Below are 72089 nucleotides of genomic sequence, written 5' to 3'. Positions count from 1 at the left end.
TGTTTTTGTGGTAGTAGTGTATAGTCTGGTGTGGTTGTGTATAGTCTGGTGTGGTAGTGTATAGTCTGGTGTGGTAGTGAATAGTCTGGTGTGGTAGTGTATAGTCTGGTGTGGTAGTAGTGTATAGCCTGGTGTGGTAGTAGTGTATAGTCTGGTGTGGTAGTGCTGTATAGCCTGGTGTGGTAGTACTGTATAGCCTGGTGTGTTAGTAGTGTATAGCCTGGTGTGGTAGTAGTGTATAGCCTGGTGTGGTAGTAGTGTATAGCCTGGTGTGGTAGTAGTGTATAGCCTGGTGTGGTTGTGGTAGTAGTGAATAGCCTGGTGTGGTTGTGGTAGTAGTGTATAGTCTGGTGTGGTTGTGGTAGAAGTGTATAGTCTGGTGTGATTGTGGTAGAAGTGTATAGTCTGGTGTTGTTGTGGTAGTAGTGTATAGTCTGGTGTGGTAGTGTATAGTCTGGTGTGGTTGTGTATAGTCTGGTGTGGTAGTAGTGTATAGTCTGGTGTGGTAGTGGTGTATCGTCTGGTGTGGTAGTAGTGTATAGCCTGGTGTGGTAGTAGTGTATAGCCTGGTGTGGTAGTAGTGTATAGCCTGGTGTGGTAGTAGTGTATAGCCTGGTGTGGTAGTAGTGTATAGCCTGGTGTTGTTGTGGTAGTAGTGTATAGCCTGGTGTGGTAGTAGTGTATAGCCTGGTGAGGTTGTGGTAGTAGTGTATAGTCTGGTGTTGTTGTGGTAGTAGTGTATAGTCTGGTGTGGTAGTAGTGTATAGTCTGGTGTGGTTGTGGTAGTAGTGTATAGTCTGGTGTTGTTGTGGTAGTAGTGTATAGTCTGGTGTGGTAGTAGTGTATAGTCTGGTGTGGTAGTGTATAGCCTGGTGTGCTTGTGGTAGTAGTGTATAGCCTGGTGTTGTTGTGGTAGTAGTGTATAGTCTGGTGTGGTAGTAGTGTATAGTCTGGTGTTGTTGTGGTAGTAGTGTATAGTCTGGTGTGGTAGTAGTGTATAGTCTGGTGTGGTAGTAGTGTATAGTCTGGTGTGGTAGTAGTGTATAGCCTGGTGTGGTAGTAGTGTATAGCCTGGTGTGGTAGTAGTGTATAGCCTGGTGTGGTAGTAGTGTATAGCCTGGTGTGGTAGTAGTGTATAGCCTGGTGTGGTAGTGGTGTATAGCCTGGTGTGGTAGTAGTGTATAGCCTGGTGTGGTAGTAGTGTATAGCCTGGTGTGGTTGTGGTAGTAGTGTATAGCCTGGTGTGGTAGTAGTGTATAGCCTGGTGTGGTTGTGGTAGTAGTGTATAGCCTGGTGTGGTTGTGGTAGTAGTGTATAGTCTGGTGTTGTTGTGGTAGTACTGTATAGCCTGGTGTGGTTGTGGAAGTAGTGTATAGCCTGGTGTGGTTGTGGTAGTAGTGTATAGCCTGGTGTGGTAGTAGTGTATAGTCTGGTGTGGTAGTAGTGTATAGTCTGGTGTGGTTGTGGTAGTAGTGTATAGCCTGGTGTGGTAGTAGTGTATAGCCTGGTGTGGTTGTGGTAGTAGTGTATAGCCTGGTGTGGTTGTGGTAGTAGTGTATAGCCTGGTGTGGTTGTGGTAGTAGTGTATAGTCTGGTGTTGTTGTGGTAGCAGTGTATAGTCTGGTGTGGTATTGTATAGTCTGGTGTGGTAGTGTATAGTCTGGTGTGGTAGTGTATAGTCTGGTGTGGTAGTAGTGTATAGCCTGGTGTGGTAGTAGTGTATAGCCTGGTGTGGTAGTAGTGTATAGCCTGGTGTGGTAGTAGTGTATAGCCTGGTGTGGTAGTAGTGTATAGCCTGGTGTGGTAGTAGTGAATAGCCTGGTGTGGTAGTAGTGTATAGCCTGGTGTGGTAGTAGTGTATAGCCTGGTGTGGTTGTGGTAGTAGTGTATAGCCTGGTGTGGTAGTAGTGTATAGCCTGGTGTGGTAGTAGTGTATAGCCTGGTGTGGTTGTGGTAGTAGTGTATAGTCTGGTGTGGTTGTGGTAGTAGTCTATAGTCTGGTGTTGTTGTGGTAGTAGTGTATAGCCTGGTGTGGTTGTGGTAGTAGTGTATAGCCTGGTGTGGTTGTGGTAGTAGTGTATAGCCTGGTGTGGTTGTGTATAGTCTGGTGTGGTTGTGTATAGTCTGGTGTGGTTGTGTATAGTCTGGTGTGGTTGTGTATAGTCTGGTGTGGTTGTGTATAGTCTGGTGTGGTTGTGTATAGTCTGGTGTGGTAGTGTATAGTCTGGTGTGGTAGTGTATAGTCTGGTGTGGTAGTAGTGTATAGCCTGGTGTGGTAGTAGTGTATAGTCTGGTGTGGTAGTAGTGTATAGCCTGGTGTGGTAGTGGTGTATAGCCTGGTGTGGTAGTAGTGTATAGCCTGGTGTGGTAGTAGTGTATAGCCTGGTGTGGTTGTGGTAGTAGTGTATAGTCTGGTGTGGTAGTAGTGTATAGCCTGTTGTGGTAGTAGTGTATAGCCTGGTGTGGTTGTGGTTGTAGTGTATAGTCTGGTGTTGTTGTGGTAGTAGTGTATAGCCTAGTGTTGTTGTGGTAATAGTGTATAGCCTGGTGTTTTTGTGGTAGTAGTGTATAGCCTGGTGTGGTAGTAGTGTATAGCCTGGTGTGGTTGTGGTAGTAGTGTATAGCCTGGTGTTTTTGTGGTAGTAGTGTATAGCCTGGTGTGGTAGTAGTGTATAGCCCGTTGTGGTTGTGGTAGTAGTGTATAGCCTGGTGTTTTTGTGGTAGTAGTGCATAGCCTGGTGTGGTAGTAGTGTATAGCCTGGTGTGGTTGTGGTAGTAGTGTATCGTCTGGTGTGGTAGTAGTGTATAGTCTGGTGTGGTAGTAGTGTATAGTCTGGTGTGGTAGTTTTGTATAGCCTGGTGTGGTTGTGGTAGTGGTGTATAGTGTGGTGTGGTTGTGGTAGTAGTGTATAGCCTGGTGTTTTTGTGGTAGTAGTGTATAGTCTGGTGTGGTTGTGGTAGTAGTGTATAGCCTGGTGTTTTTGTGGTAGTAGTGTATAGTCTGGTGTTGTTGTGGTAGTAGTGTATAGTCTGGTGTTTTTGTGGTAGTAGTGTATAGCCTGGCGTGGTTGTGGTAGTAGTGTATAGCCTGGTGTGGTATTAGTGTATAGTCTGGTGTGGTAGTAGTGTATAGCCTGGTGTTGTTGTGGTAGTAGTGTATAGCCTGGTGTGGTATTAGTGTATAGTCTGGTGTGGCAGTAGTGTATAGCCTGGTGTTGTTGTGGTAGTAGTGTATAGTCTGGTGTTGTTGTGGTAGTAGTGTATAGTCTGGTGTTTTTGTGGTAGTAGTGTATAGCCTGGCGTGGTATTAGTGTATAGTCTGGTGTGGTAGTAGTGTATAGTCTGGTGTGGTAGTAGTGTATAGCCTGGTGTGGTTGTGGTAGTAGTGTATAGCCTGGTGTGGTATTAGTGTATAGTCTGGTGTGATAGTAATGTATAGCCTGGTGTGGTTGTGGTAGTAGTGTATAGTCTGGTGTGGTATTAGTGTATAGCCTGGTGTGGTTGTGGTAGTAGTGTATAGTCTGGTGTGATAGTAATGTATAGTCTGGTGTGGTAGTAGTGTATAGCCTGGTGTGGTAGTAGTGTATAGCCTGGTGTGGTAGTAGTGTATAGCCTGGTGTGGTAGTAGTGTATAGCCTGGTGTGGTAGTAGTGTATAGCCTGGTGTGGTAGTAGTGTATAGCCTGGTGTGGTTGTGGTAGTAGTGTATAGCCTGGTGTGGTAGTAGTGTATAGCCTGGTGTGGTTGTGGTAGTAGTGTATAGTCTGGTGTGGTTGTGGTAGTAGTGTATAGTCTGGTGTGGTTGTGTAATTAGTGTATAGTCTGGTGTGGTTGTGGTAGTAGTGTATAGTCTGGTGTGGTTGTGGTAGTAGTTTATAGTCTGGTGTGGTTGTGGTAGTAGTGTATAGTGTGGTAGTAGTGTATAGTGTGGTAGTAGTGTATAGTGTGGTTGTGGTAGTAGTGTATAGCCTGGTGTGGTTGTGGTAGTAGTGTATCGTGTGGTAGTAGTGTATAGCCTGGTGTGGTAGTAGTGTATAGCCTGGTGTGGTAGTAGTGTATAGCCTGGTGTGGTAGTAGTGTATAGTGTGGTAGTAGTGTATAGCCTGGTGTGGTAGTAGTGTATAGCCTGGTGGGGGAGTAGTGTATAGCCTGGTGTGGTAGTAGTGTATAGTGTGGTAGCAGTGTATAGCCTGGTGGGGTAGTAGTGTATAGCCTAGTGTGGGGTTATTGTATAGCTCACGGTTTAGGCTGTGGTTTATGAGCCTCGCGGTCAGCCCATTAAACGTGCTGCTCTTTTGTAAAGGTTGTCTGGCTCTTAAATGGTGTCATCTTCATTGATGTTTCTCTCTCCCCCTCTTCTCATGTACAGAAATATGCTGGATGGCCCTGGTTTGAAATCAATTCCCTAACACAAGCCTGAAAGGATACAGCAAATTAATGTCTTCCTTTCACAGATACACACACGCCTCGCTCCACACACACACACACACGCCTCGCTCCACACACACACACACACACACCTCGCTCCACACACACACACACACACACACACCTCGCTCCACACACACACACACACACACACCTCGCTCCACACACACCTCGCCCCACACACACACACCTCGCCCCACACACACACACCTCGCTCTACACACACACACACACACACACACACACACACACACACACACACACACACACACACACACACACACACACACACACACACACACACACACACACACACACACACACACACACACACACACAGACCTCGCTCTACACACACACACACACACACCTCGCTCTACACACACACACACACACACACACACACACACACACACACACACACACCTCGCTCTACACACACACACACACACACACACACCTCGCTCTACACACACACACACACACACCTCGCTCCACATACACACCTCGCTCCACACACCACGTCCCGGTTAGCCCTGACGATATAGCGGCCGTAAATGTGGCTGCCTGCGTGAGCGGGTCCACAAATCACGGCGAGGGAGATGAGATGACCGTGTACCGTCGTCCCCAACGCCAGCGTCAGGAAGGGGCGCGGCAGAGGAGCATTTCCTGTAACTATCTTTTCTGCATCATTGTACTGTTCTACAGGCTCGCTTTTCCACCCAGTCACTTTGCTGCTGTTTACCAATAACCCTGGTATGTTCTTGTTGCTCAGACACTAAAACGCTTCTGTAACAGCCACATACGGCGTCTAGCTTCAACATCTCTCTGTATTACTTGATTTGTACAGTAGAGGCTCTGTTGATAGGGTAGCTCGTTTGGCTTTCATGGAGACTGGAGCTGTGTGTCTGAGCTAAGCTCCCAATCTAAATGTGATGCACAGAGAACTAACAGACAGACAGAGCCTAACTATTGATCTTACATTTACATTACATTTAAGTCATTTAGCAGACGCTCTTATCCAGAGCGACTTACAAATTGGTGCATTCACCTTATGACATCCATCTTCTGAGACTTTCATGCTCTCTTAACTACTGTACCCTCAAATGCTTCTGTCTTTACGTGACACAGTCAGTCTCTCAGTCTGTGGTTGCTTTTATGGTCTGGCTGGTTATCTGTTCTTCAGTATCACACGGGGGATCTGAGGAGTGTGTGCAGTGGATGAGTGGAGCCGGGGGAAGGAAAGAAAGGCGGACCTGATTAGCGCTCTGTGATCTCTCACCATGCTGTCTGAGGCGAGACCCCCCCCCCCCCCCCCCCCCCCCGTGCTGCTAATGACTGCTAATTGTGGCACAGCAGGGGGAGAGATGCTATGAGGTGAATGTTGCACCCTCACTGCCTGGTCTGGTGCTGCTGGGGGCCCTGGAGCAACAAACTTCCATTCAATCAAGTCCATCGATCACTAAGTCCATTAATCAGTAAGGGTATTGACTCCTTCTCTATCCATTTTGGTTTATAGTCACTAGATCATCCCACCTACCGCTCCCTCCTCTCTGTATCCAAACAGCTGAATTACACCCTTGTTTTTTGGGATCAAAGTTTGCCGTTGAAGAAGTATCCCTGGGAGATGCTCCTCTCAGTTCAGCTGAAATTTGGACATGTTTTGCGGTAGAAGGCTGATCTAAACAGTGCAGGGAAGGCCTGTTCCAAAGGAAGGCCTGTGTTCTCTCTATTTCTGGAGGAGTTTTGATCTGAGTGAAGCGAGCTGCTAGTGTCTGGCACTTACCGAATTCTCTCTTATTTATCCTTTGACAGATGAGTTTCTCCATTTGTAAATCTACTCCTAATCTCTCTCAATCCCTCTTCCCCTCTGTTGTAGAAGCTCGCCTTCAACTTTCTCTCAATCTCTTCCTCACCTCTTCTTCCTCACCTCTTGTTCCTCCCTCCTCTACTTTTCTTCCTCCTCTCCTCTTCTTCCTCCCTCGCTCTCCTCTCCTTATTAGCCAAGTAGGAGAATGTTGTCTGACCAGTTGAACTAGACTGAGGAGAGCTTATCCATGATAGACAAGCAGGGATATATCCTCAATGTCCTATAGCTGCTCATTGTATGGATCCGAGCTGCCAACGGTTAAGCCACAGAATGAGAGAACAGGAGCCTAAACTAATGCATCGCAACGCCGCAGTTCTTCCCTGTAATACGTTTCCTTGGCCTGGGCTCCGCTCCGTGTTTCATTTGGAATGGGATTTGTCAGAGGAGAGAAAGTAATGTTCATCTGAAGTGCCTGACCTGTTTCTTTGTCCTGAGCTAACTCTCCCGTATCGCTCCATCTCTCATTTCAGCAAGGAAATGTCCCTCTTGTTTCAAACCCAATTTTCCTAAAACTCCAGACGTCAGCAGGTAGCAGCAGGCCGCCTCTGCCTCTCCGCCCAGGCTAACACACTTTGTGTCCAATTAAACTCTCTCTCACCCTCCATCTTTCACTCTCTCTCGCTCCTTCCCTGCCTCCTTACTTCTCTCTGTCAGTCTATCACTCACTCTACCTTGTTAAACACAACCACACCAGTCCAATTAAAGGTTTATATGCATAACAGAAATAAAGAGCCTGGATTTACACTTTGTTTCCTCTTACTTATTCATTACCTTTCGCTCAATATCAAACTCCTCCCCCTCTCAAACTCCCCCTCCCTCCTTTCTTTCTTTCGTCCGCCTCTCTGTTCCTCCATCTTTTTCTCCCCCCCTCAATCCCTCCCTCTTTCTCCACTCTCTCTCGCTCCACTCTCTCTCCGTCCCTGTAGCAGATGGTGGCTGTCAGAGGTGGACAGGTAACAGACGACCCAGTATCCCTCCCAGGCATACAGGCCCTGCCCTGGCCAGTCCCCTTCCAACCTGCCCACCACCCCCTTCCACCTTTCTCCTCCCAACACCACCCCTGTCCACCTCAAACCCCCTGCAGCCTTCCTACTCCCACAACCAGCCCCCTCCAACCTTCCTCCTCCCACCACCAGCCCCCTCCAACCTTCCTACTCCCACCACCAGCCCCCTCCAACCTTCCTCCTCCCACCACCAGCCCCCTCCAACCTTCCTCCTCCCACCACCAGCCCCTTCCAACCTTCCTCCTCCCACAACAAGCCCCCTCCAACCTTCCTACTTCCACCACCAGCCCCCTCCAACCTTCTCCAACCCCCTGCAACCCACCTCGTTCCCCTCGTCTCCAGTTCCTACTCAGTCTCCTCTCCTCCCTCTCCTCTGGGTTGATATCTGGCGGGCCGTCTCTTCCCCCCCAGTGGCGCGGGCCTTCTGGACAGAGCAGATGGTGAGAGCGGACCGGGAGGAGACGTCCTCTAACCTGGGAGTCTGGCCAGCCCCGGCCCACGGCGAACGCCTGATGCCAGCCTAATGGACCTGGACAGGGCTTGAAGTGTGTGTGCGGGTGTGTGTGTGTTTACGTGGTGTGTGTTTTGTAATTTTCGGTTGTGTTGCTTGGTTGTTTATGTCTCTGTGTTTGTTTCTCTGCAGCTTCAAACTTCAAGATTTTTGTATAATATAAGTATTGTGTGTGTTTGGTGTGTATGCACGTGTGTGACTGATTCTTTTCATTTCTAATTGTGTAAATTCAGCTAAATACATCACATTGTGAGGTCAAAGGTTGGGGGTCAGCAGAGCAGGGTCAAATGGTCACACTGTGGATGGAAACAGGGATGCTGCTGATGTGTGAATGTGAGGTTTGTAAGGATCAGCAGTTCATATTCAGTTTCAACACTGAAGAAACCTTCCATGAACAGGCTTATCACAGGCTTAGAGTAGTCCAGGCTCACTGTTAAATCAGCATAACTCAGACTCACAGAGGCATGGGCTTGAAACTGTCCAAGCAGCACACACTCACAGCGAGCTCTCCAGAGGCTGAGGATTAGAACCCTTTATTGGCTGTGTGTGTTCACTCCATCTGACATGTACTGTATGTACTGTATATTGAGCAAGCCATAGAGTTCAGAAGAAGAGCGTTTGCATGTGTAACGGATGTGAAATGGCTAGCTAGATAGCGGGTACCAGCTATTAGCGTTTCAATCAGTTATGTCACTTGCTCTGAAACCTAGAAGTAGTGTTGCCCCTTGCTCTGCAAGGGCCGCGGCCTTTGTGGAGCGATGGGTAACGATGCTTCGTGGGCGACCGTTGTTGATGTGTGCAGAGGGTCCCTGGTTCGCGCCCGGGTCGGGGCGAGGGGACGGTTTAAAGTTCTACTGTTACACATGTGACAGATAATGAATCCCTCTATTAGATGTACATCAGAGAGTGGATGATAACAGAGGTGTCTGATTAGATTAGCCTCTATCTGTGTGTGTGTTCACCTGCACCGTAGAGGGAGACATTCTGGATGACAACAGTACAAGCAGAGAAACACTTTCCAGTCCGTTGCTGAAGTGTATTCATGGCTATTTCCCAAAATGTATTTTAAATGCATTAATAGCAAAAAGAGCAACTCACTGAGCTCAGCCTAGTTTCCCTCATTTGCCTAGCGAGTCCAAACGGATTGTTCTCCCCTGACACAGTTCCTCTCCAATCCCTTCCTGTTATTAAATATTCAAATCACTGCAATCACTCTGTTTAGCAAACTCTCAGGGGATCAGGCAGCCAACACTATTACAGCACTGATGATTGCAATGCTTTGTTTTGTTTCATTGAGTCTAAATGTTGACCGTCGGTATCCATATCGTGCTGGTTAGATGTTACATGTTCATTAACATGATTACCAACAGATATGTACATGTGTATATGCAGGCATACACACACGCAAATAAATACTTTTGTGCACACACACAAGCATGCATACGCACACATACAGGCATGCAGATTCCAAAAGACTTCACACTCCCACACTTGTCCTCTTCTGATATTTTCTTCTCAGGTCTGCACCTGGCTATCCCAAACAAATGAGTCAGAGGAACATTTTGCACTCTCTTTTTTTAAAAATCATTTCATATTCCCTCATTTTATATTATTGTCGCCCGCAATGAAATTGGGGAGGGGACAGATATCTGACAGCACTGGCCTGATTTTGACGAAGACATGAGTGAATGATGCGTCTTGTATTAGATTTGGCATTTACACAATTACACTGATTGGCCAGATGGTGGCGCTATAACAAGAATGAAAATGCAAGCGTTGAAAGGTCACTCAACTCATCCCGTTTGACCTAAAGTCATGAGATTCGGTACATAAGTCCCTCTCCTCACAAGGAACAAATTTGCCCCGGGACCCATAATGTCAACCATGATGGATTTTCCGCCTTTTACCATTTTGTGGAAAACACTTAAAACGCAACTCTTCTGGCACCGAATGACCGATCTGCACGGAACTTGATATCTCTCTCAACCAATATTTATCAGATAGTACCTAAAACAAAATGGCTGCTGCTGACCAATAAACATTCACGTGGGCGTGGTCTGGCACATAAATGCATATAAATATGTCAAGGATATTCGTTTTGTAACACAATTCGGTACACATGTTGCAAACACTGTCAAGACTCAACATATGCAAGAACATTCATATCGACCACACAGTGGTGCTATAACGAGCACATGTTTATACTGCGCCTTCAGAAAGCATTCACATCCCTTGACTTATTCCACATTTCGTTGTGTTACAACCTGCATTTAAAATTGATGAAACATGTTTTTAGAAAAGTTTGCAAATGTATTAAATTAAATACAAATATCTAATATACATAAGTATTCACACCCCTGAGTCAATACTTTGTAGAAGCACTTTTAGCAGCGATTAAAGCTGTGAGTCTTTCTGGGTAAATCTCTAAGAGCTTTCCACATCTGGATTGTGCAACATTTGTTCTTTTCAAAATGATTCAAGCTCTGTCAAGTCTGTTGTTGATCATTGCTTGTAACCATTTCCAGGTCTTGCAATAGATTTTCAAGTAGATTTAAGTCAAAACTGTAAATCAGCCACTCGGGAACATTCACTGTCTTCTTGGTAAGCAACTCCAGTCCAGTGTAGATTTGGTCTTGTGTTTTAGGTTATTGTTCTCCTGAAAGGTGAATTCATCTCCCAGTGTCAGGTGGAATGCAGCCTGAACCAGGTTTTCCTCTAGGATTTTGCCTGTGCTTAGCTCCATTCCGTTTCTTTTTTATCCTGAAAACCCCCCAGTCCTTAATGATTACGAGCATACCCATAACATGATGCAGCCACCACTATGCTTTAAAATATGGAGGGTGGTACTCAGTAACATGTTTTGGATTTGCCAACAACATAACACTTTGTATTAAGGACAAAAAGTGAATTGCTTTACCACAATTTTTGCGGTATTACTTTAGTGCCTTGTTGCAAACAGGATGCATGTTTTGGAATATTTTTTTTCTGTACAGTCTTACTTCTTTTCACTCTGTCAATTAGGTTAATATTGTGGAGTAACTACAATTTGATCCATCCTCAGTTTTCTCTTATCACAGCCTGGGGCTTCTGAGTGGTGCAGCGGTCTAAGGCACCGCATCTCAGTGCTAGAGGAGTCACTACAGACCCTGGTTTGATTCCAGGCTGTATCACAACCGGCCGTGATTGGGTGTCCCATAGGGCGGCGTACAATTGGCCCAGCGTCGTCTGGGTTTGGCCGGGGTAGGATGTCATTGTAAATAAGAATTTGCTCTTAACTGACTTGCCTAATTAAATAAAGGGTAAATGAAAATAAATAAACAGCCCATAAACTCTGTAATTGTTTTATAGTCACCATTGGCCTTATGGTGAAATCCCTGAGTGGTTTCCTTCCTCTCCGGCAACTGAGTTAGGAGGGATGCCTGTATCTTTGTAGTGACTGGGTGTATTGATGCACCATCCAAAGTGTAATTAATAACTTCACCATGCTCAAAGGGATATTCAATGTCTGCTTTTTATTTTCACCCATCTATCAATCGGTGCTCTTCTTTGCGAGGCATTGGAAAACCTCACTGGTCTTTGTTGTTGAATCTGTGTTTGAAATGTACTGCTCGACTGAGGGACCTTACAGATAATTGTCTGTGCGGTACAGAGATGAGGTAGTCATTAAAAAATCATGTTAAAGGGATACTTCGGGATTTTGGAAATGGGTTCATCTGACTCTGGGAAAGTAGATAAAGGGCCACATTGTCAAAATCCTCAAAGTATCCCTTTAAAAACGATTATTGCACACAGTGAGTCCATACAACTTATTATGTGACTTATGTGATTTTTTACTCCTGAACTTATTTTTCAATACATGGGTGAATGATGCGTCTTGCCATAGAGATCCATTATGTTACAAAATCACACTGATTGGCCCAAGGGAGGTGCTGCATCATTCGTGGGGGACGATATGTTTACTGTTGCCTCCGTTTTGAGGAGGCTCCAATTCTGGTTCCTGGCAGGTTGTCTCATCTCATTTACTGTTACTTGCTGTTTTCTAATAAGCGCTGTTGTAATTCTGTGTGTTATTAATGGCGGAGCGCACTGCACCCTGGGAGCCCTGGCTAGGCTGAGGCGAGGGCGTGCATCTGACACCCCGTGCCACCCGCCTTAGACCAACCCCTGTCCAGAGAGGGGGCTTGCTCGCCAAGGAGGTGACGCTAATGGGAGATTTTAACCACGTCTCTTCCCCTTCCTCTCTTTTTCTCTCCCTCTTTCCCTCCCTCGTTCTCTCTCCCTCCTGCTGATCTGTGGATATGAGCTCAAAGCAAACACAGGCAGCTCTCATTAAAGGACTAGTGCTGGTATTAAATTTGCTGTTATTAGAGAGGCCTCCTTTTAATTTCACTGGCACAACAAACCACACACACCCACGAAGACTGCATTACATTTAGATGCTCTGTGTGTGTGCGCGAGCATGTGTGTGTGCGTTTGCGCATACTTGCGTTGGTGGGTGTGTGTCACGCCCTGACCTTAGAGATCCTTTTTATGTCTCTATTTTGGTTTGGTCAGGGCGTGAGTTGGGGTGGGCATTCTATGTTTTGTGTTCTATGTTTTCTATTTCTGTGTGTTTGGCCGGGTGTGGTTCTCAATCAGAGGCAGCTGTCTATTGTTGTCTCTGATTGAGAACCATACTTAGGTAGCCTTTTCCCACCTGTGTTTTGTGGGTAGTTGTTTTCTGTCTTTGTGTCTGTTCCAGACAGGACTGTTTCGCTTTCGTTCTCCTGTTTGTTGTTTTTGTTCGATTTGTTTTTGTTGATTAAATCATGAACACTTTAAACGCTGCACCTTGGTCCACTCTTCCTTCAGCCCACGAGAAGCGTTACAGTGTGTGTACCTCAGAGGGGTGATGGGGGTGGTAATGGCAGCATCCATTATGGAGTGGGTTCTACTGTGTTCAGGTGTCAGCCCCTCTGAAAGTGATAGCCTGTAATAAGGCTGGGCAGAGGTTGGGTTTTGATGTGGGGTTCTCCGGCTGTGTATTTGGCTCTGCCTCACTGGGCCTCAGACAGATAGGACGTCATTTTTCACATTACTGCTCACACCCCCCCTGCCTGACACGACCAAGACGAACAAGATCCATACTCATGCACCATGACAAAGACTCTGTCCCACAAAATCAATGGCAATTATTTGATCCGAGTCTATTTCCACTATACAGAATGTACAGAATGTGTGTGTGTGTCAGTCTCTCAACAAGTGAGTTGACATAGAAATTCTTGCATATGGTACATTTGTCAAGCAGCGACTAGAGATCCCTCAAGGACATTTAATCACCTTCATCTGGATCCAGCTCCAGCCGCCTGTGCTGTGCCTCTGTCATTGGGCATTCAGAACACGCCACGCTGAGTGACAGGGAGGAGGTAAAGTGACTGTGACAGGGGAACTGGCATCACGCTCTGTGACAGACAACCTCGCCATGATATCACCATGACAGGTGCGTAAGAAGATGACTGAATGGGGAGACTGCGTGACAATACTAGAATATAATAGTGTTTTCTCTTGCTGAGCCAAAGGGGTCTGTTAGGGGGTCTACTAGAAGATTCTGTTTTCTACCGTGACCATTTGGTGTTCTGTTGGAACAGGTGGTTAAGAGGCGACGCTGAGAACAAACCACAGGTGTCCGGTTCGCCTGTGATGACAAAGTGCCGGCACAACATTCACACAAACAAACATGATACATGAAACATGACATACCATAGTGGGACTTTCTAGGACTATGTTCTCTTCTTGTTGGTGTGTTTGCGATTCACCAAGGCAGGCAGCCATTCATCCCGGCCCTTCTGTCTGTCTGTCTGTGGGAGCTGTAAAGTACCACGGTGTGTTCAGCTGTGACAGACTCATTAAAGGGGGAGAGTGTCCGTCGTGTCGGCCGGCTGTCCTGTGGTTGACTTACTGGGGGGGCTCAGAGCTTCTCCTAACTGAACCCAACCTGCCGCTATTCCATCACCCAGCTGGGGCTGGTCTCCTGTGATTCACTATACCCCCCCGCCGCCATGCATCACACACCAGCCCCACTCTCCAACTTGCCTCCCCTGCTTCTTAGCAGACAGACCTTTTATCAAGCACCTCCAGGGCATAGCTTAGTGATAGATGCTTATCAATGAGGACATTGTTGTGGATCTCTGCAGTGTCCTCTGTCATGTTGTAATTGTCCTTCAAGTCCCATACTGCCTCTTTAGTAATTGTCAGCCATCTACTGCATGTTTACTGCTGTGGCATTGCGACTTGAGATGTTTGAGTGGACTTATGTGCACCTCTCAATCTCTCCCTGTCCATCCATATTGATGTCTATTTATTTCTTTATATGCATATTCCCATCCATCCATTGGTGTAGTGTGGTGTGAGAAATGCCTGGTTGATGTGTTATTTCCCTAGAAGAGCTGTATTGTGTTCTGTGCTCTCAGCAGCAGACAGCAGTGCTGGAAGGCCAACAGGACCACACTGCTGCTGGGCTCTCTGTCGGTCTGTGTCAGATCTCCCCTGATGTGTTCAGCCGTTCAGACACACTGGCTCAATATCTGCCTCCATCCTCATCCCCGCCCTCTATTACTTCTCTCTCGTTCTCTCTCTTTCTTCCTCTCTCTTTCCCTCTCGCTCACTCCACCTCTCTATCTCATCTCTTGTCCTCCCGTCTCTCCTGTCTTTCCCCATGGGGGAGATTACCCCTACTCCACAGGCCATTCCAGATATTTAATTTCCACCCCCTCCTCTCACTCTCTCTCCATCCCTCTCTTTCTCTCTTCATTGTGGTAAGAGACAAACACAACAGAGGAAACCAAACACAATGGGGGCTGTTGATATATTAGAGGAGGTGGCATCTGTGAGGCTGGGGGTCACGGTGGTGCTCAAATGAGAAAGGACATCGCTCATTTCCAACCTCAAATTGCCTTGCTCTCATCTCTGACCTTCTCTAAACAGCCTCACTCAAGCAATCCCCCAGCTTTTCCTTGACACGCACGCACAAGTACCAAGCTAGATCGCATGAACACGTGCACACATTCAATCACACCCACACAAGTGCATTAAACACACACACACACCCTTACCATACGCATTTGACATGATATGTACCCTTTCTACCAAAAAAGATACATAATAATAATAATAATTCCCCTTTAATTGCGCATCTAACGAGAGAGGAATCTGTTGGTCTAGCGACGTTTCTGCTGTTAGGACAACTGCTGCAGCATGTCATGGCACAGTTTGTAAAACAATGGCCACTCAATTTATACAAATAATCAAATAGTATGTACTGACCAAAAATATAAACGCACCATGTAAAGTGTTGGTCCCATGTTTCATGAGATGAAATAAAAGATCCCAGAAATGTTCCATACTCACAAAAAGCTAATTTCTCTCAAATTGTGTGCACAAATCTGTTTACATCCCTGTTCCAGTTCCCGCCAAAATATCCAGCAACTTTGCACAGCCATTGAAGAGGAGTGAGACAACATTCCACAGGCCACAATCAACAGCCTGACCAACTCTATGTGAAGGAAATGTTGTGCTTTTTTTTAATGATATCTAAATTATATATATCTAGATTAGGGCCTAATGAATTTATTTCAATTGACTGATTTCCTTATATTTGTATTTATTATGGATCCCCATTAGCTGCTGCCAAGGCAGGTCTGGCAGATATAAGGCAGTTATACAATTTAAAAAACATTACAGTACATTCATTACAGAATTCACAACACACTGTGTTCCCTCAGGCCCCTACTCCACTACCACATATCTACAACACACTGTGTGCCCTCAGGCCCCTACTCCACTACCACATATCTACAACACACTGTGTGCCCTAAGGCCCATACTCCACTACCACATATCTACAACACACTGTGTGCCCTCAGGCCCATACTCCACTACCACACATCTACAACACAAAATACATGTGTACATGTGTGTAGTGCGCATGTTATCATGTGTGTCTATGCATGTGTCTGTGCCTGTGTTTGTGTTACTGCAAAAAAAATTCCTGCTTTTTAAATCTGATTCTACTGCTTTGCATCTGTTACCTGATGTGGAATAGAGTTCCATGTAGTCATGGCTCTATGTAGTACTGTGCGCCTCCCATAGTCTGTTCTGGACTTGGGGACTGTGAAGAGACCTCTGGTGGCTTGTCTTGTGGGGTTTACATGGGCGTTCGAACTGTGTGATAGTATTTTAAACAGACAGCTCGGTACCTTCAGCTTGTCAACACCTCTTACAAAAATAAGTTATGAGGATGTCAATCTCTCTTCCACTTTGAGCCATGAGAGATTGACCAGCGTGTCATTAATATTAGCTCCGTGTACTTTTAAGGGCCAGCCGTGCTGTCTTGTTCTGAGCCAACTGCAATTTTCCCAAGTCTCTCTTTGTTGCACCTGACCAGGTGTGTCAAAACCAGGGCCTGTAGGACCTGCCTTGTTGATAGTGTTGTTAAGAAGGTAGAAACTAGGGCCTGTAGGACCTGCCTTGTTGATAGTGTTGTTAAGAAGGTAGAAACTAGAGCCTGTAGGACCTGCCTTGTTGATAGTGTTGTTAAGAAGGTAGAAACTAGGGCCTGTAGGACCTGCCTTGTTGATAGTGTTGTTAAGAAGGTAGAAACTAGGGCCTGTAGGACCTGCCTTGTTGATAGTGTTGTTAAGAAGGTAGAAACTAGGGCCTGTAGGACCTGCCTTGTTGATAGTGTTGTTAAGAAGGTAGAAACTAGGGCCTGTAGGACATGCCTTGTTGATAGTGTTGTTAAGAAGGTAGAAACTAGGGCCTGTAGGACCTGCCTTGTTGATAGTGTTGTTAAGAAGGTAGAAACTAGGGCCTGTAGGACCTGCCTTGTTGATAGTGTTGTTAAGAAGGTAGAAACTAGGGCCTGTAGGACATGCCTTGTTGATAGTGTTGTTAAGAAGGTAGAAACTAGGGCCTGTAGGACCTGCCTTGTTGATAGTGTTGTTAAGAAGGTAGAAACTAGGGCCTGTAGGACCTGCCTTGTTGATAGTGTTGTTAAGAAGGTAGAAACTAGAGCCTGTAGGACCTGCCTTGTTGATAGTGTTGTTAAGAAGGTAGAAACTAGGGCCTGTAGGACCTGCCTTGTTGATAGTGTTGTTAAGAAGGTAGAAACTAGGGCCTGTAGGACCTGCCTTGTTGATAGTGTTGTTAAGAAGGTAGAAACTAGAGCCTGTAGGACCTGCCTTGTTGATAGTGTTGTTAAGAAGGTAGAAACTAGAGCCTGTAGGACCTGCCTTGTTGATAGTGTTGTTAAGAAGGTAGAAACTAGGGCCTGTAGGACATGCCTTGTTGATAGTGTTGTTAAGAAGGTAGAAACTAGGGCCTGTAGGACCTGCCTTGTTGATAGTGTTGTTAAGAAGGCAGAGCAGTGCTTTATTATGGACACTTCTCCTCATCTAAGCTACTGTTGTATCAGTATGGTTTAACCATGACAGTTTACAATCCAGGGTTACTCCAAGCAGTTTAGCCACCTCAACTTGCTCAATTTCCACATTATTCATTCTGAAATGTAGTTGAGGTTTAGGGTTTAGTGAATGATTTGTCCCAAATACAATGCTTTTAGTTTTAGAAATATTTAGAACTAACTTATTCATTGCTACCCATTCCGAAACTAACTGCATCTCTTTGTTAAGTGTTGCAGTCATTTCAGTCGCTGTAGTAGGTTGACGTGTGTTGAGTTATCCGCATACATAGACACGCTGCCTTACTCAAAGCCAGTGACTTTGAGTAACTCAGTAAAATCTTTGAAATTGTTGCATGTTGCATTTATATTTTTGTTCAGTGTAGTTCTGTCAGGTAACCTACTTTGTAGTTAACATTTCATTGAGTATATTTTTGTTCAGTGTAGTTCTGTCAGGTAACCTACTTTGTAGTTAACATTTCATTGAGTATATTTTTGTTCAGTGTAGTTCTGTCAGGTAACCTACTTTGTAGTTAACATTTCATTGAGTATATTTTTGTTCAGTGTAGTTCTGTCAGGTAACCTACTTTGTAGTTAACATTTCATTGAGCATATTTTTGGGGAAGACTGTCTACCCACAAGACGGTTATCATGAGCTTCACTAACTTGCTACATACAGAGTGATAAGCAAACTCGTGCCCCAAATAGACAGATATTTCTGGAAATGTATAGGCAGATGTTGTGTTTGGCCTTCTAAGCCAATAGAGGCTAACCAGGGGTGGGATAATTCAATGTGGCTTTGATTTGATAGTAGTTGGGAGCTTTATGTTTTTCACAGTTTGCGATGGAACAAATAAAAAAATGCAAACTCACAGAATTGCTTGGCGAGCTACTGGTAGTTCGGGATCTACCTGTTGGAGAACCCTGGTGTAAAGTAACTACGTAAAAATACTTTGAAGTACTACTTAAGACGTTTTTGTAGGTATCTGTACTTCACTGAGAAATGCCTATTTTTTTTACAACTTTTACTTTCACTACATTCCTGAAGAAAATATTTACTTTTTACTCCCATATATTTTTCCTGACACCCAAAAGTACTCCTTACATTTGGAATGTTTAGCAGGACAGGAGAAAGAGAACATGATCTTGTAGACTCACTAAACACTATTGCTTTGTTTGTCTAGTGTTTGAGTGCGTCCCTGGCTATCCGTAAATAAAAATAAGTAAAATGTGGCCGTGTGGTTTTAATATAAGGAATTTTAAATTATTTATACTTTTACTTTTGATACTTTTGACTTTTATTCAAGTAGTTTGTTACAGGGTGACTTTTCATTGAGTCATTTTCTATTAAGGTATCTTTATTTTTACTCAAGTATGACAATTGGGTACTTTTGCCACCACTGCACTTTCCCCATGAGTGTATATGGTCCAGAATGTTGTATTTGTCATTTCACCACTAGATGAGCAGACGAGCCATAGTGTAGATTAGCCCCGCTACCTTCTGTCAGTGATGCAGCCCTGTTCAGATAACAGCATCACGTTTTAATGCAGACATAAACACAGCACTGTGTTCTAATTGGCCAGAGATATGACAACATTAAAGGGTGTCAGCACAGGGAACAGTGTTTTAATTCTGGGTTAATGATGATGTTTATTTCCCCCGGTACTCGTTCCTAAGAGCTATGGCTTTATGCTGTAGTGGCTAGCTGTAGCTGTGGGGTCTCTATGGGGAGAATGCTGAGTTCTGTCTCAAGGTAGTTTAGCTAAGAATCTCTCCTTCCCTCTGTAAGTTCTTTATCAGGAAGTAGCAGCACATTAACCTCAGAGTGGATTATGGCGTGTAACAGACCCGGGCTGCCGGGACGCAGTGTGACTGGGCTCCTCTGGGCTCAGATTAGAGCCGACCTCTGACCTCTGTGTAAGTCACTGATAGTGAACTGTGCTTCCTCAACCTCCTCTCTCTCCACTCCCCGGTCGTCTGAGGCTGCTGTGTGGTTCTGGAGTAAATCCATACAGCAGGGCCAGGGTAGTACTGCTGCTCTGATAGAAACCACACAGATTTATCTGGCCTCACAGACAACAACCCCTAATCACAGTAGAAGTGATCTGAATACCTGTGGAGAAAAGACAGTACACCATGAGCAGAGATGAAATGAAAAAATAGCTTTCTGTTAAGGACACAATTTACTGTACAGGAATGAAAGGCAGTCTATTTCTGACACTGAGGAACAACTTAAATGTCACATTATAAATTGCCAATAACTGTAATATTGTGCTGACATAAAGGTTAAAGGGTATAGACGGACGAGTTTCTGCAGATATTTCTGTAATGAATTTCTGTGTTGTGAGAGCGATATAAATACATTAAGAAAGAAAGGTCAAAAGAAAGAAAGAAAGAAAGAAAGAAGGAGCAAAGAAACAGTGAAAGAAAAGGTGAATGAGGGAGGGAGGGGGTTAGAATATTCTACTTCACTGACTGTGATCTTCTTGTAACTGCCGTGCGCATATGTTGGTGATGACGAGACAGGGATTAGCATGGAGAGGAGTGCTGATGAGGAGATGAGTGAGGTGATAGATTTATATCCTGCCATGACAGCCCAGGGAGAGATTAATTCCCTCTTTACGACTGTTTAAAAAGACGCTTGCACCATGAGAGACCGACTGAGAGAGAGACCGACTGAGAGAGAGACCGACTGAGAGAGAGACTGACTGAGAGAGAGACTGATTACTGCCAGGCTATGCCACAGAGTTGGTACTCGACTATTCCTGTGTGTGTGTGTGTGTGTGTGTGTGTGTGTGTGTGTGTGTGTGTGTGTGTGGAGGAACTGTGATTGATTGCGTTTCAGAGTGCTTGTGCCGTTTGAGAGAGAAAGAGAGTGTGTGTGAGAAAGAGAGAGTTAGAACCAGTGGGCTGTTTGCGTGGTATGGCTTTGGGGACTTTCGTTTGATTAAGTGAGAGTGCTGTCGCTGTGACCAATGAGAGCGATGATTTTATACCCTTTTATGCAATATTAAACTGAAGAAGAAAATGATGACATTTTTAGATCTCTTAAATGTCCCTTGTCTTGTTGAATCTGGAGGAACTAGAAAAGACTGGGACATTGCTCTAGGCCTAATCAGAAACTGCTTTAAAGTAATTGGAGAGAATTTCTTCATTTTTTTAATTCCCTATTTTCTTCAAATTAAGAAATATTTAATTTCATTATCACCATAATATCTCCTTTACATTTACAGTTTTTTATCATAAAAATAGGGTTCAGAAATCTTCTTGCTGTTCAAAGTCACACACACACACACTTACTGATTATATTATTATTCTGCTAGAGCCTATAGGTGAAGACCAACAGGTGGTAATACAGTCACTCTACAGTAAAGACGTACAGTAATATGACCACTGATTGGTCTTTCCTGTCTCATCTACCTTCCTCCAATGAACATGTGAGTGTCAGTATAGCTGACAGTGAAGAGGCTCTCCATCATGACACTGCAGGGATCCCCTGGGGTGATGACGCTGCTCAAATGTCAAGCTAAATGAGCAGGCCAACGTGCCTCTCTGCATGTTGTTCTATCTGCCCCTGTTTATTACTGTAATGTTGTCACCCCCTGCTCTCTCTGCCAATAGCCCCGTTGTCCTCCAGCCCCCACCACACCCACCACACCCTGTGGCTCTCTCAGACGACCAGGGGTCAGTTGCTCATTTATAGGTTTAATTAAAGCCTTGTTAATTATTTAGTCACCTCCGGGGCAGAGTCCATCTCTGCCCCCTGAGTTTGATCAGTATCTGACTGCATGTTTAAGAGAAGGCCCTGAGCTAAACGGCTCTCTCTCTCGCACTCTCTTTCTCTCTCTCTCTATTGGTCTCTCTCTATCACTCTCTCCCTCTTTCTTTATCGCTGTCTCTCTCAATTCAACATGGTAAACATACATTGCCAAAGCAAGTGAAGTAGATAATAAACAAAAGTGAAAAACAGTTCGCATTTTTTTTACAGGACATGACACTAACAAAAGTTTCAAAAGAATAAAAACATTTCAAATATCATATTATGTGCAAATAGTTAAAGTACAAAAGGGAAAATAAATAAACATAAATATGGGTTGTATTTACAATGGTGTTTGGTCTTCACTGGTTGCCCTTTTCTTGTGGCAACAGGTCACAAATCTTGCTGCTTTGATGGCACACTGTGATATTTCACCTAAAAGATATGGGAGTTATTCAAAATTGGGTTTATTTTCGAATTCTTTGTGGGTCTGTGTAATCTGAGGAAAATATGTGTCTCTAATATGGTCATACATTTGGCAGGAGGTTAGGAAGTGCAGCTCAGTTTCCACCTAATTTTGTGGGCAGTGTGCACATAGCCTGTCTTCCCTTGGGAGCCAGGTCTGCCTACGATGGCATTTGTCAACATTAAGGCTATGCTCACTGAGTCTGTACATAGTCAAAGCTTCCTTAAGTTTGGGTCAGACACAGTGGTCAGGTATTCTGCCACTGTATTCTCTCTGTTTAGGGCCAAATAGCATTCTAGTTTGCTCCGTTTTTTGTTAATTCTTTCCAATGTGTCAAGTAATTATCTTTTTGTTTTCTCATGATTTGGTTGGGTCTAATTGTGTTGCTGTCCTGGGTCTCTGTGGGGTGTTTTGTGTTTGTGAACAGAGCCCCAGCACCAGCTTGCTTAAGTGACTCATCTCTAGGTTCATCTCTCTGTAGGTGATGGCTTTGTTATGGAAGTTTGGGAATCACTTGCTTTTAGGTGGTTATTGAATTTAATGGCTCTTTTCTGGATTTTGACCATTAGTGGGTATCGGCCTAATTCTGCTCTGCATGCATTATTTTGTGTTTTACATTGTACAAAGAGGATCTTTTTGCAGAATTCTGCATGCGGAGTCTCAATTTGGTGTTTGTCCGATTTAGTGAATTCTTGGTTGGTGAGCGGACCCCAGACCTTACAACCATAAAGGGCAATGGGTTCTATAACTGATTCAGCCAGATCCTAATTGGTATGTTGAATTTTATGTTCCCTTTGATGGCATAGAAGGCACTTCTTGCCTTGCCTCTCAGAAGTTACCTGTGGTGCTGATGTTTAGGCCAAGGTCTGTATAGTTTTCTGTGTGCTCTCGGGCAACGCTGTCTAGATGGAATTTGTATTTGTGGTCCTGGCAAATGGATATTTTTTGCCACACCATTATTCTTACTGAGATTTACTGAGGGTCCAGGTCTGACAGAATCTGTGCAGAAGATCTAGGTGCTGCTGTAGGCCCTCCTTGTTTGGGGACAGAAGCACCAGATCTTCAGTAGACATTTGACTTCAGATTCCAGTAGTGTGAGGCCAGGTGCTGCAGACTGTTCTAGTGCCTCGCAAATTCGTTGACATGTATGTTGAAGACGGTGGGGCTTAAGCTGCATCCCTGTCTCACCCCCTAGCCCTGTGGAAAGAAATGTATGTTGATGGCATAGAATGCCCTTCTTGCCTTGTCTCTCAGATCGTTCACAGCTTTGTGGAAGTTACCTGTGGTGCAGATGTTTAGGCCGAGGTATGTATAGTTTTTTTGTGTGCTCTAGGGCAACGGTGTCTAGATGGAATTTGTGGTCCTGGCGACTGGACCTTTTTTGGAAAACCATTATTTTGGTCTTACTGAGATTTACTGTCAGGGCCCAGGTCTGACAGAATCTGTGCAGAAGATCTAGGTGCTGCTGTAGGCCCTCCTTGGTTGGTGACAGAAGCACCAGATTATCAGCAAACAGTAGACATTTGACTTCGGATTCTAGTAGGGTGAGACCGGGTGCTGCAGACTGTTCTAGTGCCCGCGCCAATTCGTTGATATATATGTTGAAGAGGGTGGGGCTTAAGCTGCATCCCTTTCTCACCCCACGACCCTGTGTGAAGAAATGTGTGTGTTTTTTGCCAATTTTAACCGCACACTTGTTGTTTGTGTACATGGATTTTATAATGTCGTATGTTTTTTCCCTAACATCACTTTCCATCAATTTGTATAGCAGGCCTTCAGAAGCTTTTTAGAAATCAACAAAGCATGAGAAGCCTTTGCCTTTGTTTTGGTTTGTTTGCTTGTCATTTAGGGTGTGCAGGGTGAATATGTGGTCTTTCGTATGGTAATTTGGTAAAAAGCCAATTTGACATTTGCTCAGTACATTGTTTTTGCATGAGGAAATGTACAAGTCTGCTGTTAATGATGATGCAGAGGATATTCCCAAGGTTGCTGTTGACGCATATCCCACGGTAGTAATTGGAGTTAAATTTGTCTTTGATCCCGTAAAACTCCTGCTGGAATTGCTTGAGGTTGACCTGCACCATTACTGTCACAGACTTTTACATGTTGACAGAGGTAGTTTCAATTTCCTCAATGTCTAGTATTCTGAGTTTCCACCCTGGGCCAATACCCTCTTGACATAGGGGTAATGTGCTCTTATAGCACTGTGCCATGACAGGGTATTCGTCTGTGTGGATAATTAAGTTGCTTATGTTCCCCTCAGAAAATAGTGTCTCTGGATTGTCCTTGAGGAGCTTTTTGTTGTTCTTATTCCGTGCAGTGTTATTTTTTATAGCCATGGGGTACTGTATGGTAATGACCTCTGCATAGGGAAAGGCCATGGGGGCTTCAAAGGCCTCTGCATTTGGTGGGGGGGGGGGGGGGGGGGGGGGGGGGGGGGGGTGGAATTCTATTCTCCTGCCATTGTTATGCCTAGGAGTTTTCACACCTCTAACTTCACACTTCAGTGCTAACTGAAGTTGCAGCCAGGTCAGTTCTGTTCTAGCAGCTTGGTAGATTAGTAGCGTTATTTATTAAGCTTTATATAACAAGATTGTCTTTTACTTTTTTACTTCAGAAGTGGGTTCAGACTGAACATTACTTACTCAGTTATGTGTTGGGTGGTATTTCCAGGTTCCGCTGTGTTTTCTGTAGGTTTTAGTTTGTTAGTTTTTTCTTCGTAGTAATGGTCCATTCAGGTAATTTTGTCCAAAATTATGGCTTTAGGTATGGAATTTGGATTTGGATTGAAGGTTTTGATGTTGAGGTTAATATCCTGTATTCGTCCCTACGAATAAATGTAAGTTTATCTAAATGTATCTAACTCTAATTCTATCTTTTTGCAGAAGAACTCAGAAGCCCATGAGCTCACTACCTCTATCTCTCTCTCTCTTCCCCAGCTATCCAGGCTGTGAATCAATTCTCTCTGTGTCGCTCTCTATCTCTCTCTTCCCCAGCTTTCGAGGCTGTGAATCTATTCTCTCTCTCTCTCTCTCTCTCTCTCTCTCTCTCTCTCTCTCTCTCTCTATGGACCACACTAACATGATATCTGTCTACTCAGCTCTTTCCTCTGTTCTGGTTTGGTTCTACTTCTTATATGGTTGTGGTGATTGTTTTATCTGATCCATCTTTGCCGTCATCTTTGTCTTCTTATGTTATGTGTAATTATGTGTAGTCTGTCAGTCTGTCTCCTTGGTGAAGTTAAACCTCTGATGGATATAGCTTTTATACCTGGTCTTTTCCACAGTTATCTCATTTAGTGAAGTCAGCAATGTGACCGTGGTGCATCCCAGTATCTTCTCAGAGACATAGAAGAGAATAGCAGTGATAGGCCTACATGACTTTGAGATAGCAGGGTAGCAAAGTGTTAGCAAAGAACTGCAGCCTCCAGTATTGCAGCCCTGGCCTGGCCTGCTAACCCCCTGACGGCATGTCACCTCTCTGCTCCCCATGAGGGGGAAATTAAACTAATACCTATAAATGGCCCACCGATGTGTCACCGGCTGGGATGACCAGGTCGATTAAATCAATTCCAGGCCCATCAATTAGACTGGTGATTTGTGTTGGACAGAAATCACTTTGTGTTGGACAGAAATCACTTTGTGTTGGACAGAAATCCCCCTGGAACAGCCACTTGAACAGTCCCCCTCTTCTATCCCATAAACCCCGGAGGACTCAGAGACTCATTGATTGGTTGAGCTGCCCACCCCTCAGACTGATCGATAACCGCCTTGCTCTCTCCCAGCGCTGTGGGAGGGGGAGAAGGGTGGGGCTGGAGGGGGAAGACAGGGGAGATCTCGGGGAGCACGGAGAGTGATTAGCCCGTTCCCATGGGAACTGCTCTATAGGTGCCTGATACAGACTCTTCATAGAGAAAGATACTGTAGTCCACCTCTGTATTGGTTTCACACGTTGGTACTGGGGCTTTTAACTTCCCGCTAAAAGTCACTGGTAAAGACCAGTCAGGGAATAGAACTTCTGGAAACTGTCTTAGTTGGCAGTATTGGACAGAAAACATGGCTTTGTGGCTATCTGGGCTGTCTGGCATTTGTTTTCTGCCTTTCTGCAAGAACTCTTAAATGGTATGTTGCCAAAGTAATGCATTTCTTTGATTGAAAAATTATTTTGGAGAGAGTGCGCTGAAAGTCTATTGATTTCCATTAAAGTGTAATCAAACTTTTCATGATGTTAGATACACGTGGGTATTTCTTCATTGTGAAAAACTCTTTGATTTGTGTTTTTGAAGTGGCCTACACCACGACTCTACTCCAAAATATTTAGTCCTGAAGTGTTTGAGTGATCACCCTCTGCTATCGAGTGCTGTGATCCATGAATCTCCTTCCAATATTGGCTGCTAATGGTCTAAACCATGAATTACTAAAATATTGGTGGAGTATCGTTGAAACAATGAAAACGACCAAAGTTGCGACCTGTATGGTGTGAATTATCAATCTCTATACCAGTATCCCTGAGTTGTCTGAAATATGAATCTCCCCTCAATATCAGCCCTGAAACACTTCAACCATGAATCTCTCTTCTATTAGACCTGCACTGTCTGTCTGCTCCATGGCCACGTCTCCTCCCAGGAGTTATAGGGAGAAAGGGAGGAGGAGGTGGAGAGGAGGAGGGGCTCTGGAACACAGAGGTACAGATGCTCTGTGTTTTTGGCAGAGTGACATGAGGGATGGTTATGTCTGTAAGGCCCTGCACTCCTGTTCCGGCCTAGCGGACCCGACCGATCCGGTGGCTGTGTCTGTGTGGTGGCGGAGCAGGACCCATAAAGAGAGTGGTGAGCCCCATGTTCAGGCCATAAAACTGAATTAAAATATGAAATCTGTCAGGCTCTGTCCTCGTAAATAAAGTAATATATTACTCCATCCATAAAAGTGAAAAAAGGTCTTGAGGTTTAACGAGTGGAAGAGGAGCGGGCCTATTTCAGCTCTGATTGCCAATCCCCCCCCCCCCCCCCCCCCCCCCCGGCCCCCTCTCTCCATCACCCAACCCCTGTAGATGGAGCTAATTTTTCAGAGCAGAGAGGGAGAAAGATAGAAGGTTGAGGGAAACATGCACTGATGGTCATGGTATTCAGGTACAGGATAAAGAAGATGAGCTTGTTCCAGTGGTTCAGCACCGTAGCAGAGGTTTGCACTATAGGAGAAGTGGAACACTGTAAGTTGGCCAGGATCTGGTTTACCCAGGCAGTGTCCTACTATTAGCTCCCCCAGCACCCTCTCCCTCCAGCCCCCCCAGCCCAGCCCCTTGCGCCCTTCAGTCCAGTCCAGTGGTCCCAGTAGTGAGCACAGTGATTAGCATTAGCAGGCGGTGGGTATGTTGGGCATGGTCCTCCACCTGCTCCTGTCCTGGGCAGCTGCTGCTGCTGCCCGCTCTGCTAATTGGCGGGCAGGTGGCCGTTCTCTCTAGGAGAGAAAAAATAGGAGGACATCAAGTTTCCTTTTCTGTTGCTCAAGAATGCAGGCACTGCAGATGTGCAAATAAACACACACACACACACGCGCGTTGTCACAGCCTCTCTCTCTCTCAGTATGGTGGCTAGAATAATGTTGGTGCCAGCATGGTGCCTGCCTCACCAGTCTGAGAGATAGATGGTGTTCTGCAGAGGCTGGCACAGCTCCTCCTTATGTTTCCTTTACAATCCCAGGCCATGTCTGTGTATTCTCTGCTCTCCTCCTTTCACGTCTCCCCTCTGCAATTTTCTCGTCCTCTTCTGTCCTCTCCTCTGTTCTCTCCTCTGTTCTCTTATCACTTCCGCTATTTCCCTCTTTTTTTGCTTCGTTCTTTTTTCACACTGTGTTACATCTCCCTTTTCCTCTCCTCTCTTCTCCTCTCCTGCGCCAGTGTTAATGAGGATGTGTGGGGGAGCTGGTTGTCGGTTGAGTAAGCTCAGTATCAGATGATTAATTGCTGGAGGTGGGCATGGCGGCCCAGGGACAGTCTGGCGCGGGGACACAAGGTTGCAGCACGGTATACCCTCCTTTTTCTCTCACCCGCTTTCTGTCTCCCTCAGCGACTTGCTCTCTATCTCTCTTTGTCTCTGTCTCGTTTACCCTCTCTCGTTCTCTCTCCACTCCCTCTCTTCTCCTTGTTGTTGACGTGTTGTGGAGCAGACTCCCCTGTCTGCTGTCTGACCTACACATGTACTGTGGCCAGTGAGAGCTGGGCTAGGGCCTGTGTTGTGTGGGATTGTGTTCTTGCACATATGTGTGCGGCTGTTAATTAAGATAAAAGGCCTCAGGAAGGTGAGCAGACCCACAACAGCTGTTCATCAACGTAATGCTAATTGCACGGGGGTCTGCAGTAGATGTGTTTATCTGTGTGTGTTCTGTTCTGAGTGGTCAGAATGGGTCCGGCTTTTGGCTGTGGTGGGTCAGCAGTCAGCTGACCTTGGCTCTCAGTGGCTGGAAGGTTGAAGCCTTGCCCCTGATTGGTCAGAAGTTACCAGGGCTTGGCTCCAATTGGCCAGAGAGCAGTGGATACTGTATGTGATTGGTCCGAAGGCAGCAGGGCTCTGTTCTCCCTGTACCCAGCGATCGTGGCATCAGCAGGAGCAGGCGGTCACTGGACTCTGCCTCTAAATTTAGATTAATGGAGGGAGAGCTGGGTACGTTTTGTAATTAATAGCAGTGACCTGGAGGGGCCAGCATATTACCAGAGCCTGAACAGAGCGGGAGCCCTGTCTGGCCCACACACACACACTGCCTGGGGGAACTGAGACCTCATCTATTTCTCAGGGTCTGTTTTTATTTACCGCTTGTTTGACTTCCTTTTCCAACCAGAAGCTTTGTTTCTGCTCCGACTATGGAGTCTGTTTCACTGCTCCTAACTTACCACTACTGTTGGCTATAAAGGAGCCATATTGGGAGTAAAGTCATGATGCTGCTCTGTGAGGAGCTCAGTGTTTCTCCATATTGTTGGGTCTTCTGCCAAATTCTTTCCTTGTTTTCATCTGTAATTGTACACTCTGTAGGCTACCTCTATATGTCTTATTCTCTCTGTCTCGGTTGTTCCATTACTGCTGTACACTCAGACCCACTCCCTCCATCCTCCTCTCTCTCTCTCTGTCATATTGAGCTGTCTGTCAGTGTGGGGTGGCTCTCTGGCGGTGTGATGGATGGGGAACGCGTAAGAGGAGCAGCCATCTTTAATAGACACGCGGATTGAAATGCTGGGGAACTAAATGTTAAGGGCCTCATAAAACATCCACTTCCCCACCCTCACCTTGTTGCCCCCCCATACCAACCCCTTCACCACCACCACAGGCTCCATCAATAAGCACTGTTCCACCGGGCCACAGGGTCAATAACTCAATCCCCACGGAGGAGAGGTCAAAAGCGGTCAAGGACAAAGGCCAGCCAGGGAGAGTGATTTTAGTGGAAGAGGAGTCTCTGTGTCTTATGTGAAGCATTGACCCTGTTCATAATTCCAATTGGCTCGCTTGTTTGATACTGTCCCAAATCCCCTCCGTGTGAGAAGGGATTGGCTTTGTTTGAGCGGCTGGAACTGGCTGTGTGTGCGCGTGTGTGTGCGTGCATTTGATCAGTCATACTGTCTGTGTGTTTTATTGTGCAACTTGTTCTCTTTAGTTGCTCTTTACTGTATCTCTCTCTCTTCAGACCATCTCCCAATTTAACATTGCGTTCCAGAGGGGTACATTTAAGCCAATGGTTTTTGGGTCTAAAAAGGAATCAAGTCAACTCAACCCTGCACATTCAGCCATTAATCATAATAATTCTGTTGGTGTTCAACAGTGAATTGGAATCCTGTGGTCTATGCGACCTCTACAACCCAATACAAAATGCTAGTATTCTAAAATGCTAAAGGTAATGAGCAGATGCACACACTGTAACTGGCCAACTACCACCAGGTCCCCAGTCTTTCAGTATACACAATGGAAGCACTTTAAAGCCAGCATCAAGACTTCGACACCAAGGTACAGTCAAGGGCATGGAGAGGGTTGAGGGCTAAATGATAGTATGTAGACGGTATTAGGGCTATAGGATAGTGTAGACGGTATTAGGGCTATAGGATAGTGTAGATGGTATTAGGGCAATAGGATAGTATATAGACGGTATTAGGGCTATAGGATAGTATATAGACGGTATTAGGGCTATAGGATAGTATATAGACGGTATTAGGGCTATAGGATAGTGTAGACGGTATTAGGGCTATAGGATAGTGTAGACAGTATTAGGGCTATAGGATAGTGTAGACGGTAATAGGGCTATAGGATAGTGTAGACGTTATTAGCGCAATAGGATAGTGTAGACGGTATTAGGGCTATAGGATAGGAGGCCGTCACGGTGTCCGAAGATTGTATGAAGACATAAGCAATTCATTTGAGCTGCAGAGACCTGATGATATATGAAGGTTTGAATGAGAATGGCAATCATGACTAACACCATGGTTATTGTTAGAGATGAGGTCTGTGAGACTGGAGACAAGTCTTAAGTTATGCTCAGGGTAATGAGCAGCAAAACGTTTTGCTGATCAGAGATATCTATCATGAAAATGAGCGGGGTGTCTGCACACTGTAACGCTCAGAAATAAGACACTGACAAAAGTCGTCTTTCTGCCAGGACCGAGATCTAACAAGGATAGAAGCATTGGTCTTTGTTTGAGTGTCTTTTTATTGGGAAACAAAGAGCTACATGGTGCTGGCTAGAGGCTTGGTATGAGCTGCTTGAAGGTAGGCCTGAGCTTTTCTAGAACTAGCTATGATTACAGACAGTAAGTATTATAGTACACAACGATAGGCTTAGAGCAGTGGTATTCAAAGTCGGGGTCATGACCCCACTGTACTGGGTTGGCCCCACATTTTTTAAATCTTCTTTAAATTAAGAGTATAGATTATTGTATGGGACCATATACAAACGTTTTTGAGAAAGATAAAGGTCATTGAGTAAATGTATTTATTGCTTTCTTTTCATTTCGATAAGGTTATTTGTTGATGTAAACATCAACATGTACAGATTTTTAGGTTGTGTCATTAGCTTTGGGTCGCAAGAAATTATTGGGGGAAAAATGGGGGCCCCAGAAATTCTGGTGATAAAAAATGGTCTCCCCTGTGAAAAAGGCCAAGTGTTAGTGTTACGGCCTCAGTTCTACCAGATCTGACTGCAACCTCCTTGGGACCTGCAGGTTTCCTTTCACATACATATAGAGGTCATTCATGTCACAAAGTAAACTATGAAGGACTCAAAAATGAATCCATTCACAGCAATAAAAGAGACAAGTCTGTCAGCAAGCTTTTTATTCAGGCATTTTATAGAGGGAACATGGCCAAACTTCTCATCTTTACATCTAAGGGATTCCAATAATGTCCTAGCGTTGCAAAAAGAAAAACTCCTCTTTCCTAAATTGTAGCTGGTTCTGTGGATGTGGCATTTCATTAGTGTGTAATATTCATAACTTGTAGTTGTAATAGTGCCTGTAGGGGGATATCTATGGATGATATCAGTATTCCTTCACTGCTCAAGGCCTTCTTTCTGTTTAACTAACAGTCATCCTACAGCAGGACACAAGACTCAAACTATTTTTGAAACCTATTTTCTGTTTTAGAATCTGTCCTGGGTGAAAATGTAACACGTTCTATTCTGTTTACTAAGAGTGGAAAACTAAAGGAACTAAGGTTTCTCACTAGAGAAATCTGTCTCCCCAACCAAAAATGAGGAAAAGAGGCAAATGAAGATTGATTGAGAAGTGGCGAAGGGTGTTGCACGTTGACTGCAGCTGACTCTGCACATCGCATGATGAATCCCATTCAGGGCTGCCGATAATGATCCGAGCCCAACACTCACACAGCCAAGGAATGGAGGGGGAGGTACAAAAGGGGGGTGATCAGCCCCAAAAATACAACCCCCAACCACCTGCCTCCCCACATGACTCTTATCAAGAACCCCACAGTAGGCAGTAGACTGTCAGAAGAAACACCTGGAGAGGTGGGAGAGGGAGCTACAGAAAGACAAGAAGAAAGATGATTTTTTTGTTTTTGTTTTGTCAAGCTGCAGCTTTTGAAGGACAGCTTCTCAATAAGAGTCTCATCCCATTAGGCCTTGGGCTGTAGTCTGGGTCTCAACTCGGTGTGAGAGGACGACAGCACCTCCTCAGTAGATCATATCAAATGTTGTTCGCTTGGAGGTAAAAGAGAAAAAAAGATGGAAAGAGAGATGGGGGTCTGGAGAGGCTAAGACAGAGACAGTGATGGAGTGGTAGAAAGCTAACCTTTACCAGTTCATGTCTCTCCCTCCTTCTCTCCCTCCTCCCTCTCTGTCTCTTGCTTGATCTCTCTTTTTCTCACTCTCTCTCCCTCCCTCTCTCGCTTCATCTCTCTTTTTTACTCTCTCTCCCTCCCTCTCTCACTTTCTCTCTCTCTCTCTCTCTCTCTCTCTCTCCCTTTCTCTTTCTCTCTCTCTCTCGCTGTCTAATGTCCTTATCTCACATGTATCAGCCTATTAAAGGCCCTTAGTGTCTGTCGGCATTACCGAGTTAGACACAAACACTTCTTACATCTAGACTGAAAAAACAGATGCTGTTACTTGTATTTCTCAAACACACCGCCTCAAAACTAAAGGCTCAAACTCAGACCCACCCCTCACACATTCACACACACACACCTGATGGTCTTTCAGCAGAGTGAATAATTACCTTGCCAAAGGGCACCATTGTCATCCCTGGCTGGTATTTAAAGGCCTGTCACTGAATTTTAATCACACCTTTCCTCAGCTTCGCTTAGTTAAGTGGAAATGTCCTCTTTGTTGGCTGATCCAGAGATCAGAGACCTGATGCCTTCATCATAACCTACAGATAACACTGTCTTATTGGCTAACGCAGACAGATATTATCCTTAATGTCAACACTGTGATGGACACATATCTCTCTTTGTTGTGCACAGATGAACAGTTGACCCCATTGAGACACACTGGAGTGGGCTCATATTGTTGGCACAGTAACATGATGTATTTATTGATCATTGTGGTTATGGTCATAATAGGTTTGATGGCCTTTAGGTTTGCTGTGACACGTCCATGACCAGAACAGAAAGCCAACTGCATCCCAGAGGACTGAGTGATGTGAAATGTCCAATGGAAACATTAAGCAAATAGCAGCAATCAGAGATTTCAGTACCATGGACAGCAATTCTTTGAAAATGCATCTACAAGGTCAGTTGAAATGTAGCAGGATTATGAAACTAGTGACTAGCCTAGTATGTGACAACTAATTGTAGTTTCACTATATTGTTGATGGTAGTTCATGTTTCTATACTAAAGGCTTTGTTTTTCTCTTCACAAGAATAATAGGATAAAATAATGATTTACAGTGTCTGAAGCCATTGTGAAATGATTCTAATCTAATTAGTTGATTCAGTTTGACTCCACTGTATCCCCCGGGCTGTTCCTGTTCCTTTCCAACAATCTCTCACTGCGTCACATACTCACACACACACGCAGGCACGCACACATACAGTTGGAGTTTTTCTTTATCTTTCCATATCTGCAACTTTCCATTTGCTTTGTGGTCTCATGGCACCATTGGAAAATGAGACCCTGGTCTCAACTGGGCTCCCCTGATTAAATAAAAGTTAATAAATAAAATAAAATGTTAATAAATTAAATACAAAACATTAAGAGCACCTTCCTCAATTCGTCAGGGCATGGACTCTACAAAGTCTCGAAAGCAGACCACCACATACCACCCTACCCCACCCTACCCCACCCTACCCCATACACAAGTCATGTCTCAATTATCTCGAGGCTTAAACATCCTTCTTTAACCTGTCTCCTCCCCTTCATCTACACTAAATGAAGTGGATTTAATAAGTGACAACAATAAGGGATCATAGCTTTCACCTGGATTCACCTGGTCAGTCTGTTATGGAAAGAGCAGGTGTTCCTAATGTTTTGTACACTTAGTGTATACCAACCCCCCTGCCCTTATTATTCAGTATCCCTCTCTCCACCCCTCTTTCAACACAATGTATTTCCATCCCTCTCCCTTCCTCAGTGTTCTTCTGGCCTGGGCTCTCTCCCAGCTCTGTCACTGCCTGTGTAAGTGGTGAATAGTGCATAAGGCCCAGTTAGTGTTCCATCAGGGGCATGGATACAGAGCTGGGGGATCATGGAGGCTCAGGCACAGAATCAGGCTGGCTATCTTGGCCTCTGTTTGTTCTTCCCTCCCACATATGAACCAGCTCTGAGGGCCTCTAATCTAACACACTGGGCTAATAACCTCCAGGCCCTACACACCCACTGCTCTGCATGATTGGAATGGCAGTCCAGAGAGACCATTAGAATGCTGGAACATGAAACCACTTAGAGCATTCGTGTGCAGGGCCGGTCCTAGCTTTTTGTGAGGCCTCAGCGAGATTTGGTTTGGGGGCCCCCCACCTAGTGCGTCAAATGTTTAGAAAGTAGATTTTCTGAAAGTCTGTGCATTTTGCCACGGGCGGAGAAAAAATGTTGCAGTTTTAAAACTCATTTCAAGCAATTCTACTCATTGTGCCATGGGGCAGACAGAACATTTTGCAGTTTTAAAGGTAATTTCCTGGAATTACCGTCTTCTGAACAGGGTTGGTACCCAGGTAACTGTAGCCTAATCAGCTTACATAAGACTGGTGGTCTTAGAAGCCAAGCCACCGTGCCTGGTGTGTGGAAATAGATCCTAGGGACAAATAGTGTCACAGCTCACCGATACAGCTGCTGAATATAGAAAGGATGGTCTTGATATTGGTATTAGTAAAGTGAATGGGATATAGAACCTGTAGATCAAGGAACTTGTGATATATTTAGTATTGTTGGGTAACAGATACCTCTATGGAGGTATGATGTTGCAAATTGAGATATTACAATTGAGGCCATGTTCCCAGGCAGGTGAGGTACAGTATTATGTTGTTGACTCAGACAATAATGGGAAATCAGTAATTAGCCGGTAATATTATGCGTATAAAGGGCATGTTGTGTATAAATAGGAGGTGGGCGACTTATAGTACGCATGCCCTGCAAAGAATCTCTCTCCTCTCTCTCTCTTTCTCTCTATCTCTTTCTCTCTATATCTCTCTCTCTCTCTCTCTCTCTCTCTCTCTCTCTCAAGTCTTGTCTTGCTCTTCGGATACACTTTTTCATAGCTCAAGGTTACTTGTGTGAATGTCTATTTATCACTTTTAGCTTTTCACGCCTCCCCCCACCTTCTCATGCCATCACTAGTTATTTTCTCAATTGACTATGGTCCCGTTCCCTATTATTCCTGCTGAAACGCCACTTCCCCAACCAGATGCTCGCACTCACAAATTGTTTTCTCTCCCAGAGAGCCAAAACGCCTCAGTCTGTGCCAGTACGACAACACTGGTGTCCGTTGTTTCTCTCCCTTTAGACTGTTCCATGTAAACTCTATTCACTCTATTCTCCTTCACCACTACCAGCTTCCTCTCTCCCTGTGTGTCAGCCACAACATTGCTGTTATATAGATTTCACATTCACAAGAACCCTGCCTTCCAAATTAGATTTCTATTCTTCTATCTTGTTGACTTTTTCCCTTTTCTTTCATCATCTCCAGCAAGGTTATCCTGAGGCAGGCGGCGCTTTTATGGAAACAAGGGGGCGTTGGCAGAGGGATGAGGAGATGGAGGAGAGGGGCTTTGCCGCCAGCCATGCCGTAATCGATCTTGTTTAAAGGGATGTAGTGAGCTGAAGGTTTGAACTCATCTCCTCGTTAACAGTTGTCTGGGATTTAATTAAGAAGCCGAACGGATTTAATGTCAATTACATTCCCAAAATAAAGGAGAGAGAAAAGTCACAAAGAAAGAAAGAAAGGAGAGGCTCATTAAAGGAGTTGCATGCATCATCCTAGTTGAAACATTAACCCCTTTTCTCGAGTTTATTTCTCTTTCCTCTTTCTCTCTCTCTTCGTGTTTCTGTAAGGGCCATTAACACACATTGCCACATCTTTTCTTTGCCGTTGGCGCACAATATGAGCATATGCAAATTAGACAAAATAAAGATTTCATCGACATTGACACTTTCTGGCTCACAGTGAATTTGTCAAGCGAAACAAGATATAAGACTGGAGCCTGTTTCTCGACAATTGAAGTGATACGTTCTTTTGTGTACTTTATTGATTTTTTGAATGTCGGAAACCACAATTAATGCCATCATATCATCCTTATGCTATATCATCAACATGACACTGAAACAAAAGAATGTGAAAAGATAAAACAGACCACTCCACGGCATGACCCACATTAAATACAACTTTATTTAGGTCAGAGAACTTGTAGTTTGTATATGTATATATATATATATCTGACGGTCAGTTCTGTTTCTATTGTGTGCTGTGAGGACAAGCATTGCCCTGTGGCCTATGGAAGGCCAACTGTCCACAAGTCTGTTGGCACTCCATTGGACAACAATAAGACTGTCACCATAACAACACTGGCCATCCTACAGCAACATTCTCTCTTCTTCCAACCAGCAGCACCCTATGTTTGAGCAGCCATAGAGGAGCATGCTGGAGTCTCAGTGATATATTGCTGTTCATTTGCGAGGATGGGGTGAGGATTGGAGCGAGGGACTGGGGAAGGTAGAGAGGCGGTACATGTGACCCAGCAGTCATAACAGTCCAGCAGTGTCTCTGTTAGTTTTCTAGTTGTCAGGAGGGGGTGTGGCTCCACCTCAAGGTGTTTTACTCCATGTCTCCTCTGAAAGTCCAGATGTCTTATCCAGATGTTACAGGGCTGGTGGAGGGATGGAGGTGAGTGGGGCGTCAGTAGGTTAGGCAGGTTGGCACACCTCTAGGCCTAAGCCTGTTTTCCAGGAAGTCTTCTTGTCTTTAACCTGACAGATTGGAAGGAGGCTGACGTAAAATACTTTAAATGGAGAGGGGGGGGGGCGGCAATTGTGTGTGATCTCACTGTGAGGGTTCAGTTGGCCTCACTGTTAAGCCGAGAGATTAGCCAGATGAGCTCCGAGCTGGACTCTGGCGGGCGGGGATAGAGGGAGAGAAAGAGAGATGGATGAGGACCTGCCCACAGTGGTTCAGCGCCAGGGCAGGGGAGGTAGCCCCGACACAAGAACATGGGGGCATGGAGGTTAGGGGAGCTGGTCACAGTGAGAGGAGAGACACAGAGAGGATAGGAGGGCATGTTGTGGGTAGGGGAAAAGAGAGCCCAGATGGGCAGAGAGGAGTAGGAAGAGGAGTGGGATGAGTTTAGGCCAATGGCAGACTTCCACACACTAGTTGGTAAATCCCAACATTACAAACTGCGACATGAGGCTATACTTCCCTGCATGCCAACTCTGAGAGGGAGAGGGACAGGGTCTTGCCAGGCAGTACTTGCATCAGTTTACTGTGAGACAGGGAAGGTACTATGCTTACATGCACAATTCTGTTGGAGTATCTGGGTATTCAGATGAACTCTGTGGACCCCAGGAAGAGTAGCTGCTGCTTCTGCAAAAGCTACTGGGGATCATAATAAACAAACAAATCAACTGCACTTGGACTCTAATATGTTCTGAATACTGTCTACTGTTTGCATGCTTACTACTGTATAATGATATTCCATTGATGGTTGCATGAGGCACATTTTCCCAAAAGGTTGCAAGCACCAACAACTAATGCAGAGCATTACATAATTTTTTGTCTTCAATCGCTTCCTTTCATGTTTAATTTGTTCCTAAGAGGTCCAAAACTGCCTCTTAACAATTGCAAATATTCACCAGAAAGCTGTCATGCAAACAACAGTAATCTGAATGTAATGTTTACATGCCAAATACTGACTTAATAAATCCCAAACAAATTGTTTAGGAAAATAGTATTGTACACTCGTTTCACTTGAAATGAGCTCATTCGGATTACTGGACTCTTCTTGTCCAATATGGGTGTTTACTTGTTTAATTCAGACTCATTGAATTCTGACTAATTCCAGATTATTAGTGTGCATTTAAACACAGCAGGTGTGACTATGAGGATTGACTGTGACACTAGTGATAAACCAGACAGATCTATTTTACCAGCATCTCGACAAGGGAGAACCACCACAGACAAACCACTGCATATTGTCTTTTCAAGTAAAACATTTGCTCAGAGGAAAACCAAATCACCAGTAAGCATCAGGGGTCTGAAGTGTAGATTGGGGTTTATGCGTCTGAATAAACAGTAATATCTTAGAAGATAATTTAGTCTTTGTGATGTTAGTGGTTAATGTTCCCTGCTGGACCCTGCAGGGCTGTTGTAGCAGCAGCAGAGACAGGCAGTCTGAGAGAGGCAGCAACGGCAGCAGAGAGAGGCAGTCTGAGAGAGGCAGCAACGGCAGCAGAGAGAGGCAGCCTGAGAGAGGCAGCAACGGCAGCAGAGAGAGGCAGCCTGAGAGAGGCAGCAACGGCAGCAGGGAGAGGCAGCCTGAGAGAGGCAGCAACGGCAGCAGCCTAACAGAGATGTTGTGGTTATGGCCTCATAAAGACAGGGGCTACCCAACTCTTTAACAGTAAATTAAACACCCAGACACTTTGATGTTCAGATCTCACTTACAGTACTTCCCATATATAGCCTTGTGAGTGAGCCTTTCTCTCTTTTATTCTCTCTCTCTTCTATTCTACCTACAGTCAAATTGCTCCATCTCTACCTGATGTGATGCTCCCGTACCCCCCACAGGAGGAGGACTTTATAGTGAGTGGTTCCTGATCCAAGTCACACACTGGCCTCCCAGGCCTCAGTGCTACAGAAACCCCACTAAGCTCCCTCCAGACCAATCAGAGCACAGCAGTGCCAAAGGCCAAAGGCCATGGGGTTCAATCACTTCTGTTATATTGAGGTTTTTCCTTTTTACAAATACATTAGTAATACCATATATTATGCATTCAGTGTTCAAAGTTTGACACCTGCCATTGGAAAATTCATAGTCAGGAAATCATCACGTAGTCTATATAGGTGCTATGAGTCAATTTCCAAACAGCCCATATTGTCAGTACAGAATCAGTTGTCCCTAAATGAGATGTATACAGTATTTTGTCTAGTGTTGTTGTTTGTGAAATGGACATGAGTTCAGCCAGCCAGTGGCTGTTCATCTTGATGAGAGAGCTGTTAACTGAGGGCCAAGCTGCTGGGCCAGGGAGCCATAACACAACTATCCACTATACCCCTCGCTGTGCTCCTCGCTCGCATCCTAATAATCCTAACTTGATTTCCAGGAATACATTTCGCCCTCTCTCGGTGAAGCCTTAATTAGTTTTATTTTAATTTATTCCAGATAATGATCAGACTTTAGTGAACACACAGCGTTTGTCAGGAAAGAGAAATCTCCCACACACAGCCGAAGTTATCAAAGCTTGAAATCAGGAATCCTGACTGCAACAAAATGTAATCTTTTTCATACAGAGGGGACAATAGAAGGAGCTGAATACTCTACATCGCCTTCTCTCTCCACTTTAATTAAAAGAGCTCTCTGAATCTCTCATTTCTCCCCCTCTCCCACTTTCGTGCTCACTCTCGCTCTCTCTCTCTCCCCCTTCCCTCTCTATCATGTGTGGAGAGGCAAGTGCCTATCTCTATGCAGAATCAAGTTATTTCTCTCACGTTGAACTTAAGCCCTGTCCCATATTTTTGTCTGGCGATTGCTTTTGCTTTCTCTCTTTGCTCTCTCTCTCTCTTTCTTTCTTTCTCTTTCTTTTTTTTCTTTCTTTCACACTCTCTCAATCTCTCTTTTCTATGTCATAGAGGTTACATAATTCAGGGAAAGATAGAGATGATGTTTGATAGAATGTCATACCTTTAGAATAAACATTGGGTGGGATAGCCTATCGGGATGACATAGGATAGAGGTGGGGAGAGAGAGGGTTGGCGTGGGATAGCCTATCGGGATGACATAGGATAGGCGTGGGGAGAGAGAGGGTTGGTGTGGGATAGCCTATCGGGATGACATAGGATAGGCGTGGGGAGAGAGAGGGTTGGCGTGGGATAGCCTATCGGGATGACATAGGATAGGCGTGGGGAGAGAGGGTTGGCGTGGGATATGGGAGCATTGGGAAAGAAATGGAAAGTGCCCTTTTGAAAGTAGAGTGCTACCTCACCTGAATGACAGTGTTCACGAAAACATTCATAGATGTTTGTAGGTGTTTTCTGTATTTAGCAAAGTAGGTAGCGAAATTAGAGGTTTGAGTTGAGGTAAACGTGTGTGATGATGTTGGGCGTGCTAGTTACTACTGTTCCTGTCGATGAATGCTTCATGACAGCACTAAATATCAATGCCTCACTGTGTGCATACTGTATTTGTTGCATATATACGTTTTTACAGGGTACAGTAGTCTGGCTACAGCGAGGGGTTGTCTGGTGAGGTGTTGCAGCAAATTACATAAAAAGTTTAATCCAGCTCAATCTGGTGGCCCCTCACCCTACAGAGTCACTCCTGCCCTCGTCCCTCCTCTCCCCCTCCTGTGTGTCCCCCTCTAGCCCGAGGGCAGGTAGGGCATCTCGTTGTGGTAGTTGTAGTCCGGGCAGACCTTCTGGACCAGGCGGTAGTCTGTACTGTAGAAGGAGATGTAGATACAGATGACCTTGAAGGGCTTGGAACAGATCCAGGAGACATGGCTCTGTGTCTGCTCCTGGAAGCAGGTCTTGGACGGGTCGTAGTTGCACAGCGACGTGCGCTTGCTGCGGTCCACCTTCTCATAGTCCACGCGGCAGTTGAAGATCTTAGAGTCTTTGGGGTAGACCACGCTCTGGCGCTCCAGGTCAAACTCCACCGCCTTGACCGGCGGCACCAGGCTGACTGAGATGTTGCCCTGGCCCGTGGAATTGTGGCGGAAGTAGACGCTGAACGTTCCGTTGCCATGGTCTACGATCTTGCCGGTAATCAGCAGGTTGAGACGCACCGTCTTGATATTAGAGTAAAAGTCTCCCCAGCCAAACATCTTCTTGAACTTGCCCGTCTTGACGATGGGCCGGCGTTTGACGCGGGAGGAAGAGGAGGTGTCTGGCTTCATCAGGTCACTACCCAGCATCTCCCAGAACTCCTGCTTGGAGAAGGGAATGGGTGAGCGGTAGGGCAGCTCCAGGGAGGTGGCATTGGCTGCCCGACTTTTACTCTGGAGCATCCAGCGACTCAGGGGGGAAAGGGGAGTCTGACTCCCCAGGAGACCCACCGTCTTAGAGGACGACCCGTCTGCTGAGGAGCTCTTGGGGCTTGGAGAGTCATCTTCTTGACCCAGGGCCAGCTGGAGATAAAGGGGGAAAGGGAAAGAGAGAGAAAAGAGGAGAAAAAAGGGGAGTTATTATGAAGGGAGTAAGAAACAAGGACAGAAAAGGAATGAAAGATGTAATCGATACTTAATTTAGCTCCTGGTGCTATAGATATCAACTGTGACATTCTATCAATGTTGTACTGTTATAAATTAATGTTTGAGTATGCAGGTATATATGTTGTGCTGTTACATTCTGGTGTCTATTCAGGTTGAGAACAGATATACCTTAACGTCTGGTTTTCAGAGAAGCTATATTGCTCCCCAAGCAGCAGATGAAATAGAAATCGACTCCTATACCTTCAGCTACTTGAGAGGCCTGGGGGGATGAAGGCAGAGATTTAAGCCCCATAGTGCAGGCCTGAGTGGAGAAACAATTATTGCTTCGGTGCCTTCGGTGTGGGGTTGGAGGAGGGGCAGGCGAATAAACCTTGATGTGCAATTAAGGTTTTTTATGTTTTAATTTAAAAATCTGTATTGGCACACACACAAAACTGTCAGATGTTAACAGTGAGTGAGGAGAAAGGAGAGAGAGAGATAGGACAGTCGTGCTCGGCTCAGCCGTGGCTTTGTGGAGTGTGTGTGAGAGCAAGCTATAATGGGTAATTATTAGATGGTAATGATCTATTAACAGGTAGGCGCTGTCGCCTGTTGGAGCCCGGAGTGCTCTTCTGTCCTTTTGATCTAACCGTGGAGAGGATAGGAGTCTGTTTGTGTCGCCGTTCCTCTGTTTGTGTTAGTGTCATTATGCAATGGATGGTTGCCGGAATGTGTGTGGACAGTACCCTATTAGCGAGGCATAAGTGTGTGTGTGTGTGTGTTTGTGTGCATGCTCTCTCTCTCTCTTTCTCTCTGCCAGATAGAGCAGGGTTTCTCCCAGTGATCCCACTGTTATACAGTGATTCATAATGCATGCTGCTCTGTCTGTGCTCTGATCCATCCACTGTTTTGAGTGTCAGGGCTTCCTTATACCGGTTTAGTCAGGATTATTAAGTCTTACTCATTCTTACTCCATTTTATACAGATTTCTACAGGCTCACTCAGATTTGTTCTCTTGCATTTCAGACAGTCTTGTAATATTGATTTTCTGTCGCTCTAAAACATGTATTTCCTTTCGTAACAACTTGCATTGCATTGCAGCAGTCTGTAGAGGATTCCCTACTGATGTTGTTGTGTTATGGTCTAGCTATGGACTCAGACTCTGGAGGAGATGAGGAGTCCCCAGACCTCAGCCTTTCTGTCTGGTCCCTCTAGGGCTGTTTGAGTTACCTGGGCTGGGCCACAGTCAATACTACACATCCCTGGTCTGGGTACCTGGGCTGGGCCACAGTCAAGAATACACACCCCTGGTCTGTTGACCTGGGCTGGGCCACAGTCAATACTACACACCCCTGGTCTGGGTACCTGGGCTGGGCCACAGTCAACACTACACACCCCTGGTCTGTTTACCTGGGCTGGGCCACAGTCAACACTACACACCCCTGGTCTGGGTACCTGGGCTGGGCCACAGTCAACACTACACACCCCTGGTCTGTTTACCTGGGCTGGGCCACAGTGAACACTGTCTCCCATGTTTCCCACAGAGAGCTGACCCTCATTCAGACACAAACACATCAGCCTGACAAGGAACCCTGTTGGCTAAAATGTGATATTATTTGACATTTCTGATAGCGTCCCTGAGAATCCCTCCTTGGCTTCATTAATAATGAATAAAATACATGGAGCAGAAGACATATTGATGAATATTCAGAAGCCTTCTCTTGCCTGCGAGTGCGTGCCAGGCGCTGTGACTGTGATTGCAAATACACTATTCCCCCTTGTCCCTGAATGATGTGCCACTTTGGGTTTGACTCCTCTCCCTTCATGGGACGGTGTCTGCTGGGCGAAGAGCAGCACGCTGCCTGTCTGCCAGTCTCCCTAGGTGGCACTGCAGAGTCTCAGTGGTGGCTTATCACAGTGCCCTCCAGGGTTGTGTGGAATGTGCCACTGTATGAATCTTTATGACACTCTGTCTCTTGTGTTTACATTGAGCTCATTTCCCAGACACTCAGTGATTCAGTGACTCGGACAGGCAGTGATTCAGTGACTCGGACAGGCAGTGATTCAGTGACTCGGACAGGCAGTGATTCAGTGACTCGGACAGGCAGTGATTCAGTGACTCGGACAGGCAGTGATTCAGTGACTCGGACAGGCAGTGATTCAGTGACTCGGACAGGCAGTGATTCAGTGACTCGGACAGGCAGTGATTCAGTGACTCGGACAGGCAGTGATTCAGTGACTCGGACAGGCAGTGATTCAGTGACTCGGACAGGCAGTGATTCAGTGACTCGGACAGGCAGTGATTCAGTGACTCGGACAGGCAGTGATTCAGTGACTCGGACAGGCAGTGATTCAGTGACTCGGACAGGCAGTGATTCAGTGACTCGGACAGGCAGTGATTCAGTGACTCGGACAGGCAGTGATTCAGTGACTCAGACAGGCAGTGATTCAGTGACTCAGACAGGCAGTGATTCAGTGACTCAGACAGGCAGTGCCGGCAAGGAGAAGAGCTGAACAACAAACACATATCCCCTCTATAATACAATATCACTGAGCCATAGATGTGGTCGTTTAAGGAGCTGAATATGTAAACAGAGCATTCGGGGTGAGACAGGACGTGTGTGTTAGAGGTTAGGGAAGAGAGAGTGCTTCTGTAGAACAAACGATTGAAGTGCACAGCGTCAGTGTGGGAGACATGTTAGAACGGGCTTCATGGATGATTACTGGGGTAATAAAACAATGAGGATGAGATCCCCCTCGCTTTAGAGCAGATGGTTAACGGCTTGAAGAAACGCTTGTGTAGTGAGTCACCGTGCTGAAGGTTATACACTGGCCTGCTTATGTTGACGGATGTCTGAAGTGAAAGATGGAAACACATGCTATGAGGCTGAATAGTGCTGTATAAGACTGACATAGCATGGCACAGCAGTTTGAAGAAGATGAATAGACCTGTTTAACAGCAGCTGTATTAGGTTGAGTTGTAATCCGAGGAACAATATTGGTGTTAGGTTTCAAAGTACTTTTGAATCTTCATAAAGAGTGCTTATCAGCCGATCTGAGCTACACAAAGCTGAAATGAGGGCGAAGGTGCAATCAGGTCAGAGTCTGGGGTTGTTGGCGGGGGGTGATTTTGTCGTCTGTCTGCCATGTGTGAGTCAGTGAAATGGTTGGAGGGAATGTGGGGGGTCTGCAGGCTCCATCACTGTGGTAATTGTGACGCATTAAGCGTTAGTGAGTACAGGCCTGGGGCCTCTCTCGCGGCAGGGGGTAGAGGAACGGGAGAGGATGAGAGGGAGGAAATGATCAACAAGAGCCCACCAGCTCCACAGGAAATATTCAGACTATTAAAGTGACAGTTACACCATTTTACCCTCCTGTTCCCCTGGCATCACGGCACACAGTTGCTAAAAGCCAGAACAGAGATTATGGAGAAAGTTAGCTTAAATCTCTGAACTAACTCTTCTGTTCTGTCACAGTGCTCAGGTGGTGATGAGAGGCCATGGTGTCAACTAGAGAAATACTGCTACTGAAAATAGAGAGTTTTACCTATTCAGATGTGTCTTCTCATCAATATCCAAATGTATAGAGATGGTGTATATGGTATTTGATCATATAGAGGCACACAGCAGGTGTTTTTGCAGCACATCCTTCTCCTGGGCAGCAGATGGCTTCAATAAGCTCTCAATTTTCCTCTGGCTGTTGAGTTAAAATCTTCATCTCTAATATGACATCCATTTTTAATTAACGGCTCAAGCGCCTGCTCAAATTTCCAGAGTGTTCTCCGACGCTTTGTGGGGGTTTTTCCCTCCCACCAAACTCCAGACCTAATGTGTTCACTGTAGGAATATTCTCCTTCTGTTACATGATTAAAATCGGAGAGCGGCTGTGCCCTTATAACTAATTATTCCACTGGCTAGCGTGGACGGGAGGGCCGGGGGAGGGAAAGGTAATTTCACAAGAAACAAGGCGTTTGACTCTTAATTAATAATTTACGTCAGCTTCAAGGGGATCACCGGAGCTTAGCTCTGCGCTGGGTGGATGAACTCACTAAATTCAGCTCTATGCTGGGTGGATGAACTCACTAAATTCAGCTCTATGCTGGGTGGATGAACTCACTACATTCTGCGCTGGGTGGATGAACTCACTAAATTCAGCTCTGCGCTGGGTGGATGAACTCACTAAATTCAGCTCTGCGCTGGGTGGATGAACTCACTACATTCAGCTCTATGCTGGGTGGATGAACTCACTAAATTCAGCTCTGCGCTGGGTGGATGAACTCACTACATTCAGCTCTATGCTGGGTGGATGAACTAACTACATTCAGCTCTATGCTGGGTGGATGAACTCACTAAATTCAGCTCCGCGCTGGGTGGATGAACTCACCACATTCAGCTCTATGCTGGGTGGATGAACTCACTAAATTCAGCTCTGCGCTGGGTGGATGAACTAACTACATTCAGCTCTATGCTGGGTGGATGAACTCACTACATTCAGCTCTATGCTGGGTGGATGAACTCACTAAATTCAGCTCTGCGCTGGGTGGATGAACTCACTACATTCAGCTCTATGCTGGGTGGATGAACTAACTACATTCAGCTCTATGCTGGGTGGATGAACTCACTACATTCTGCGCTGGGTGGATGAACTCACTAAATTCAGCTCTGCGCTGGGTGGATGAACTCACTACATTCAGCTCTATGCTGGGTGGATGAACTCACTAAATTCAGCTCTGCGCTGTGTGGATGAACTCACTACATTCAGCTCTATGCTGGGTGGATGAACTAATTACATTCAGCTCTATGCTGGGTGGATGAACTCACTACATTCAGCTCTATGCTGGGTGGATGAACTCACTACATTCAGCTCTATGCTGGGTGGATGAACTCACTAAATTCAGCTCTGCGCTGGGTGGATGAACTCACTACATTCAGCTCTATGCTGGGTGGATGAACTCACTACATTCAGCTCTATGCTGGGTGGATGAACTCACTACATTCTGCGCTGGGTGGATGAACTCACTAAATTCAGCTCTGCGCTGGGTGGATGAACTCACTAAATTCAGCTCTATGCTGGGTGGATGAACTCACTAAATTCAGCTCTTCGCTGGGTGGATGAACTAACTACATTCAGCTCTATGCTGGGTGGATGAACTCACTACATTCAGCTCTATGCTGGGTGGATGAACTCACTAAATTCAGCTCTGCGCTGGGTGGACGAACTCACTACATTCAGCTCTATGCTGGGTGGATGAACTCACTACATTCAGCTCTATGCTGGGTGGATGAACTCACTACATTCAGCTCTATGCTGGGTGGATGAACTAACTACATTCAGCTCTATGCTGGGTGGATGAACTCACTACATTCAGCTCTATGCTGGGTGGATGAACTCACTACATTCAGCTCTATGCTGGGTGGATGAACTCACTAAATTCAGCTCTGCGCTGGGTGGATGAACTAACTACATTCAGCTCTATGCTGGGTGGATGAACTCACTACATTCAGCTCTATGCTGGGTGGATGAACTCACTAAATTCAGCTCTGCGCTGGGTGGATGAACTCACTACATTCAGCTCTATGCTGGGTGGATGAACTAACTACATTCAGTTCTATGCTGGGTGGATGAACTCACTAAATTCAGTTCTGCGCTGGGTGGATGAACTCACCACATTCAGCTCTATGCTGGGTGGATGAACTCACTAAATTCAGCTCTGCGCTGGGTGGATGAACTAACTACATTCAGCTCTATGCTGGGTGGATGAACTCACTACATTCAGCTCTATGCTGGGTGGATGAACTCACTAAATTCAGCTCTGCGCTGGGTGGATGAACTCACTACATTCAGCTCTATGCTGGGTGGATGAACTAACTACATTCAGCTCTATGCTGGGTGGATGAACTCACTACATTCTGCGCTGGGTGGATGAACTCACTAAATTCAGCTCTATGCTGGGTGGATGAACTCACTAAATTCAGCTCTGCGCTGGGTGGATGAACTAACTACATTCAGTTCTATGCTGGGTGGATGAACTCACTACATTCAGCTCTATGCTGGGTGGATGAACTCACTACATTCAGCTCTATGCTGGGTGGATGAACTCACTACATTCAGCTCTATGCTGGGTGGATGAACTCACTAAATTCAGCTCTGCGCTGTGTGGATGAACTCACTACATTCAGCTCTATGCTGGGTGGATGAACACACCACATTCAGCTCTATGCTGGGTGGATGAACTCACTAAATTCAGCTCTGCGCTGGGTGGATGAACTAACTACATTCAGCTCTATGCTGGGTGGATGAACTCACTACATTCAGCTCTATGCTGGGTGGATGAACTCACTAAATTCAGCTCTGCGCTGGGTGGATGAACTCACTACATTCAGCTCTATGCTGGGTGGATGAACTCACTACATTCAGCTCTATGCTGGGTGGATGAACTCACTACATTCTGCGCTGGGTGGATGAACTCACTAAATTCAGCTCTATGCTGGGTGGATGAACTCACTAAATTCAGCTCTGTGCTGGGTGGATGAACTAACTACATTCAGCTCTATGCTGGGTGGATGAACTCACTACATTCAGCTCTATGCTGGGTGGATGAACTCACTACATTCTGCGCTGGGTGGATGAACTCACTAAATTCAGCTCTATGCTGGGTGGATGAACTCACTAAATTCAGCTCTGCGCTGGGTGGATGAACTAACTACATTCAGCTCTATGCTGGGTGGATGAACTCACTACATTCAGCTCTATGCTGGGTGGATGAACTCACTAAATTCAGCTCTGCGCTGGGTGGACGAACTCACTACATTCAGCTCTATGCTGGGTGGATGAACTCACTAAATTCAGCTCTGCGCTGGGTGGATGAACTCACTACATTCAGCTCTATGCTGGGTGGATGAACTCACTACATTCAGCTCTATGCTGGGTGGATGAACTCAATAAATTCAGCTCTATGCTGGGTGGATGAACTCACTACATTCAGCTCTATGCTGGGTGGATGAACTCACTACATTCAGCTCTATGCTGGGTGGATGAACTCACTACATTCAGCTCTATGCTGGGTGGATGAACTCACTAAATTCAGCTCTGCGCTGGGTGGATGAACTAACTACATTCAGCTCTATGCTGGGTGGATGAACTCACTACATTCAGCTCTATGCTGGGTGCATGAACTCACTAAATTCAGCTCTGCGCTGGGTGGATGAACTCACTACATTCAGCTCTATGCTGGGTGGATGAACTAACTACATTCAGCTCTATGCTGGGTGGATGAACTCACTACATTCAGCTCTATGCTGGGTGGATGAACTCACTACATTCAGCTCTATGCTGGGTAGATGAACTCACTACATTCAGCTCTATGCTGGGTGGATGAACTCACTACATTCAGCTCTATGCTGGGTGGATGAACTCACTAAATTCAGCTCTGCGCTGGGTGGATGAACTCACTACATTCAGCTCTATGCTGGGTGGATGAACTAACTACATTCAGCTCTATGCTGGGTGGATGAACTCACTAAATTCAGCTCTATGCTGGGTGGATGAACTCACTACATTCAGCTCTATGCTGGGTGGATGAACTCACTAAATTCAGCTCTATGCTGGGTGGATGAACTCACTAATTTCAGCTCTGCGCTGGGTGGATGAACTCACTACATTCAGCTCTATGCTGGGTGGATGAACTCACTACATTCAGCTCTATGCTGGGTGGATGAACTCACTACATTCAGCTCTATGCTGGGTGGATGAACTCACTAAATTCAGCTCTGTGCTGGGTGGATGAACTCACTACATTCTGCGCTGGGTGGATGAACTCACTAAATTCAGCTCTGCGCTGGGTGGATGAACTCACTACATTCAGCTCTATGCTGGGTGGATGAACTCACTACATTCAGCTCTATGCTGGGTGGATGAACTCACTAAATGCAGCTCTGCGCTGGGTGGATGAACTCACTACATTCAGCTCTGCGCTGGGTGGATGAACTCACTACATTCAGCTCTATGCTGGGTGAATGAACTCACTACATTCAGCTCTATACTGGGTGGATGAACTCACTACATTCAGCTCTATGCTGGGTGGATGAACTCACTACATTCAGCTCTATGCTGGGTGGATGAACTCACTACATTCAGCTCTATGCTGGGTGGATGAACTCACTAAATTCAGCTCTGCGCTGGGTTGATGAACTCACTAAATTCAGCTCTGCGCTGGGTGGATGAACTCACTACATTCAGCTCTATGCTGGGTGGATGAACTCACTACATTCAGCTCTATGCTGGGTGGATGAACTCACTACATTCAGCTCTATGCTGGGTGGATGAACTCACTAAATGCAGCTCTGCGCTGGGTGGATGAACTCACTACATTCAGCTCTATGCTGGGTGGATGAACTCACTACATTCAGCTCTATGCTGGGTGGATGAACTCACTACATTCAGCTCTATGCTGGGTGGATGAACTCACTACATTCAGCTCTATGCTGGGTGGATGAACTCACTACATTCAGCTCTATGCTGGGTGGATGAACTCACTACATTCAGCCACTTTCTATCTGTTTTGAACTCCTTACTTATTTTGGACAAGTTCAGTTCTACCATCCCACTGGACCTGCAGCTTCATTTAGTATGCTGAGGGAGAGACCTTGCTCTGAATTGGCTATCAAATTTGTACATTATAAGATATCGACAAGGCGGCTGAGTGGAGTGTGGTGCTGGAGCAGGATAGCAGGAGGAGAGCGAGAGCAGTGGTTGATGGGATAGAACGGATTAAAGCAGAGTTCTGCTACTGTATATGCCCACCTGTCTGAGAGGACCTGAGAGGGGACTGGACTCTCTCTCTCTCTCCCTCTACCTCCCTCCCTTTCTCTCTCTCTCCATCCCTCTAACTCTCTCTAACACACTCTCTCTCTGTGGTGATGCACTGTGGAATACCGGGCTTAACTTTCATTTGAGGTCATATCAGTGGATATAGTTAATACTATCTGTCTTTTGTGTCTGGTTATATTGCAAACACAAACATCAACAGTGTGTGGACATCTCCATCAACATTGTCATGGCTCCAACCTACATCCTTCATCTCCTTTAAGCTCAGTCTGTTCTAGAACAGTAAACAGAAAACCCTTCCAGATTAGAGCACTACCCTTGGAGACATATAGTACTGTAGTCCTTCAGATCACTTAAACATCTCGGGACTATACCCTGGAGGCCCCTAAGTCAGCTGCTTGTTGGAGTGGGTAGTTACTTGTGTGTCTTTTCTCCCTCCCTACTGTAACCAAACAGCCCTTCACAGACTGGTGAGGTCAGCAGAAGCCCCATCACCCCCGGATGATTTCACCAGGAGCCCCCGTCACAGCCTGGTGAGGTCAGCATGAGACCCATAGCCCACTGCATCATCAGGAGGACATCACTAGTGGTCTCTTTGTAGTAGCAGATTGTGACAGATGTCCCCTCTTCAAATAAACCTGCTTCTATTTCCAGTAAAAAGGAGTTCCGCCACCATCCGCTCTCTAAAGCTGTTTGTTCTTGAGATAACTTTTTATTTACATAAATAAAAGTATATTCAGCACAAATAGGAAGCTCTCGAGTGGCTAGCATTCTCAGAGGAATAAAATTGTGTGACGCTTCCTTCCTAATAATCAAAGGTGAAATTACTTATAATGCTATGGAATTAGAGACAATTTATGCTTGATCTGAAAATGTCGTCGGAGGTTTCGTATGGAGGGTGTGACGCAATTGCAGAGTCTCCAGAGGCATGCAGAGACCAAATCGAGCTCTGTACGGCATTGCTGCGTGCTCTCAAATGTTTTAACAATGCAGAGGGCTCTGTATAGCTCCACAGTGACATGATTGGTTGACAGCAGAGCTGTTGTGAAGGAAGTTGTCAAGGAAGTGAGTTTGTGTTAATACAGGACCTCCCGCCCCAACCTACTGTCAACCAATCATGTCAATGTGGAGCTATACAAAGCCATCCGTATTGTTAAAATATTTGAGAGCATGAATGCTTGCTCTGACTTCTGCGGAGGCCGCATCGCAGTAAATGCTGTAAGGTCACAGCAGACGTCGGATTGACCGGGCAGAGCCTTTTACAACCTCTGTATATCATTGTTGTGTGGTTCAAACAATTCCTGACAGACACACTGTAACATATTCTCCAGCACAATTCATCGAGGCCCTTTTTTTCTATGTGCCCCAGTGTTTCAGAGGACAATGCCACAACTGATTGGGCAGGAGAAAGGGCCATCTCTAGGGTCATCCATGCCACACAATGGCGCCGGAGGGGATGGCTAATGTTTTACGGGCTCCTAACTAATTGTGCTATTTTTTGTGTTTTTTCACGTTGCTTGTAACTTATTTTTGTATATAATGTTTCTGCTACCGTCTCTTATGACCGAAAAGAGCTTCTGGATATCAGAACAGCGATTACTCACCTCGAACTGGACGAAGATTTTTTTTCTTTAATGAGTCTCATGCGAATGATTTACTTCTGCTCCCGGACCAGGCCCAAATCCCCGTCATTCGCATGAAGATGAGACGGAGATACAGGGGCCGCAGATCCGGGTGCCTTGTGAGAATTCGTTGGCGAGTGGGTAACCCGGCTCTACCATTTGTCCTATTGGCCAACATGCAATCACTGGAGAATAAACTGGATGAGCTCTGTTCGAGACTATCCTACCAACGGAACATTAAAAACTGTAATATCTTATGTTTCACCGAGTTGGCTGAACGACGACATGGATAATATAAAGTTGGCTGGATTTTCCGTGCATCGGCAAGACAGTTACCTCCGGTAAGACGAGGGGTGGTAGTCTGTGTCAATTTGTCAATAACAGCTGGTGCGTGGTCTCTAATATTGAGGAAGTCTCTAGGTTTTGCTCACCTGAGGTAGAGTACATCATGATAAGCTGTAGACCACACTATCTACTAAGAGAGTTTCCATCTATATTTTTCGTAGCTGTCTATTTACCACCAAAAACCGATGCTTGCACTAAGACCGCACTCAACGAGATGTATAAGGCCATAAGCAAACAAGAAAATGCTCATCCAGAAGCGGTGCTCCTAGTGACCCGGGGACTTTAATGCAGGAAATCTTAAATACGTTTTACCTCATTTCTACCAGCATGTCACAAGTGCAACCAGTGGAAAAACAATTCTAGACCACCTTTACTCCACGCACAGAGACCTGTAAAAAGCTCTCCCTCGCCATCCAATCCTACTGATTCCTGCGTACTAGCAAAAACTAAAGCACGAACTACCAATGACTCGCTCAATACGGAAGTGGTCAGATGATGGGGATGCTAAGCTACAGGACTGTTTTGCTAGCACAAACTGGAATATGTTGACTTCCGAGTGGCGCAGCGGTCTAAGGCACTGCATCTCAGTGCTAGAGGCATAACTACAGATCTTGGTTCGATTCCAGACTGTATCACAACCGGCCGTGATTGGGAGTCCCACAGGGCGGCGCACAATTGGCCCAGTTTTGTTTGGGTAGCCCATCATTGTAAATATGAATTTGTTTTTAACTGACTTGCTTAAAAAAAATACAAATTCTGGGATTCATCCGATGGCATTGAGTAGTATACCACCTCACTCACCGGCTTCATCAATAAGTGCATTGATCATGTCGTCCCCACAATGACCATACGTACATATCCCAACCAGAAGCCATGGATTATAGGCAACATTCCCACCGAGCTAAAGGCTAGAGCTGCCGCTTTCAAGGAGCAGGACACTTATAAGAAATCCCGCTACGCCCTCCGACGAACCATAAAACAGGCAAGCGTCAATACAGGACTAAGATTGAATCCTACTACACCGGCTCTGTGAACGTTGGATGTGGAAGGGCTTGCATAATATTACTGACTACAATGGGAAACCCAGCCGCGAGCTGCCCAGTGACACGAGCCTACCAGACAGGCTATATGCAATTTATGCTCGCTTTAAGGCAAATAACACTGAAGCATGCATGAGAGCACCAGCTGTTTCAGACGACTGTGTGATTACACTCTCCATAGCGGATGTGAGTAAGACCTTTTAAACAAATCAACATTCACAAGGCCAGACTGATTACCAGGACTGTACTCAGAGCATGCGCGGACCAACTGGCAAGTGTCTTCACAGACATTTTCAACCTCTTTCTGACCGAGTCTGTAATACCTACGTGTTTCAAGCCGACCACTATAGTCCCTGTGCCCAAGAACACTAAGGTAGCCTGCCTAAATGACTATCGCCCCATAGCACTCACGTCTGTAGCCATGAAGTGCTTGAAAGGCTGGTCATGACTCACATCAACACCATCATCCCGGATACCCTAAACCCACTCCAATTCGCATACCGCTCCAACAGATCCACAGATGACGCAATCTCAATTGCACTCCACACTGCCTTTTTCCACCTGGAAAACAAAAGGAACACCTATGTGAGAATGCTGTTAATTGACTACAGCTCAGCATTCAGCACCATAGCACCCACAAAGTGCATCACTAAGTTAAGGACGCTGGGACTAAACACCTCCCTCCACAACTAGATCCTGGACTTCCTGATGGGCCACCCCCAGGTGGTAAGGATAGGCAACAATACATGTGCTACGCTGATCCTCAACACGGGGGCACCTTAGGGGTGCATTCTTAGTCCCCTCCTGTACTCCCTGTTCACCCACGACTGCGTGGCCAAGCACGACACCACCATTAAGTTAGCTGACAACACAGCGATGGTAGGCCTGATCACCGACAACGATGAGACAGCCTATAGGCAGGAGGGCAGAGACCTGGCAGTGTTGTGCCAGGACAATAACCTCTCCCTTAACATGAGCAAGACAAAGAAGCTGATCGTGGACTACAGGAAAAGGAGGGCCGAACACTCCCCCATTTACATCAATGTGGCTGTAGTAGAGCGGCTCGAGAGCTTCAAGTTCATCATCAACAAACTATTATTTTCCAAACACAGTGAAGAGGGCACGACAACGCCTATTCCACCTCAGGAGACTGAAAAGATTTGGCATGGGTCCCAGATCCTCAAAAAGTTATACAGCTGCACAATCGAGAGGATCCTGACCGGTCTGGTATGGTAACTGCTCGGCATCCGACCGTAAGGCACTACAGAGGGTAGTGCGTATGGCCCAGTACATCACAGGGGCCAAGCTTCCTGTCATCCACAACCTATATACTAGGCAGTGTCAGAGGAAGGCCCAAAAAATTGTCAAAGACTCCAGCCACCCTAGTCATGTTCTCTCTGCTACCGCACGGCAAGCGGTACCAGAACGCCAAGTCTTGGTCCAAAAGGCTCCTTAACTGCTTCTACCCCCAAACCATAAGTCTGCTGAACAATGAATCAAATGGCTACCCGGACTATTTGCATTGACCCTCACCCTCCTCCCTTTTTTTTATATGGCTGCTACTCGCTGCTTATTATCTATGCATAGTTACGTTAGCCCTACCTGCATGTACTTATTACTTCAAGTACCTCGACTAACCTGTACCCCGGCACATTGACTTGGTACCGGTACCCCCTGTATATAGCCTTTGTTATTTTATTGTGTTCCTTTTTTTACTTTTGTTTATTAGGTAAATATTTTCTTAACTCTTATTTTCTTCAAACTGCATTGTTGGTTTAGGGCTTGTAAGTATGAATTTCACGGTAAGATCTACATCTGTAAAATTTGATTTGACAATTGCGCTTGTGCAGAAACGTGTCTTCTGTCTGTGGACAGGCAGCTTTGTGCCTGTCTGGTGATGTGTCACAGAGCACAATCTCCCTCTACCCATCATGCCTCTCTCTACTGCTGTATGTCAGTCAGTCAGGCAGCAGGGGATGCTGAGGGCCTGGGGGGCTGAGGGCGGCCTGAGGCCCAGCGCTGGGGTACTCGCTGGGTGGGCAGGAGAATGGCGCACCTCTAGGGTCATCCATGCCATGCCTGCGCATAACTCAAGCTGTTTTATAACCCGAGCAGGAAGTGACAGCCTATCCATAATAACACCACTGGCCCTTTTCTCTGCCTCTTCTCTAAAGCTCCTCTCATTCACTGTAGTGTGTCTGTCTAGCTCTTGTCTGTTGGAGGAATTATTGAAGTACAATAAGAATCCATTGTCCACAGGGAGGTGTTTTAATGTCTGTAACCTCTTGTTACACCGTGACCCTGCCTGCTCTTGTCTTGGACCTGGTCCATCTTGTGAAAGAGTTTTGATCTCAATGAAACCTGGATAAAGGTTAAACAAAACAATCAATACAGAAAATGAGAGACAGAGATATGGCTATAGCTTATCTGTGTTTGTGAGGCCATAGTATAACTGTACTGTTTGTGACTGATTGATACTGTTTGAGGCTGTGATTGAACTTGGAGACAGCAAGACAGAGGCACTAGGACTATAATGCACAGCTTTGCATTGGCAGTCATCTAATGTGTTTGAGCTGATACAGAATTGGTGTATTGTACCATATTTGTGTGGCCATGTACAGTCTGTGTCTCTCCGTCTCAGTTTGGAATGCTTTGGATGTATTGTTGTTGTACAGGCGGAGCATGGCTGGTGTTGTCCTGCTTAGTGAGGGATGAATCTGGGTGGACAAGGTCACTGACCGTGGGTATCTAAGAAAGATGACTCAAAGACTTTCTGACAAGACAAAATAGGGGGAAAGAGCTGCATGGTTTAAAATGACCTTCAGCCAGTCTCTTAACCTTAAATATCACAACACGCTGTGGAAAGTTAATATCTTTCATCAATATGAAGAATTGAAAATACGAACACCTAAAATTGCACTGGCAACTAGATGTCATCTGTAATGATCCTATAGACTTCATAGTGGACAGGGGTAGAAAGGCTGGAGTAAAAACAGATCAGTGAGAACAGACCCTGATGTTCAACATATACATAAAGCTCAAACAACACATAGCTGTATAAACATAGATCAGTCATGTAGCTGCAGATGCCCGGCCTATAACCAGAAAACATAGAGCTGTATAGATCGGAGTGGTGTCTGCAGCCTAACTTCATTGCGAGAAGCCCCAGGTAATACGTAAGACATCACACTGATGTTTCAGCACCATGGACAGGAATCGCAACTAACACGGGAACATAGAAGACGTTTTCAGCACCATGGAAAGGGAGCGCCACTGATGCTAAAACCCACGAAAGTCGAGAGCCACTTCAGATCCTTGGACAGCACCTCAGATCTCTTACTGGGTGAATATTCCACACACATCTGTTGGCCTATGGCTACTCTCTGTTGTTCCCATTCCATTTCCCCTTAATCTTAGAATTGTAAAACTATATGCTCATGCTCTCTGACAACTACTGTATGTATAGTGGGTGACAATCTGTGGAGTGTGGACATGTGCAACCTCTCAAGGTCTCTGAGAACCTGAGGCTTCTAGCCTATAGAAGACCTTGTTCAATACGTGCCTGCCTCTCCAAAACTGGGTGTAGTGAGTTCACTGAATGCGTGTGTGTAAGAGCAGAGCTCCTTCATTACTGGTGATCCCTGCTGTTTGAAGGTTACAATGCAAATTTCAGACCAGTGCTCCATGGCAAATAACCACTCACGTGTCCCTTTGGTGTGTCTGTCTGTCTGTCTGTCTGTCTGTCTGTCTGTCTGTCTGTCTGTCTGTCTGCCTGCCTGCCTGCCTGCCTGCCTGCCTGCCTGCCTGCCTGCCTGCCTGCCTGCCTGCCTGCGTGCGTGCGAAAGCGAGATTGTGAATGTGCAATATACAGTATTGTCTTAGTTTTACCAGTACAATTCACTTCTTATTACTTGCATACTACTGCACCGAAACCCTCATCCATGCCTTCATCACCTCCCGACTGGACTACTGCAACACTCTCCTCCCTGGTATCCCCACCAAACGCACCAACAGATTCCAGCTGGTCCAGAACTATGCTGCCAGAATCCTCACCCGCACCAGATCGACTGAACACATCACACCAATCCTCATCAATCTACACTGTCTCCCTGTGCAATCCTGTATTGACTTTAAGACACTCCTCTTCACCTACAAAGCCCTCCACAACCTGGCATCCACCTACCTCTCTGACCTTTTCCCAGTCTATGCCCCCTCCCGCTCCACCCGCTCCTCCTCTGCTGGTCTCCTTGTCACCCCCTCATTCTGCCTCTCCACCATGGGTGCCTGGGCCTTCAGCTGCTCGGCACCCAGGCTCTGGAATGCACTATGCCCACACATACAACATGAAGCCACAGTCATCTCATTCAAAAACCTCCTCAGAACACACCTCTTCATAGGAAGCCTATAACCTGTAGCCTGTAGTCTGTGATTGACTCTGTCCTACACCCCTTCTCAGTATCCATGTGTCACCCAAACCCTTACCCTAAACCTGTCCCTTTGCCTATTCCCAACCCTACCCCCTAAACCCTTACCCTAAACCCTTCCCTTTGCCTAAAGCCAAACCCTTACCCTATACTCTACCCAAGCCCTCCCTCCCTCATTTTATTTGTCCTGTTTTGTCTGGTGCTTTGATTTTAAATTGCACATTGATTGTTACATTTGATTTGATGTAGACGTACTGTTAATGGAAAATGTCCATGAGTGTCCTGAAATGCGTCCGCCAAATTCCATGTATTATTATTATTATTATTATTACTACTGTTACTACTCCATCTATTCTACGCTCTATCCATTTCAACCCCTCTCCTTCCCTCCGTCTTTCTCTCCCCCAACTCTTTCATTTCATTCTGTCTCTCTCCATACTCTCTGTTCTCGTTGTATGCTGTTCTACACATTTCTCTCCTTGTCTTTTCTATCCTATTCACACTAGGCTGTCCCTCACCCTGTATTTGACTGCTAACTCTCCCTTTCTGCACTCTCTTCCTTATTCAGCCCTTTTGTAACCCCAGTCATTATGAGCATGGGCACATGGCACACAGTGGATATGTTAGGGGCCAGACTCCCCTTACCTGTCTCTCGCTCTGTCTTTCTCTTTCTCTCTCGATCTGTGTGTGTGTGGTGTGTGTGTGTGTGTGCGTGTGAACCTGGAGAAAGCACAATAACCCTTGATATTGCCTGTCTTACTGTAAGGATCTAATGGTATTGCTATGAGACTAGTGCTGGGTTAATAGCTCTAATATAAACATTTAACAAACAAATTAGTTGTAATAGGCTCTTGACTGTATAACACTGAATGCTCGAGCCATTTAGTGCATTAAAAACAAATGAATCCAATCTCTGAGCTGCATGTCATAGAATGAAAAATTGCTAAACCCTCGCCAAAAACGTACTATAATTTCTCAGCATAGCAGTCAATTTCAAAGCACTCTGACTAAGATTGTTTATATTATTCATATCAACCAATGCATGGCATAGTAATTAACATTTGAGACGCTAAATCCATCACATCATTGTTGTTTTCTTCGTGTTGATAGAGTATTAACAGCCTTATTTCCATCCAGACAGAGTGGGTTTATACACCCTAGAGACAAAGGCTACACACTGATATTGAGTGGGGCGGTACAATAGGGAAATCAGCTGAATTTGAATATAAATGCATGGTCTATCATTATTAATCTGAACTCTATTGTGTAATAAGTTGGATAATTTATTAATTGCTCTATAATTTATCAATGTCATGCGGCTAATGAATTACCCAAGATCCCCTGCTGAGAGATGTGGTGCGCCACAGTTTTTAGATAGGCAACATGGTAGAATATTGATAGAAACTGCACTCCAATTAATTACATCATTAGCGCAATCCTGCTGCGTTTGAGAGTATGTGGCAAGCATGTGTGAACATACACCTTGAAGCGTGAACATGCTCTCCAACTCCTAAAACCTCTCTCTTAGATGGGAGGAAATGGAAGGGGAGCATTTATTCAATTTGTCAAGTAATAGGGCCAATGTCATCTATTAATAATATGTCTTACGACCCAAATCATTTGTGAGACGTGCAAATGTTCAATCAATGAAGAAAAATAATTTTGAGACAGTGGTACATTTGGCCTAATGATGACTTTTATTTTGAATTATCCATAATCTCATTTTCATTTCACGTAGGCTAAACAGCGGCCTATGTCTTTATTTAAAATAGGTTACCTACTTTTGTATTATTTCAGCCAGTAGTTCTGAAAGTGGTGCTCCCCGTTTTTTGTATACTACCTCATCAAATTGTGGACCAAGTCATCCATTTCGTGTAATATGTTACATCAAAGACAGTACAGTATGTAGGCAGAAACTGCTTCTCCAATAGAAATCCCTAATCACACTTCTAGGTGATATCATGGTGATGTTGGCTAGTGGGCTGAAACAAGTCACTGGGTCTAAAGGGAACTGCAATGTGCTGGCCGTCAAATCAAAAGCACTGCTTCGATATAATGTTGGTTTTGGGGAAAATGAAAGGGTGTCAGTTTGTCACTTTCACGAGGTTGGAGTAATAATATGTTCAACTACTTAAGACGTTGGCTCGAATCTAGGTTGTGCCTTTAGATTTCAAGAAAATTAACAACTAAGGAAAAGAATGTCACTTCTTTCACTGACTTCTCAAACCCCAGCCTGCTCTGCTTGGTTTGTTTCGCAGGTGTTCCCAGGAAGTCTTGCGATGTTACACCTCTGGGTTTAGAAACTCTGTACTTACATCCCGCAATATTTTTACAATATTTTTTTGCAATTCGTATGATATGTTAAGAATCCAATTCTTACTATATTTTACGAATTTTTTGTGCTTAAAATCCTGGATTAGGAAACTACCCAGTGGGCAAAAACGTGTTTAATCAACTTGTTTCCACGCCATTTCAATCAAATAAATCAATGTGATGACATTGAATCAATGTGGAAAACTGATTCGATTTGAAAAAAATAATCAACATAAGGGGATTTCGTTCCCCCCCCCCAACTTTTAACCTAAATCCAATGACATGGTGACATGTTTTGTTGATTTCACCTTGACGTTACATTAGTTGCCAACTCAACGATAACTAGACGTTGAACTGACATCTGTGCCCAGTGGGTAACAACTCTTTGAATACTTTATTATAGCCTACAATTCACCTGTATACTACAGTCTTTGTTCAGTCAGAAGCGCCCAAGGTTATTCAGTGTGTGTGCCTTTACAAAGCCACAAGGTCGCCCGCTCTGACACAAAGGTGTCACAACAGAACTGAACACAACAAACACATCAAAGAAGCAACCTTGCGACAACACTTGAATTTAGCCTACGTCATTCAGTTTTTGTTCTTGATGCTACAATTTGCCTCTAAATTTGCCAACTTAGATTGTTGCTCTATATATAGATATAAATGTAAAGCATGATGACGTAAATTTGTTTAGAAAATTAAAGTCTAGGATAAAATTTTGCACACAACATGGCCAATAAACATGCCCAATAAGGCACTTAGTTTCATCTTGATGTTAGTTATGTTTATCACATTAAAAGCGTTACATTTACCAGGACTCTAAATCCTGTGGTAATTACAGATCATTAATCACAACATAATTTTGATTGAGTATACACCAGGTTGCACAGTGTGATACCTGAAATGGCATAGGCTACAGTGCACTAACGTCGAATTCTGTTGCCTGCAATAATCAGCTAGTGGTCAATATAAAATTCTAGAAATTCCTTCTTTTTTTTTACTCAACCTCAACCATTAAAATATTGACCAGACTTTACCTGTATGGGGGACACGTTGCACTGTGTCTCATGCCAGGTAGCCTATTCGTCTCGCCTTTGTACCGTTATTAAGTTATCTTTTTTTTATTTTTTTTAATAACATATAGTAATGATCGGTCAAAGAGAGTCCCCCTTTCGTTGTCCATCAACAAACAACTTCAGCAATGGATAGAATACGCTTCAACCGAGGAACTCCAATATGGAGATTTGAGGCACACTTATTAATGTACCGGACCGTTGTCCGTGGCGCAGCATGCTATCCATGGCAACCGCTCACAGCGTACTCACTCACGCGGGTCTCTGCCCTGGGAGAGGGAACCTTGTCGGGTCCAGTAGCTTGTGCAACAACGTATGCACGGTTAATTCCCTTCACTTTTCGCCAAACAAATGAGTGGCACCTGTCTGAAGGAAGAGGTAGCCTAGTAACGACGGGGGTGAATTGACATGGAACTATGGACACAGACACACATATGACTGGTGTAACTTTTTTACACTGCTGGGCACCGCCGCCCCTTCTTGCTTACCAAGCACGCTGTTCCGTTAAGGAGAAGCAAGATAAAGCCGTGGTTGGAACGCATTTTTCTGCGGAGTTTAGTGCCTCAGATTCCCGCTTCAGCCCGAAGTCAGCTTTCATTCACGAAGACGCTATTCCTTCCGCACTGTAATCCCAAAAGCTAAGATACGGTCCCATGTCCAACGCAGGCTCCGCTGCTACACCTGGGCGCCTTCCTTTACTTTTCCCTGGGTTGAGTCCAATCACTATAACATTGGAAATCCATGAGAATGTACCGCATTACCATCCACGAAAAATAGTGTATGCAATTCCTGCTCAACCTGCAACAGTGTGAGTGAGAATGAAGTAGATGATATGTAGTCGGCTGTATCAGTGTATATCCACCGGGGTGAAGCCTAGTTGATGAATGGAATCCTTGGCGTTGCTCATATCAGCGTGTGTGGACTGACAAGGAATCGTATACTGGCATTGGCGTTTAAACAGTCTCTCTCTCTCCCTGCCTCTCATGCGTGTGCCCCCAACTATCTCTCTCTCATGCCCTCACACTATTTCTCATCAGCAGTCAAGCAGAATATAGTCAAACCCACTGTGGTTCTACTAAACTAATTGACTGGTTTGCACTTTTGCACACATTATGTCAGTGGAACCAAGCATGTCATTATGTATGATGATGATGGCTGCTGTTTGGAAACACATTTCATCCATTTAGGGAATTAAGCTATTGATGCAAATGATTGGAATAAACTTTTCTATGATCTTCTGTAGACTAACAGACTGTCCCTGACTATTGTGGTTCACCTGCTGTGTGTAACAGGTGGTGATCGTGACCATGTCACAGTCACATTTCAGTGTTAACCAATGCCAACACACATGGGGCATACATAACATTTGACATCCTCAGGACAGGAACTTTCCTTTTTGGTTAGGGCCGGTTCTGACTTTGTTATGTCAATCCCAAAGCTGAATTGATCCCTTTTCATTCTGATGGACACATGAACGCTGTAAGCAGTTTGTTTGGCCCTGATGTAGTTTCCTGCAGGGTGTCTAGTCAATCTACAGCCTTGTTGAAGCTTATTGATGTACACAGTGAGCCTGTAGAGCACACGTGCGTCACCGGGTGCTGTGTGATTAATAAAAACATTTCCTATAACACAGTTCATTAGGAGCAGGTTAATGGGCCGGACTACTGGATATCTGGCCACTTCAGCATATTACTGCTGCTGCTCACTGCTCGGCTATACTTCCACTTCATTAGATAGAAACGTTCTGTCTGTCTGGTTCAGTCTGTCTATATGTCTGTCTGTCTGGTTCCGTCGGTCCGGTTCAGTCCGTCTGTCTGTCTGGTTCAGTCGGTCCGGTTCAGTCTGTCTGTCTGTCTGTCTGTCTGTCTGGTTCAGTCGGTCCGGTTCAGTCCGTCTGTCTGTCTGGTTCAGTCGGTCCGGTTCAGTCTGTCTGTCTGTCTGTCTGGTTCAGTCGGTCCGGTTCAGTCTGTCTGTCTGTCTGTCTGTCTGTCTGTCTGGTTCAGTCGGTCCGGTTCAGTCTGTCTGTCTGTCTGTCTGATTCAGTCGGTCCGGTTCAGTCTGTCTGTCTGTCTGGTTCAGTCGGTCCGGTTCAGTCTGTCTGTCTGTCTGTCTGGTTCAGTCAGTCCGGTTCAGTCTGTCTGTCTGGTTCAGTTGGTCCGGTTCAGTCTGTCTGTCTGTCTGGTTCAGTCGGTCCGGTTCAGTCTGTCTGTCTGTCTGGTTCAGTCGGTCCGGTTCAGTCTGTCTGGTTCAGTCCGTCCGGTTCAGTCTGTCTGTCTGTCTGGTTCAGTCGGTCCGGGTTCAGTCTGTCTGTCTGTTTGTCTGTCTGGTTCAGTCGGTCCGGGTTCAGTCTGTCTGTCTGTCTGGTTCAGTCGGTCCGGTTCAGTCTGTCTGGTTCAGTCCGTCCGGTTCAGTCTGTCTGTCTGTCTGGTTCAGTCGGTCCGGGTTCAGTCTGTCTGTCTGTTTGTCTGTCTGGTTCAGTCGGTCCGGTTCAGTCTGTCTGTCTGTCTGGTTCAGTCGGTCCGGTTCAGTCTGTCTGTCTGTCTGGTTCAGTCGGTCTGGTTCAGTTTGTCTTTCTGTCTGGTTCAGTCGGTCCGGTTCAGTCTGTCTGTCTGTCTGGTTCAGTTGGTCCGGTTCAGTCTGTCTGTCTGTCTGGTTCGGTCGGTCCGGTTCAGTCTGTCTGTCTGTCTGGTTCAGTCGGTCCGGTTCAGTCTGTCTGTCTGTCTGGTTCAGTCGGTCCGGTTCAGTCTGTCTTTCTGTCTGGTTCAGTCGGTCCGGTTCAGTCTGTCTGTCTGCCTGGTTCAGTCGGTCCGGTTCAGTCTGTCTGTCTGTCTGGTTCAGTCGGTCCGGTTCAGTCTGTCTGTCTGTCTGGTTCAGTCGGTCCGGTTCAGTCTGTCTGTCTGTCTGGTTCAGTCGGTCCGGTTCAGTCTGTCTGTCTGTCTGGTTCAGTCGGTCCGGTTCAGTCTGTCTGTCTGTCTGGTTCTGTCGGTCCGGTTCAATCTGTCTGGTTCAGTCGGTCCGGTTCAATCTGTCTGGTTCAGTCGGTCCGGTTCAGTCTGTCTATCTGTCTGGTTCAGTCGGTCCGGTTCAGTCTGTCTGTCTGTCTGGTTCAGTCGGTCCGGTTCAGTCTGTCTGTCTGTCTGGTTCAGTCTGTCTATATGTCTGTCTGTCTGGTTCAGTCGGTCCGGTTCAGTCTGTCTGTCTGTCTGGTTCAGTCGGTCCGGTTCAGTCTGTCTGTCTGGTTCAGTCGGTTCGGTTCAGTCGGTCCGGTTCAGTCTGTCTGTCTGTCTGGTTCAGTCGGTCCGGTTCAGTCTGTCTGTCTGTCTGGTTCAGTCTGTCTATATGTCTGTCTGTCTGGTTCAGTCGGTCCGGTTCAGTCCGTCTGTCTGTCTGGTTCAGTCGGTCCTGTTCTGTCTGTCTGTCTGTCTGGTTCATTCGGTCCGGTTCAGTCTGTCTGTCTGTCTTGTTCAGTCGGTCCGGTTCAGTCTGTCTGTCTGTCTGGTTCAGTCGGTCCGGTTCAGTCTGTCTGTCTGTCTGGTTCAGTCGGTCCGGTTCAGTCCGTCTGTCTGTCTGGTTCAGTCGGTCCGGTTCAGTCTGTCTGTCTGTCTGTCTGTCTGTCTGGTTCAGTCGGTCCGGTTCAGTCCGTCTGTCTGTCTGGTTCAGTCGGTCCGGTTCAGTCTGTCTGTCTGTCTGTCTGGTTCAGTCGGTCCGGTTCAGTCTGTCTGTCTGTCTGTCTGTCTGTCTGGTTCAGTCGGTCCGGTTCAGTCTGTCTGTCTGTCTGTCTGATTCAGTCGGTCCGGTTCAGTCTGTCTGTCTGTCTGGTTCAGTCGGTCCGGTTCAGTCTGTCTGTCTGTCTGTCTGGTTCAGTCAGTCCGGTTCAGTCTGTCTGTCTGTCTGGTTCAGTCGGTCCGGTTCAGTCTGTCTGTCTGTCTGGTTCAGTCGGTCTGGTTCAGTTTGTCTTTCTGTCTGGTTCAGTCGGTCCGGTTCAGTCTGTCTGTCTGTCTGGTTCAGTTGGTCCGGTTCAGTCTGTCTGTCTGTCTGGTTCGGTCGGTCCGGTTCAGTCTGTCTGTCTGTCTGGTTCAGTCGGTCCGGTTCAGTCTGTCTGTCTGTCTGGTTCAGTCGGTCCGGTTCAGTCTGTCTTTCTGTCTGGTTCAGTCGGTCCGGTTCAGTCTGTCTGTCTGCCTGGTTCAGTCGGTCCGGTTCAGTCTGTCTGTCTGTCTGGTTCAGTCGGTCCGGTTCAGTCTGTCTGTCTGTCTGGTTCAGTCGGTCCGGTTCAGTCTGTCTGTCTGTCTGGTTCAGTCGGTCCGGTTCAGTCTGTCTGTCTGTCTGGTTCAGTCGGTCCGGTTCAGTCTGTCTGTCTGTCTGGTTCTGTCGGTCCGGTTCAATCTGTCTGGTTCAGTCGGTCCGGTTCAATCTGTCTGGTTCAGTCGGTCCGGTTCAGTCTGTCTATCTGTCTGGTTCAGTCGGTCCGGTTCAGTCTGTCTGTCTGTCTGGTTCAGTCGGTCCGGTTCAGTCTGTCTGTCTGTCTGGTTCAGTCTGTCTATATGTCTGTCTGTCTGGTTCAGTCGGTCCGGTTCAGTCTGTCTGTCTGTCTGGTTCAGTCGGTCCGGTTCAGTCTGTCTGTCTGGTTCAGTCGGTTCGGTTCAGTCGGTCCGGTTCAGTCTGTCTGTCTGTCTGGTTCAGTCGGTCCGGTTCAGTCTGTCTGTCTGTCTGGTTCAGTCTGTCTATATGTCTGTCTGTCTGGTTCAGTCGGTCCGGTTCAGTCCGTCTGTCTGTCTGGTTCAGTCGGTCCTGTTCTGTCTGTCTGTCTGTCTGGTTCATTCGGTCCGGTTCAGTCTGTCTGTCTGTCTTGTTCAGTCGGTCCGGTTCAGTCTGTCTGTCTGTCTGGTTCAGTCGGTCCGGTTCAGTCTGTCTGTCTGTCTGGTTCAGTCGGTCCGGTTCAGTCCGTCTGTCTGTCTGGTTCAGTCGGTCCGGTTCAGTCTGTCTGTCTGTCTGTCTGTCTGTCTGGTTCAGTCGGTCCGGTTCAGTCCGTCTGTCTGTCTGGTTCAGTCGGTCCGGTTCAGTCTGTCTGTCTGTCTGTCTGGTTCAGTCGGTCCGGTTCAGTCTGTCTGTCTGTCTGTCTGTCTGTCTGGTTCAGTCGGTCCGGTTCAGTCTGTCTGTCTGTCTGTCTGATTCAGTCGGTCCGGTTCAGTCTGTCTGTCTGTCTGGTTCAGTCGGTCCGGTTCAGTCTGTCTGTCTGTCTGTCTGGTTCAGTCAGTCCGGTTCAGTCTGTCTGTCTGGTTCAGTTGGTCCGGTTCAGTCTGTCTGTCTGTCTGGTTCAGTCGGTCCGGTTCAGTCTGTCTGTCTGTCTGGTTCAGTCGGTCCGGTTCAGTCTGTCTGGTTCAGTCCGTCCGGTTCAGTCTGTCTGTCTGTCTGGTTCAGTCGGTCCGGGTTCAGTCTGTCTGTCTGTTTGTCTGTCTGGTTCAGTCGGTCCGGGTTCAGTCTGTCTGTCTGTCTGGTTCAGTCGGTCCGGTTCAGTCTGTCTGGTTCAGTCCGTCCGGTTCAGTCTGTCTGTCTGTCTGGTTCAGTCGGTCCGGGTTCAGTCTGTCTGTCTGTTTGTCTGTCTGGTTCAGTCGGTCCGGTTCAGTCTGTCTGTCTGTCTGGTTCAGTCGGTCCGGTTCAGTCTGTCTGTCTGTCTGGTTCAGTCGGTCTGGTTCAGTTTGTCTTTCTGTCTGGTTCAGTCGGTCCGGTTCAGTCTGTCTGTCTGTCTGGTTCAGTTGGTCCGGTTCAGTCTGTCTGTCTGTCTGGTTCGGTCGGTCCGGTTCAGTCTGTCTGTCTGTCTGGTTCAGTCGGTCCGGTTCAGTCTGTCTGTCTGTCTGGTTCAGTCGGTCCGGTTCAGTCTGTCTTTCTGTCTGGTTCAGTCGGTCCGGTTCAGTCTGTCTGTCTGCCTGGTTCAGTCGGTCCGGTTCAGTCTGTCTGTCTGTCTGGTTCAGTCGGTCCGGTTCAGTCTGTCTGTCTGTCTGGTTCAGTCGGTCCGGTTCAGTCTGTCTGTCTGTCTGGTTCAGTCGGTCCGGTTCAGTCTGTCTGTCTGTCTGGTTCAGTCGGTCCGGTTCAGTCTGTCTGTCTGTCTGGTTCTGTCGGTCCGGTTCAATCTGTCTGGTTCAGTCGGTCCGGTTCAATCTGTCTGGTTCAGTCGGTCCGGTTCAGTCTGTCTATCTGTCTGGTTCAGTCGGTCCGGTTCAGTCTGTCTGTCTGTCTGGTTCAGTCGGTCCGGTTCAGTCTGTCTGTCTGTCTGGTTCAGTCTGTCTATATGTCTGTCTGTCTGGTTCAGTCGGTCCGGTTCAGTCTGTCTGTCTGTCTGGTTCAGTCGGTCCGGTTCAGTCTGTCTGTCTGGTTCAGTCGGTTCGGTTCAGTCGGTCCGGTTCAGTCTGTCTGTCTGTCTGGTTCAGTCGGTCCGGTTCAGTCTGTCTGTCTGTCTGGTTCAGTCTGTCTATATGTCTGTCTGTCTGGTTCAGTCGGTCCGGTTCAGTCCGTCTGTCTGTCTGGTTCAGTCGGTCCTGTTCTGTCTGTCTGTCTGTCTGGTTCATTCGGTCCGGTTCAGTCTGTCTGTCTGTCTTGTTCAGTCGGTCCGGTTCAGTCTGTCTGTCTGTCTGGTTCAGTCGGTCCGGTTCAGTCTGTCTGTCTGTCTGGTTCAGTCGGTCCGGTTCAGTCTGTCTGGCTGTCAGTCCGGTTCAGTCAGTCTGGTTCTGTCTGTCTGTCTGGTTCAGTCGGTCCGGGTTCAGTCTGTCTGTCTGTCTGGTTCAGTCGGTCCGGTTCAATCTGTCTGGTTCAGTCGGTCCGGTTCAGTCTGTCTGTCTGTCTGTCTGGTTCAGTCGGTCCAGTTCAGTCTGTCTGTCTGTCTGGTTCAGTCGGTCCGGTTCAGTCTGTCTTTCTGACTGGTTCAGTCTGTCCGGTTCAGTCTGTCTGTCTGTCTGGTTCAGTCGGTCCGGTTCAGTCTGTCTGTCTGCCTGGTTCAGTCGGTCCGGTTCAGTCTGTCTGTCTGTCTGGTTCAGTCGGTCCGGTTCAGTCTGTCTGTCTGTCTGGTTCAGTCGGTCCGGTTCAGTCAGTCTGTCTGACCGGTCCAGTCGGTCCGGGTTCAGTCTGTCTGTCTGTCTGGTTCAGTCGGTCCGGTTCAATCTTTCTGGTTCAGTCGGTCCGGTTCAGTCTGTCTGTCTGTCTGGTTCAGTCGGTCCGGTTCAGTCTGTCTGTCTGTCTGTCTGGTTCAGTCGGTCCGGTTCAGTCTGTCTGTCTGTCTGGTTCAGTCGGTCCGGTTCAGTCTGTCTGTCTGTCTGGTTCAGTCGGTCCAGTTCAGTCTGTCTGTCTGTCTGGTTCTGTCGGTCCGGTTCAGTCTGTCTTTCTGACTGGTTCAGTCTGTCCGGTTCAGTCTGTCTGTCTGTCTGGTTCAGTCGGTCCGGTTCAGTCTGTCTGTCTGCCTGGTTCAGTCGGTCCGGTTCAGTCTGTCTGTCTGTCTGGTTCAGTCGGTCCGGTTCAGTCTGTCTGTCTGTCTGGTTCAGTCGGTCCGGTTCAGTCAGTCTGTCACTCACTCACTCACTCACTCACTCACTCACTCACTCACTCACTCACTCACTCACTCACTCACTCACTCACTCACTCACTCACACTCTCTCAATAGTCCCCCTTTCTATTCTCATTACGCACCACTAAATGCTGGTGAAGGTTAAGAATGAGTACCCAGGCTTCAGGAGGACTCTAGATGTCTGTTAGATTATTTTAGACTCTATAAACTTCCCTCTTTTTAATTGTATTCTGCCTCAGAGGGGCAGAATACAATTGGGGCTGCATTGTAGCCTAGTGGTTAGAGCGTTGGACTAGTAACCCAAAAGTTGCAAGATCAAATCCCCGAGCTGACAAGGTACAAAATCTGTCGTTCTGCCCCTGAACAAGGCAGTTAACCTACTGTTCCTAGGCCGTCATTGAAAATAAGAATTTGTTCTTAACTGACTTGCCTAGTTAAATAAAGGTAAAAATAAAAAGAGGCGGCCCTGTGTACCACAGAGGGTCATGGAAGAAGCAACAACGTGTCTGTAAAGGGATAACAGCTCCCCAACCCACTATCTAGTGGAACACCAGCCATAATAAAGTCTTTAAATCAGCACTGTTTCATTCATACACACGCATTCACCACCACACATTGTTATAGGCCCATAACTCAGTTTCTTTACTCACTCAAGATAAGCAGAGGCTCAATGCTAAAATAAGTCATTGCATGTGTAACAATATATTCTCCCAGTCTAGTTTTATTCAAGACTTGAATCAGAATGCCAGACAGAAATGTGTGTTTGTGTAATATGTACTGAGTCTACTTTTCTTCCAGACTCCAACAATAGTGCTCTATCATGTAATCCTATTTCACTGTATAATTCAATTTGAATGAGGCGCTGCAGGCGACAGACAGGCAGAGGGAGCATGGTGAGAGCTGGTCTGGGGAATACTGGTGTGATCAGTGAGGTGCTGGCGCCCTCTAGTGCTCAGGTTTGGACACACCCTGCTGACATAGTGGCTTAATTAAGGGTCAAACTCAAGCTGTCAGATCCAATGTTTTGGTTAATACTATATACTGAAACATTTATAATTTTAACGGAATGTTGTCCTTACTCAGTACATTTGTGTCTTAGTTTAGTCCAGTCTACAGTCTTTAGAAAACAGTAGCCATTAGATCAGTTGACACTAGGGGGAGCTATTGTAGCATGTGAATCTGTCAGGCATTTACCGGCAGTGAGGCTGATGTAGCTACAGGTAACTGCCAAAATAAAGGAAACACTAGAGTAAATGAAGGACACAAAGTATATTGAAAGAAGGTGCTTCCACACAGGTGTGGTTCCTGAGTTAATTAAGCAATTAAAACATCCCATCATGCTTAGGGTCATGTTTAAAAAATTTGGGCAAGCCATTATTTTGGCTACCATGTCTATGCCCCCATAGGATGACAATGCCCCCATCCACAGTCCACGAGTACTCAAATCAAATTTGTCACATGCGCCGAATACAACAGTGACCTTACAGTGAACCTTACAGTGAAATAATTACTTACAAGCCCTTAACCAACATTGCATTTTTAAGAAAATCCCCCCCAAAAGTAAGAGAAGAATAACAAATAATTAAAGAGCAGCAGTAAATACCAATAACGGGGCTATATACAGGGGGTACTCACTGAATGATTTGATGAGCATGAAAATGATGTCAACCACATGCCATGGCCGTCTCTGTCACCAGATCTCAACCAAATTGAACTGTGCCTGAGACACTGTTTTCCACCCCCATCAACAAAACAACAAATGATGGAATTGTTGTGGAAGAATGGTGTTGCATCTCTCCAATAGTTCCAGACACTTGTAGAATCTATGTAAAGGCACAGTGAAGCTGTTCTGGCTCGTGGGGCCCAACACCCTATTAAGTTGGTGTTTCCTTTATTTTGGCAGTTACTAGTATGTATGTGTGGTGTGTAGGTGCATCTGACATGGGACAATTTAATATGTTACATGAACAAGGTAACATTATTTTATCTTTATTTAACTAGGCTAGTCAGTTAAGAACAAATTCTTATTTTCAATGACGGCCTAGGAACAGTAGGTTAACTGCCTTGTTCAGGGGCCGAACGACAGATTTTTACCTTGTTGGCTTGGGGATTAGTAACCTTTAACCTTTGGGTTACTAGTCCAACGCTCTAACCACTAGGCTACCTGCCGCCCCAACATGTCTGTGTATATTCTGTCTAACAGTATCTCCTGCTGTTAGAAACACATCAACTGAAATAATAGGATGGTTTTTATTTTTGGCTGAGCCTTGGATGGTTGGTTGGGATGAATCAAACTTCAACAGTCTCTGCCAAGTCTTCCAGCTAAGTGCTTCCCTCATCAGAGAGTCTGTTTCACTTGCAATCTACAAGTCCATTTTTTTGTGAAAAGAAAATGCTGGGGAGAAACAAAACATAACGGCAGTAGAGGGGAAGGTGGTCTCCTCTCTCTCTCTCTCTCTCTCTCTCTCTCTCTCTCTCTCTCTCTCTCTCTCTCTCTCTCTCTCTCTCTCTCTCTCTCTCTCTCACTTCAGTCTCTGACAATCTCCTGGGATTTCACAACTATAGGATCCACTTTAAGCACATCACTGACAATGCGTTCTTCTGAGTTGTTCTGTTATAACACAGTAGTTCATCCTGCCCTGTGGTATTCCACGTATGGCTGACTTTAAAGTAGAGGACAAGGGCGGCAGGTAGCCTAGCGGTTAAGAGCGTTGGGCCAGTTACCGAAAGGTTGCTGGTTTGATTCTGTGAGCCGACTAGATGAAAAATCAGTCAATGTGCCCTTGAGCAAAGCATTTCAGCCTAATTGATCCTCCTGTAAGTTGCTCTGGATAATAGTGTCTGCGAAAGAACTCAAATATAAATGTAAAAGGCAGTGGTGTAAAGTACTGAAGTAAAAATACTTGAAAGTACTACTTAAGTAGTTTTTTGGGGTATCTGTACTTTACTATTTATTTTTGACTACTTTTACTTCACTACATTCCTAAAGAAAATAATGTACTTTTTACTCCATACATTTTCCCTGACACCCAAAAGAACTTTACAGGAAAATAGTCCAACTCACTCACTTATCAAGAGAACATCCCTGGTCATCCCTACTGCCTCTGATCTGGCGAACTCACTAAACACAAATGCTTTGTTTGTAAATTAATGTCAGAGGGTTGTAGTGTTCCCCTGGCTATCCGTAAATTAAAAAAATATCGAAATTGTGCTGTCTGTTTTGCATAATATAAGGAATTAGAAATTATACTTACTTTTACTTTTGATGCTTAAGTACATTTTAGCAATACAATTTACTTTTGATACTTAAGTATATTTAAAACCAAGTACTTTTAGACTTTTACTCAAGTAGTTTTTTACTGGGCGACTCTCACTTTTACTTGAGTCATTTTCTATTAAGGTATCTTTACTTTGACTCAAGTATGACTTTTGAGTTTGTTTTCCACCACTGAGTGGAGAAGTGGAATTGTAAGGATAAAGGAAAGAGGATGGAAGGAGGTCTAAATCTCCAGCTCTGTTGAGGCTCAGGCTCCATTAATCCTGATAGATCCTTTATTTACGTTTCATTTCCTCCTCTTCCTCTGAGAGAGCAAGGGAAAGAAAACCCACCAGCCGTGGTTCCGCCTCTACTCTCTCTTTCACTTTCCCATAACCACCCCTGGTCCCTGCTCACACAGCCTTCCGGATTTCTATGTGCTTTGTGAAAGATTGTGTCTGTGCATTGAGTGCCTATGTGTGTTTTCTTTGTGTTTCCCCAGAGGTCTATTGTTTCCCGAAGCTGTCCCATGTTGAGTATAAGCCCCCTGTCTCCCCCTGGCTCTGCCTGCAAATCTAATAGAAAGTTAATGTTGGGTAAGTGGACCACGGTGGTTTAATTGAGTCTAATAGAAAGTTAATGTTGGGTAACTGGACCATGATGGGTTAATTGAGTCTAATAGAATGTTAATGTTGGGTAAGTGGACCACGGTGGGTTAATTGAGTCTAATAGAACGTTAATGTTGGGTAAGTGGACCACGGTGGGTTAATTGAATCTAATAGAAAGTTTATGTTGGGTAAGTGGACCACGGTGGGTTAATTGAGTCTAATAGAACGTTAATGTTGGG

General features: G+C 45.8%; 1 protein-coding gene across 1 annotated transcript; it reads right to left on the bottom strand.

Moving 5' to 3' along the window:
- Nucleotides 1-35605: 35605 nt before the first annotated feature.
- LOC129833551 (neurexophilin-1) lies at nucleotides 35606-61423 on the bottom strand. The gene is made up of 2 exons (XM_055898229.1): nucleotides 60923-61423; nucleotides 35606-40728 (listed from the first exon to the last, which is right to left on the bottom strand). Exons 1-2 carry the CDS (start codon nucleotides 60974-60976, stop codon nucleotides 39961-39963), a joined length of 822 nt encoding a protein of 273 aa, XP_055754204.1. The 5' UTR covers nucleotides 60977-61423; the 3' UTR covers nucleotides 35606-39960.
- Between the last annotated feature and the right edge of the window lie 10666 nt (nucleotides 61424-72089).

The sequence above is a fragment of the Salvelinus fontinalis genome, chromosome 34 (assembly GCF_029448725.1).
Source record: "Salvelinus fontinalis isolate EN_2023a chromosome 34, ASM2944872v1, whole genome shotgun sequence".
Taxonomy (NCBI): domain Eukaryota; kingdom Metazoa; phylum Chordata; class Actinopteri; order Salmoniformes; family Salmonidae; genus Salvelinus; species Salvelinus fontinalis.
Note: the sequence above shows the minus strand (reverse complement) of the source record. Positions and strands in the feature narration are given on the sequence as shown.

Bases quoted from the DNA above. Each gene is read 5' to 3' on its own strand.
- LOC129833551 (XM_055898229.1), bottom strand. From the start codon at position 60,976: ATGCGTTCCAACCACGGCTTTATCTTGCTTCTCCTTAACGGAACAGCG. The intron at 40,729-60,922 runs GTAAGCAAGAAG...CTTTATCTCCAG, and splicing joins TTAACGGAACAGCGTGCTTG to CTGGCCCTGGGTCAAGAAGA.